Source organism: Phoenix dactylifera, unplaced genomic scaffold, assembly GCF_009389715.1.
Source record: "Phoenix dactylifera cultivar Barhee BC4 unplaced genomic scaffold, palm_55x_up_171113_PBpolish2nd_filt_p 000587F, whole genome shotgun sequence".
Taxonomy (NCBI): Eukaryota; Viridiplantae; Streptophyta; class Magnoliopsida; order Arecales; family Arecaceae; genus Phoenix; species Phoenix dactylifera.
The window spans coordinates 67,879-139,967 of record NW_024067987.1 but is presented as its reverse complement, the minus strand read 5'-3'; the positions used below and the strand labels follow the sequence as shown (position 1 = coordinate 139,967).

At 43.1% G+C, this 72,089-nt stretch overlaps 1 protein-coding gene across 1 annotated transcript; it reads right to left on the bottom strand.

The window, feature by feature from the left end:
* Positions 1-21,221: 21,221 nt before the first annotated feature.
* Positions 21,222-58,721, bottom strand: LOC103722947 (phosphoglycerate mutase-like protein 4). Its single transcript, XM_017846624.3, has 6 exons — positions 58,539-58,721; positions 48,905-48,955; positions 48,708-48,818; positions 41,822-41,953; positions 40,733-40,808; positions 21,222-21,839 (listed from the first exon to the last, which is right to left on the bottom strand). Exons 1-6 carry the CDS (start codon positions 58,704-58,706, stop codon positions 21,613-21,615), a joined length of 765 nt encoding a protein of 254 aa, XP_017702113.2. The 5' UTR covers positions 58,707-58,721; the 3' UTR covers positions 21,222-21,612.
* Between the last annotated feature and the right edge of the window lie 13,368 nt (positions 58,722-72,089).

Genomic DNA, 72,089 nt, shown 5'->3' with positions numbered 1-72,089 from the left:
ATTTCTACCTCCAAATTTCTTTCTTGGGAAGGGTTTCTTCCTTCTCATGAATTTCTTAAACTTCCTAACTATCAACCCCAAGTCCTCATCTTGGCTTTCTTCTTCACTCCCACTGCTCTCTTCTTCACACACACTTGAGGTAGCCTTGAGTGCGATTGTCTTTTTCTTCGGCAACTCTTCTTCATGTTGCTTCATCGTGAGCTCATGCGTCATCAATGAGCCCAAGAGTTGCTCTAGCCCCAAGGTGTTGAGGTCTTTGGCTTCTACGATCGCCGTGACCTTTGCTTCCCATGCTTTTGGCAAAGACCTGAGAATTTTACTCACAAGTTCCGGGTTAGTGTAGGATTTACCCAAGCTTTTTAAACCATTAATTATATCCGTAAAGCGTGTAAACATGCATGTGATGGTTTCATTGGGTTCCATCTTAAACAACTCATATTTGTGAACTAGAATGTTCACTTTGGACTCCTTGACTTGATTTGTACCCTCGTGGGTAACTTCAAGCTTATTCCATATTTCCTTAGCGGAACTACATGTGGAGACTCTATTAAACTCATTTGCATCTAAAGAACAAAATAATGAGTTCATGGCTCTAGAATTGAGTTGAGCCATCCTATCATCATTCTCATCCCAATCCTCTTCAGGTTTGGGAACTCGAATGCCATTAACTATGTGTGATGGTTCTTGTGGTCCCTTGACTATAACCCTCCACAAGGCATAGTCTTGTGCTTGAATGAAGATTTTCATTCTAGTCTTCCAATAGGTATAATTTGTCCCATTGAAGAGTGGAGGTCTATTGGTTGCTTGCCCCTCGGCAGGAACATTGTTAAAGGGTGTTCCCATCTAGATCTTTGGCTAAGACGGTTAGGTCTTTCAAGAAATATAAGAGCACCTGCTCTGATACCACTTGTTGCCCAAAGATGGTCACCCAAGAGGGGGGTGAATTGGGTGTTTTAAAAAACTTTTTGACTAATTTAAAATTAAAACACACAAATATATAAACTAAAGCAAGGATAAAGGGATAAGAGAAGACAACCACAAGCACACGGTTTTATAGTGGTTCGGAGCCTTCACTGCTCCTACATCCACTCCCCAAAGCGCCTTTGGGTATTTCCACTATAATCCAAGATTACAGTACGGTAGTTTTGCGAGTTCACTACCCAACTCGTTGTTTTACACCGGGCTCACAACAAACCCTAAACCCCCAATTTCTCTTAGGCTTGGGACGCCTTTCCCTTGTTCCAAGTCCCTTGACTTGAACAAGCACCACGATAAAAGAGTGTACAAAAGAATATAAAAGCTCTAGAAAGCAAATATAGCACTTATGAACAATGAAACCCGGAAGAATCTTTTTGCCGTTGGAAGCGTGGGAGATGTTGATTCTTCCAAGGTAGACCGCGTAGGGTTGAGTGTGAGCTTTGATTCCCAAGCGCGCGAGAGTGGTTGAGCTTGAAATCACTTGGGAGACTTGAAAGTACTTGATTTCCTTCCTTGGATGCACTCACTCCCTTGAGCTTTTCTTTCAAACTTCCCTCTTGAATGATTTTGCTTTGGGTTGGTGAAGAGTTGTTGAGAACCACTTAAGAGGTCCCTTTTATAGCCCAAAAAGCAAATATAGCCGTTAGAGACAAAAAGAGAAGGATTTGAAATTCAAAATCAAACCTGAAAAGCTGTCAGTCGCGTCCCAGGCGCTCCGGGGACGTCTCCGCTACAGCGAGAGACGTCTCACCTACAGGATTTTACTTTTTACTTTATCTGGGGTCGACTCGGCACTTTACGGGGACGTCTCGCCTTGTCTGTGCTTTTTGAGTGGGGACGACTCCGCTTCTTTGGGGACGACTCCGCTTCTTTGTCTCCGAAAAACTTGCCCTCTGGAATTCCCTGAGAGAGTCGTCTCCGCTCTTTCAGGGGACATCTCCGCTTGTGTCCACTTTATGCGTGGGGACGACTCCGCTATCTCAGAGTCGACTCCGCTTCCTTATCACCGCAAAAACCATTCTCTGGAAAACCCTGAGAGAGCCGTCTCCGCCATCTTGGGGACGTCTCGGGGAGTCTCCTTTTTGCTTGCGGGGACGACTCCGCGTACAGCGGGGACGTCTCGCGCATATCCCTTGAGAAACGTCTTTCTGCCGCCACTGAGAGAGTCGACTCCGCTTCTGAGAGAGTCGACTCCGCTAACGCGGGGACGACTCGGCAGGTGCCGGGGACGACTCCAAGTGTGCCAGTTCTTCCTGTTTGTGCCAGAGACGTCTCTGAAACTATCAGGAGACGTCTCGGCTGTCCCTGAACTTTTTCTTTAGCTCAAAATATTCTTCAATAAATTCATAAAAATTGTGGGAACTTGCCTAGACATTTCTTAACAAGTTTCTAAGTAAAACACATGAATTCCTCAATCGAATTGTTAAGATATAATGGAATTTTACTCTAGTGTTTTGTATTCATCAAAATCCATTAGGGGGTCAACAAATACATTTGCATATATGTATGTACCTATAACATTACAGTGAAAGATACAAGAAGATTGCAGCATAATGTAAGAGGAGCAGGCAACATCGTTTCCATTATTTTTCAGAAAATAGCTTTACCATCACTGCCAAATTCCAATCGACTATGCTCCTATGTCTGCACTAGGGTAAGTCGGTCCAAACAAAACTCACCAGATTTCAGCTTATCCAGCCATGCAATGTATGATGAGCACGTTACTTGCATGTGCCTTATAATTTCCCAACAACTTTGTTAGAAGAAATATCATCACTATCTCAAAAGATCCACTATGAAAAACCAATTTGTGCTTACCCCAAGTGCTTGATTACTCCTCTACTCAAGAGGGCTGAGCTCTTAAACTTGTCAAGCTGTTCCAGGATCTTTTTTCTTATCATTGCTGGTGTAATGTTAATTGTGTTTGTGATGTACATGTAATGCAGGGCTTTCAGCCTAGCTGCCTAGGCCAAGGGGATTGTGTCCAGCCTCTAAGAGTAACCCCCACTAACCAAGAAAGAACAAGAAAGCAAAATGCTCATCAGTCCAGCTAGCGTTCCAGCAAAACATCTCCCTCAATCCCATTCTTATGCATTGCAAAACTGCAGACAGCAAAAATGCTTATCTGATTTAACACTCATGGTCTGATAAGCATATCATTCAACATAATGAAACTTGCAACCCAAACCAGCCTGATTGTGATCGAATAGGCATCAACCTCAACATCAATGGTTTGGATCAAATCCCACAAAATCCTGCCAATCCAATGAAATCAAGATAATTTTGACCAACATGAACATAGTCATTTGATCAAACTAGACCAAAAATAGTTCAAATGATTGGAAACTGGCCCATACGACCATAATTTTTTAGCTATCACCTAATTTGACTCAGCATAGCTAGAAACAGCAGCAAAATATCTCCACAATATCCTATAATTCGTTTAAAGAGAAGGAGGAAAAAACCACTGATTGTAACTGCTTGAATATCATTATTTTTGCCAGTGTTTAATCAAAATATCCTCGACAACATCACAGTCTGGCCTACCAGAACAGAAAGGAATGTGCTTATCCACCAACATGCCGACACCACTCATTCCCTGTCAACAACATGCTCTCAAGGATCATATAGAAATCATTGCCAAAGTCATTAAATGCCACATCATCCAGAGGAAAGATCAGTTGGAAAAGGACAATACCATGCAACCGTTTACCATTCAAAACCTCTAATATTCTTTTCTTTAGATCATCACCTCTGCAACTAAAATAAAATGCTATTCCCTTTTTCCCTAGAAATGACCATGCTTACAATTGTTTATTTAGTCAATAGCATTCTCAGAGACAGGCTTAAGAACATTCCTTTTGGGGTTTCACATGCACTTTCTAGCTTCAAAAATCACTGAGAAAATAAATATTCCAATTAGGCATTGCTATTGGTATTTCATTATCAAATAAAAGCATACGCAGAGCCGAAGAGTCATGCTTCCTAAACATGAAAATCCAAAAATACTTTTGAAAGCAACATCTGCCAACACTCTTTCTAACGGATTGCAATGTGAAAACTGCACTGCCAAATGAGCCAGCAAATCTTAGGTGGAAAACAAAAATAAAATGATGGCATTTAAGGGTTTGCATGCATATTGAAGGTAATAATAGCTCGTGCAGTAACCATATGATCATGCCCTTATAACAATGCCAATAAGATTAGGCTAGGTCGGTTGACAGTTTCCATTTATTAGAGAATTTAAATCTGGGACTTTGAACAAAAAAGAACTCAAATCTGGGAATGGAAGATTGCATGTCTGCAGACCGAGATGAGAGAGGAATCTAGATGAAAGTGAGGCTGCCGGACCATCCCATAAACATCCATGGGTCTACATAAGAGAAGAACACATCCAAAGCTGGCAATTGGATGAGCAGATCTTCAAGGAATTGGTGCCAATACTCAGGTCAGCATGAATTGCATATTTAGTAAGATGGTCCAGCCTGCTGATGTCTGGCACTTAATACATTATGGACCAACAGAAAGACCACTAAGTAGGTGGGCACAGTTCTTTGACCCTTTTCAAATGGCATGATGGTGACAGATTATCTGCTCAGTGGACATTCACAGATGCCCATAAAAGATAATATCTGAGATAAAATTCATAATTATTTTCCTTTGCCTTTTGCTCTACTATTACAAATATGCTAATACAAGAATGCTTGTAGGCATGCATGTGTATATGCAGGACACACATCTATATATTTTGATGCTATCTGTTGACCAAGTTCTATAGAGTTTATGCTTTCAATTTTCTCCCTTTTTGCATATTGACCAGTTGGAACCTCATATGTGGTCTACTGCTCAAATACATAAAAACCTATTTCTCAATCTAAAATCACACAGAAACACAGACCATATCCATGTAAGCATACATGTATATATATGCACCAACAATTGCCTATAAATAGGAGGTACTCGAGATTCCTTAGGAAATCAAAGAAGTTCAAAAACCTAAAAGAAGTTTTGCAAAGTGTGACCTATATGAAAATTTCTGTCAGATGATCAAACATGCCAAAGGCACACTAGAACTTGGTTAAAAACACAGTTGGGTCACTTTTCAGAAGATTAAGATCGTTAATAAGATATAAATATGTAGCCAACAAAAGAATGAATGCAGGATTCAAAAAGTTGGCATTGCTCAACTAATAGATAACAAAGAAAATAAACTTTTTTCATGAAAATTGAAAATTCTAGCATTAAAATCACTGAGTACAGTCCTCTAGAAAAGGAAAAGAAAGAGAAAACTATATGCAGTTGTAACAGACAAAGGCAAACTAAACTAATATTGAAAATCAAACATTTTGAATAACCAAATAAACCTGGATTATCCAAATCAAGAGCATGTAGGAGGTATTTGGGTCCAAGAGCTGGTAGCAACTTTTAGAAAGATTTAGAGAAAGGAACAATTGCAGAAGTGGATGTTGGGAGAGAGCTTCCAAAAAGGGTGCATTTGCAAGTAAGATTTCAACATAAAACTACCTGGAAGATTTGGTTGAGAAATTCATCCAAGTAGCTGTAAAAATTTGTCCAGCAATTCCCCAGGATGGTACTTAAAATTAAAGGGTGGCCATATAATTGAGAACACACAACTTGGACTGAAAAAATTTGCTCAATTTTATACTTAATAAACCAGATAACTGAATATGTCATCATGGCCATGAAAAGCAATATCACTTGGAAAACATGATCCATACCATTGCCAATGATTCAACTAACCATGTTTTGATGGTAGGAGTTTTTGATCTAGGTCATACATTGCAAGGCCATATCCTCAGTTTGTTTGCCAGATACCATGGACAATGTCGCACTCATATAATCAACATGGAGCTATAATTGGACATCAGATCAAGGTGAGGCAAAGATGTAGTAGGACATTCTGTTTGTTGCAACATATTTTCATGCTACAACGTAGTTGGTTATGATCCATGTCAAAACCTACATTATGCATTGCCAGAATTTGAGATGCGCCTACCAGCCGCCATACTGTGTCATGGAAAAACATGTCTTGGGTTCTCTTGTTCCACATGACAAACTTACTCGCCATCATTGTTGACTGATACTGTTTCACATTTGAGAGATCCATCTGAGAATCTCCCTTCAGGAACCCCGAATTTGCAATAGTACCCATATTCTAATCCAGCACCGAAAGTCTAAGGTTCTCATTCTACATTTCCCTTTACACTTAATGAAAATGTAAGATGACCAACTTTTTCGGCTTTAACCAGCACTATAAATAACTATCTTTTTACTCGAAAAGCTGATGCCATCACTTGAGAAACAACTTACAAGCAAGTGAAACAGCATGATTAACCACAGATTCAGTTTGACAAAATTATTGAGATTAAAAAACATTTGACAACACTAAAAGAAGTCAGACCACCAAGGATCTTCACAAAGCATAATTTTATATTTATCGCTTAAAAAAAAGGTGATACAGATATAAAAGTTATGGTTTTAGTTAGAGCAGAAGTAAAGACATTGTCACCCTCCAGTATCTGCAGTTACACCATATTAAGAATTCAATTTATTTTTTTTTATCAAACTTCAATGTTCAATCCAGTATTTATCATGACCATTATATTAAGACTTTGAAAAATATCCCTACACAATATGACACTCAAATATGAACTCTCAAACCCAGTAAATTGCAAAAGCAAGAAAAAATAGACTCCCAAAGAAAAGGAAAAATAACCCAAGGGATCAAACAATCAGATATTCTTGCCTTTTGGGGAGGTTAAGGATGGAGTCTTCATTACAATAGAATCCAAAGACTCATCATCAGATTAGAGTCGTGCCAAAGAAGATATTATGATTCAAATTAGTCAATCCAATAACATGTTTATTAAGATCAAAAACTGGCTCTAAACACAATAAAGATAAGGATAAAAACACATATCCTGATTTACTAACAAATTAAGAGACTAGGAATAATTTTTCCTTAGAACAGGGCTTCCACTCCAAGCAATTTATTGTAAACACTCACAAAGCACTCCAGGACCAAGTGAAAAGCCATATAACAACTCAAATAACATGAGAACTCAAAAATCTGAATCAAAATAAATTCAAAATTACAGTAAAACACCAACAAAAAGCCCTAGGTCAGAAAATAGATTATGGATCACATATCAATATAATCCATGTCCCTATCCATTTTCATTTAAAATTTGCACCATGAAGACAAACATCAGCCAGACTATCTATAATCAAGCATTGAAGTATTTACATGCTGGCACAGAATTAGCACATATTGTACCATGTTGTGCCATTCCAGTACTTGGCATGAAGCAGCATGGCAGCATGCCAAGTACAGGCACACAGCCCATATTGGCAGCATGACCCTTAGAATTGTCAGATCATTTCTTCCATTAAATAACTCAATCTGCTCCATATATCTGTCTGACCTTTAGCGTTATTGGATTATTACTTCGATTAGGTAGATGAAACATTTTAATCTAGTCCATCTATCAATCAGCATGGCTTTTATAGCTGTTAGATGATTGTTGGTGCCTATTAAAAAGATGAGACAGGCCAATAAGATTAACCTACGTATTAGGAAGGACTTTACAGTCACTAGATGATTGGTTTAGTTCATTAAAGGAGACAGTAGACTGATCTGGTCCATCTACCCACTAGTGCGACCTTTGTAGTTCATGATGGTCAATTCTGCTCATAGAGAAGCGATGATGGAGATTAATCATATCCATTTATTCATTAGAAGGGCCTTTGCAGCCGCTAGAGAGTTTCAACCATAAAGAGGATGAAACAAGTCTCTCTAGACATCTATTTGGTGATCAAATCACCCCAAATAGGCACTGAATATTTCAAGTTTAAAGTCACTCCTACTAATTTAAGTCTTCATAATCTTATGGAGTTGTGTGGAAGCTTGTTCAATAAATTGTACAGTTTATATATATAAACATCATCAAATATCCACATGGAGTACATGCTCATGGTACCAATTTTATTTAAGATCGCCATGTCAGAATGTTCTTACCACTCTAACAGATGACTTGCTTGATGCCCAAGTATATATTGATTACAACTAAAATAGATACAAAGTAGCAATTACAGCGCAAGAAATAAACTAACCAAAGTACCAAATTAATATTGCATGACTTAATCAAGACACATGCATGTCAAGTTATGCCTTCAAAAGTGCAGCATTTTACTCAAAGATGAATCCTAAATCATATCTACTACTACCAAAATATTTAAAGAGCAGATAACAAAAGATATTAATCCAAAATCTAGATGACATCAAGTTAAAAACATAAATGACAATCTTAAATTCATATCTATAATCCAACTTTCAAGAAAATGGTTTAATCTCAAAACCCATGAAGGGAAGAAAGTAAACTGCAAACTCCATCAACCATGATCAGCATTAGGATTGATTGATTAATACCTACCACATAACTTTCTTTAAATTCTCCTGACATCTAGGATCATAATTGTCGATAATTTCTTTAGCAGTCAGCAAACATGTAGAGTAGCTTTGGCACATGCATAGATCCTTTAACTATCATGTGTTAGATGGATTTTGATTGCAGGATTTTTGATGAACAGATCTGTAGTTGCAACATTTTGGCATGATGGAACCTTGATGAGGATGATTCAAGAACAAAGGAAGTCTTTCGCAAGGTAGGAAGGACCATGGGCTTCATGAGTCGAAGTGACTTCTTGTGAAAGAAAGACTCCTAGTAGGGAGAAATAAGGGCTGGCACAAATTGATTGAGTATCATAAGGACAATATTTTAGCATGCATGAATTGCAAAATTACAACAATTTTATTTGTATTACAGAAAACTAGAGGTATGGCCTACTGCAACTGGACTTGCTGAAAGTGCAGGATTTTATCCTAATGAATGCAATTTGAACATAAGGAGAAAAACAAGAATTAGTAAAATAATTTTATCACTTGTTTATCTTATCATATATCTTTTCATCACATGTTCTAACAAGTTTTTTAATGAAACAATATTTTCAAGAATAGTGTTATGGCAACAAGGAACTCTCAAACACAAGAAAAAGGTTCCAAAGCAACTCTGCAGCTCTCCCTCTCCCTGCCAAGCGATAGGAAAGTTAAATATCTTCTCCAAACTCTAAAATTACAAGCACAATATACCCATCTCCTTGAACTGATACATGGTCTTGCGCCCTGCATTGTGGACCTTAAGCTCCCCATTCAATTCATTGGATGGTATAAAGGCATGGAATAACATGACCAGGGAAGAATAAAACTTCCTCCTTATGAAAATATCACATCTTAACAGCTTTGTTGTAGTTTTCTTGTAGAACAAAATTTGCATCGACAAGTGATAAAAGACAAATGGTTCCAAATTTTGATTATCATTTTGATACAAAAAATGAACACTCTTTATGAATTCTCCTAATCCTAATCCACAACTAATATGCAAAAGTCTAAGAGCAAAGTTATAGCCAAAGATCATTGGCAATAGTAATAGGAGTCAAAAGAAAGTTCCACCAAAATCTATGAATAATTTGAAGTTGATTTAACACTATCAGGTATAGCATGCATAAGTTTTCCAATGGCTTAAAAACCATGAATCACAACAGAGTTATGGCCCTTAAGTTGAAAGTACAAAATGTATGATTATGCCAATTGCATGAAATTCAGCATGAATTTGTTTGTATTCTATTTTCCCTAATTATTACATCACAATTTGTCAAATAAACATATCCCATTTGATTGATCAGGGAGAAGGGCACTTGTAGTGACTGAGAGAATCGAAGACCAGGAAGTGAGTCATTTATAACAAACATTCTTCTTATAGCTAGATCCAATCTCCAGGTCCTACGAAAGAAAAAAAGAATTTACATTGACAAATGAATTTCACATTATTCCTTTCGAGAAGGAAGAATCAAGGAAATCCTATTGATTATTCTTTCTCAAAACCTTCAAGAAAAGTATGAAAAAAGAAGCTTGAATTATACGATCCATCCATAACTCTGGAATGAAAGGGGCAATCTCATAGTTCTGGGTCTATAAAGATGCTTGTTAGACGCTTCATTTTTCCATTGAGACCATACCTAAATCAATGCTCAAAAGATAGTCGTCCATCCATTGTTAAGAGAGATCCGTGATGCCTGCGCCCCCAAGGACCCGAATTCCATGAGTGAATAGAAAGTTAGATTTACATTGGCTATCACCTGAATCGCCCCATCTATCCTCTTGAGGAGAAGTTTAGATTTAAACTACAATTCAAATAAAAGTATGCCATGCTAATGTGCCTTGGATGATCCACGTCTCTAGGTCAGGTGCTAATACACATTGAATTATTGGTCTTTTGGATATGGTCTATAATATATTTTTAGCCTCATGAAGTTTATGTTTACAAATAATCCATCCAATCATAAGGAAGAACTAAAAGATTCTAGGTCAACTTTAATGTTTTAAAACAAGCATGAGGCAGGCGACCAGAGGAATGCTTAGCGCTCAAATGCAAGGCAAGTGCAACCACAGCTGCACCAATGGGAGCAACAAAACCACCACCACCATAAGTGGTGTTGCAGGCAACACTGACAGCAACAAAACCACCATTCTCGATGGTATTGTGGAACCACCGGCAACAGCAGACTATATCACCAATGGTGGTGTTACAGAAACAACCAGCAACAACATAACCACCACCATTGTTGCTGGTGATAGCCTTAGGTCCTCTCCTTAAAATAGAAAAGAAAAAGAAAATTAAAAGGAAAATAGAGGAAGAAAATAGAAAAAATAAGCTTACCATCCTTTGCCGTTTGCCGCTCCACCACCACCTCCACCCAAATAGCTTCTTCACAAGGCTCCACCAACATTTTTGCTACTCATTGCTCACCCTCACTGCCAACCCGATGACCACCACCGACCAGGCACCAGATAAGCTAGGGTTTTGTTGATGGGAGGAGATGTGGAAACGGGAGAGTAATCAAAAGGGATTGAGGAATGCAAAAGGATAAAGTTGAAAATAGTTTGAGCAAGGTCCTCTATCATGGTATGAGTCTCGTACCAATAACTTACTAGTTTGACATGGTATGTTAGTGCGGTATTACACACCCTGTATCGAGATAGCTTCCAAGCTTTTTTTTTTCTCATTTTTTATCGTAGTATTGTCGGAAATTGAATAGTATGTATTAGAATGGTATGGTACTCATTTTAGTTCTGGACGATATGGTATGGTTGAGCTTGGTATTGATCGGTACAGATTGGTTTGAGACCTATACCAACTTGAATGGCATTTTCATGTTAGTTCCGATTCAATACAGGTTAGTATTCTCAAAATCAGACAACTTGGGGCAGTACGACAAACATTGAGTTCATGTTTTGTAAGTCATGGTACTCGACCCGTTAACCCGAACCCACTATATGCCCTACCTAAGTGCCCACCTAGAGCACGTGCTTTAACCGCAAGAGCACATTCAGGCGTCCGCCTCGTGGTGGGCTACTTTCTTGGGCCGACTAGGCCCAGTCAGAGCACCAAGGGGCTCCACCTGCTTAAAGTAGGCACCTAGGCAACCGCCCAGCTCGTTTAAAACAACAGTCAATTTTAAGAAAACTAAATGCACATTAAAGAAGGGCAATTGGACCTTATCCACCATAAATGAAGTAATTATCAAAGGTAACAAACACAGAAGCAAATTTGCACGAAGTAAAAGCAATTGATGCAACAAAGTTGCAGATGGATATTGTAGGATTCTTATAAGCCTCAAGTGGACATATAGGCTAGGCTACACTCGAGTATTGCCAAAGCCTGGATTTGATCGCCTCTGCTACCACTAGATCAACACTGTTCTTCAAGCCTATAAACCAACTGTCAACAACAACTCCTCCATCGTTACATCCAAAAAGATTAATAAAGGCAAACTATTAATGGGATGGGATAGCACACATGCCTTTTTTCTCCTCTCAGGTACGAACTCATTCTTCATAGAATGGGATGTGCCACGCTCCCTTCTCTCTTTTGTCCAAGCCATATCCTTTTCTGCTTATTTCTACAACATTTTTATTATTTCCGCAAACTAGATATTTATCCTGTGAAGATTGAGGTTTATCATGGACACCTTGGTGCTTATTTCTACAGAATTGGTGTTTACTCCCAGCAGGTTAGTGTTTATTTCTACACTTAATATTTACTTCTTCGAACTTTCTGTTTATCCTCCCTTGTTGTTCTTTACTATGAGGCAATCCTCACCTGACCGAGGGTCACTAAATTTTTTTCTGTTTATTTCTGCGATGTTTGTGTTTATTCTCACAAACTAGATATTTATCATTTTGGTGTTAGTGTTTATCTGAATGAGGAGAGAGAGCGTGGGCATGGCATGTCTCAAGAAATAGGCATTGGTGTGTATGGCACATCCCATTCCACTAATTAATGCATCTCTTTTTTCCTTTTTTTTCGAACAACATGGCAACTGTTGTAACAAAGAGAGTGAGAGAGAGGGAGAGGGTCGAAAGAGAGCATGCAAACTGTACCAAGGGATAGGCATAGATGCAATCAACGGGTCATGTCCTATCCTATTAATTATTTGGTTTTTTTTGTTTTATGGAACGGTAGCAGTTAACGGCTAACAAGAGCTTTGGTTTCTTCCCGATTTCTGCCAATCAAATGGCAGATAAGGTAACCTGATTTGGGACTCATTACTCGAGTGTAGCGTAGTCAATCTCTCTCTATCTCTATAATATGCATAAAAGATCTTTTCAATGTTGAGTCATATGAAAGATTTTTGAAAAGCTATTAAACTCTTAGTGGATATTAGGTGAATGTCTTGCTAACCAAACCATGTCCAACTAATCTCTTTAGATCTAGGTGCAATTGGAAGATAAACTGTGATCTTACTTTAGTGAGATTAGAGAGATACTTCGGAGATGCAATACTTCTAAAAGTCCTTTATAAGTACTTTGCTCCTCTATTCTATAAACAACAAAGGCAAGATGCCATAAAACAAAATTTGTAGTTTGTTTTCCATAAGGTTCGCCGTCGCATTTTTTTCTTATCTCCTGCCATAATCTTTAACCGCTTTCTTTTTCTTCTATTCTTCTTCTCCTCCCCTTTTTCTAGTCTTTCCAATATTATGTTAGCTGTCCCCAAATAAAGCCTTACAAGTATCAGTATAGGCCAATCTATAAATTCTACATGCAAATATCTGCCCACAATAGCCCCCAATGAAATCCTGGAAACCCATCAGAAATCATTATCAAAATCTCTAGGTCTGCCTAAATCTGTCTGCACAATTTTTACAGACAGCAAATATACAGGATCTCAGATGCTAATAATCTGATCTGTTAGCCTCCTCATATTTTGTAACTGATCTTAATAACAGGAGGCAAATAAGTTCATAATGTTTCATGAGCACTGTTAGGGGAGAAACTGGAATAATTTGGTATCAAAATAAGAGCTGAACTTAAGTTTTGGAGAGTTACATGGTGCAAGGATATTGTTAAACAGGCCTTCTCTGTTTCCTTCATAATGAAATGAGGACCATCATGATTTTATCATGATTTCTATGACAAAAGTTACCAAACGCATGCAGACTAATGGAGTTGAAAGATGACATATTTCTAGAAGTTCTTCATGTCCTTTATTTTAGAACGGTAACGTAATGCTAATGTTGGTGATAATATATAAGCTTGGAATAGACAAATGGGTTTAACTTTGGTCTAATCTTTAAAACAATTAATATCAACAGTCGTGCCAATCCTAGCCCAGGAGCACATGAATAATTCTCATCTTTAGCAAAATGTTTAGGTTTTCCTTTTTCTGGGAGAAAAAAAAAGTGATGCATGGTCAGTTTGTTCCTCTCTATCTTGATTCAAGCTTAATACATAAATCAATACTACTAGTAGAAAGGCTGCTGCTCAAATGTTCAGTAACTGAGTCATTTACAGAGCCATCAACAGTGGTTCTTTCTGAAAACCCAAGGTACATTCACATTCAAATGCTAATGTTCAGCACTACTTTGAGTCCGTGTTTTATCCCCCAACCTCGAAAACCCGATGACATTAATCTATTTGTCATAAAAGTATCAAAAAGTACCTAATGTCCATGCAATATTAACAAAGTCCATTCACATTGTTGTCATTTTACATTTTCAAAAGAGGGAACTTTGGAACACTTCAAACCACACCGAAACATTGATATGTAATTGCAAACATTTAGTTCCAGTAAGGAAATGGGAACGTCCACAAAATCACCCTTACAGTTTTGAACACAACACTCAACAAACAAAACCCAAAACCCTATCCTACAGCATTGTTAGCTAGAAACACAGAACGTCCACCAATTATCCACCAAAGGTTCTCAAAAAGTAAGCAAGAAGCCAAATTCAACTAGATCTAAATCAATTACAAGTGGAAAACCCTTCACGTCACCTCAGTTCACATCCTGATGAGTTTGTCTGCTGTCACCTCGCCCCAGACAGCCTCTGCTGCCTGTCATAGAGATCATCCGCCAAGGCCTGCCGCAAGCTCTCCCCGAGGTAGTACAGGGACCGCTCGCTCTCCAGCGGCCGGGCGGGCTGCGGGGTCTCCGGCGGGTCGCGCCACAGGTATTTGCCCTCATCCTCGGGCTCGCCAGCGATCTGGCACACGTTGTGCAGCACGACGCAGGCGACGATGGTCTGCGCGGCGTGGTCGAGCCCGACGTTGAGGTTGCGGAGGATCTTCCAGCGGCCCTTGAGGAGGGCAACGGCGGGCTCGACGGAGGCGGCGCGGGCCTTGGCGAGGGCGGCGTCGAAGGCCTCATGGGCGGGATTGGAGGAGGACGAGGACGAGGAGGAGAAGGGGGTGAGGAGGAAGGGGAGGAGGGGGAAGGAGGGGTCGCCGGCGAGGAAGGGGCGGAGGAGGAGGGAGCCACCGTGGAGGGGGAGGGCGGGCTCGCGGAGGATGTCGGAGGAGGTGAGGCGGTGGTAGAGGCGGCTGTCGCGGAGGTGGGAGGCGGGGTCGGCGGCGCCGGGGGCGCGGACGCAGGCGTCCCAGAAGATGCGGCGGTGGTCGGCGACGGCCTGAAGGAGGACGGAGGGGAAGGGGCGGTGGGGGGAGCGGAGGTCGGCGTCGGAGGCCGAGGAGGAAGGGGGGAGGCGGAGGCGGACTGGGGAGGAGGCGATGGAGCCGCAGAGGTTGGGGAGGGAGGAGAGGTCGCGAAAGGACTGGAGGGTGGAGAGGAGGCGGTGGGAGGAGGGGATTTGGACGAAGGCCGGGTAAAGGTGGGTGGCGAGGAGGCGGGAGATGGCGTGGGTGGCGCGGGAGACGAGGGAGGGGGGGAGGGAGAGGGAGCGGGCGAGGGCAGGGGAGGAGAGGCCGCGGGAGAGGCGGGAGAGGGCAAGGGCGAGGGCGTGGTCGACGGGGAGGGGGAGGGGGAGGGGAAGGGGCCGGAGCTCGTCGAGGAGGTTCGCGAAGAGAGGGTAGGAGAGGCCGTAGAGGGAGCGCCACCGAGCGTCGCGGGCGGCGGGGTCCATGGACCAGATGCGGTCCGAGTTCAGAAGAGAGAAGAAGGCGGCGGCCGAGGAGGACGAGGGCGATCGGCGGAGGCGAGGAGGGGGAGGAGGAGAAGAAGAGGAGGAACTTGCGTCGTCCTCATCCTCGTCGGAGTAGGAGGAGGAGGAGAGGCCGCGGCGGCGTTTGTGGCGCCGGCGGAGGGAGGAGGAGGCGTAGGAGAGGACAGAGGCGATGGCGAAGAAGAGGAGAGGAGCGGCTGAGGAGGAGGAAGAGGCGGCGGCGACGGCGGAGGAGGACGAGGGAGGAGGGGAGCAGTCGGAGAGGAGGGAGGAGGTGGGGTCGAGATAGTTGTGGAGGTGGAGGAGGTTGGAGAGCATCAGCAACAAGGACGGATCCATCGTCGCCTCTTCTCTCTCTCTCTCCCTTCTCTATGCGAAGGGCGGAGTGAGCGGATAGGAGCGTAGCGAAGAGAGAGCTTATCCGTGTGCTCCACCGCCGCCGAGGTCACCGCAATCGCGGCATCGGTGTAATTTTGATACTTCCAGGCTACAAACAACTAGATCGTCTACTAAGTTGCTGAAATTAATTGATACCATGATTTTCTCAGAATGCGAAAGCAGCGCAATGAAATAGAATTTTTTTTAATATTTTAACAATATGATTTTTTTTTTTTTTTTTTTTTGGTGAAAACGGCAATTCATATATCTCTAACTTGAGTACATGCAGCCATATCAAAAGAAAGTAAAGATAACAGCGGGGTGGGACACTCAGCTACTGATGTCCAAAGAAACCCTCCCGAGTGCCGGGCAACATAGGAGGCGACCCAGTCAGCAGCTCTGTTCGCCTCCCGATACACATGTATAGCATGACAGTCACTCATCTCCTGAGCCAGTCTCCTAGTCTCAAGGATGAGTGGATGGCCATCACCGTACCTGTCCACCCCCTGAATCCAGTCGATCACCACCGAAGAGTCACCCTCGAGAAACACCCGGGCAGCACCGAGAGCCCTCCTCGCAAAGGATAAGCCCTCCCAAGCAGCACACAGCTCAGCCCCGACAACGGTAGGTCCTGAGATGCTACGACCCCCAGCGGCTATCAATCTACCCCCACAGTCTCTGATCACAAATCCCACACCTCCAGAGACACCATCCACCAACCGACTACCATCAAAATTCACCTTGAGATGACCAAGGGGTGGGGGTACCCAAGAAACAAGGGCGAACCCGGGCGCTATAACAGCGGAAGAAGTACCCCAGGTGTCCCTGGCCATCCCAGAGGTAACAGAAGCAGAGGCCACAGCGATCTCCCCTGCACGTAGCACAGCTCGATCCACCACCATCCTCGAAGACCACATCCTCCCCTCAAATAGGCGAGCATTCCTGTCCAACCAGATATGATAAGTCATGTATGCCATCATGATGCCCTCCCGAACAAAACATGGGCTCTGCATCGAAACTCTCAATGCATGCAACAGGTCCTGGGCCGTCTCCACCGAAAGGGGTAACGTGACAGGGGACCTACTCCAAACCTCCCTGGCCCTGGGACACTGCAATAAAGCATGGTCAATGGTCTCCTCAATCCCCGGACACAGCTCACAACAATGAGAGATCAACATGCCCCGTCTAGCTAGCATGCTCCTGGTCGGTAGAACTCCCCATGCCACCTTCCAGAAGAAGAGCGCCACCCGCGGATGACATCGCAACCGCCAAATCCATCTACCCTCAATCCATCGGTCTGGTGCCCTACTGATCAAGATATGAAGATCCCGAGCTCGCACCTGCACTCGGCCCGTCGGCCACCAGACTAACCTGTCCGGCACCTCCTGCCATGGAATCGGAATATCCAAAACCAACTCAGCCAACTGCTCCCCAAACACCTCCCGAATCAGACCCTCCCTCCAGCGACCCCCCTCTGGGTCCATCAGGTCACTGACCCTGAATCCAACAATCCTCGCCGAGTCCACCATGGTCGGAAGACGGCTGATCGGCTGCTCAGTCACCCACCTATCCTCCAAAACATCGATCGACCGCCCATCTCCAATGGCCCATCTCAGCTCCGGTAACACCAGCGCTGCTCTAGCACACATCTCCCTCCACACCGGCGAATGGGAACGGCCACCACGCACCCCAGGTATCAAAGCTCCATATTTGGCCCTCATCAGCGAGGACCACATACTATCTGGCTCTAACACAAATCTCACCGCATGTCGCGCCGCTAGCGCCTCCCGCCTAGCCATCAGGGACTGCACCCCCAGCCCGCCGAACCTGATCGGCTGACACACCACCTCCCATGCCACCAAATGGATACCTCCTCTGCCACTACTCCTCCCCCAGATAAAGTTCCTAAAGATCCGCTCAAGAGACCTCACAAGAGACACTGGAATAAAGGAATTGGACAATAAGTAGATAGGGATCGAAGAAAGGACTGACCGCACCAATGTGATCCTCCCCATCATGGAAAGGGAATGCATCTGCCATCCCTCCAATCTGTGTCTGATACTGATCTCAAGTGACGAGCAATCCCTGCTCCGCAGCCGCCGACCAGAAATCGGGACCCCCAGGTACCTCAGCAAACCCTCCTGCTCGCCCACCCCCAAAATCTGTAAAATAGAAATCCTCACCGCCGACCTGATCCTCGGACTGAAACATACAGAAGACTTCCCCAGATTAACTCTCTGTCCTGATGCCTCACAGTAGTGCCAGAGGATCCTGCGGAGGACCTCCGCGGTCCGTCTCGTAGCCCGAGCAAGCAGTAAACAATCATCGGCAAAAAGAAGGTGAGACAACGACGGGGCACCCTCCACCGGTCTGTAAACCTCCATCTCCTCAGAGTCCATCGCCTGTCTGAGAGCTCTGGATAGCGCATCTGCGCACAGAATAAACAAGAGAGGTGAGAGGGGGCATCCCTGTCGAAGCCCTCCAGCAGACTCAAAAAAACGGGACGGCGAGCCATTCACCAAGATGGCAAATGAAGGAGCCCTCACACATCCCATAACCCAGCTGATCCATGTCGCATGAAAGCCGAACCCCTGCATGGAACGCCGAAGGAAATCCCAGCACATCCTGTCGTAGGCCCTCTCCATATCAAGCTTGATTCCCATCAAGCTCCTCCTCATCGGGGCTCTATGCAGATCAAACATAAACTCCTGGGCAATCATCACATTATCTGAAATACTCCGCCCTCCCAAAAAAGCACCCTGCTCCGGACTAATCAGCCTCGGAAGAATATCCCTCAACCTCACGGCAAGTATCTTCGCCGTAGCCTTGTACAAGGTCGTACAAAAGCTAATCGGACGAAAATGGCCAGGCTCAGTAGCGTCCTGCCGTTTCGGTATCAATGTGATAAAGGTCTGCTGCCACTCGGAAGGCATCGCAGACGTACAAAAGAACTGCTGAATGGCAGCCGTAACATCATGCCCTACTATCATCCAGTACCTCCGAAAAAATAACGGTGGAAAACCATCTGGCCCCGGAGCCTTGTCCCCCTCAAGGGACCACACCGCCTCCCTAACCTCCCTCTCCGAAACCGGCCTGATCAGCGCTGCAGTCTCCTCCTCCGACACCCCAACCCCCGGCACTGGAATGTCCTCTGAGCTCCCATCCCCTAACTGCTCAGTCCACCGTGTCCTGAAAAAGCTCTCCACAATCCGACGAATCTGAACAGGATCCTCCGTCATCAGCCCATCCTCGCCCCTGATAGCTTTGATCCGATTCTGATGTCTCCTGATAACTGTCGCCTGATGAAAAAAACTAGTATTCCGATCCCCCTCCAATAACCACTGTATCCTAGACTTCTGTCTCCAAAATATCTCATGCTGTCTGAGTAGAGAGTCGTGCAGTGCCAAGTGGGATCTAAGCTCCCCCACCTCCTCCTCTGATAAGCCCCCCCCTGGGACTCCTGAAGCTGTAGTCTAGTGATCACCCCCTCGAGATCCTCCACCCTCCTAAAGATATTCCCCACCTCCGCACGGTTCCACCGCCGGAGCCGTCTCCTCGTCATCTCCAATCTACGGGAGACTCGATACATAGCGTCTCCCCTAACAGGCACCCTCCAGGCCTCCCGCACCATCTCCCAAGAACGAGGATAGCCGAGCCAGATCTTCTCAAACCTGAAGGGGGAACGAGCTGGAGCAAGTGCATCGGTACTAACCAATAGTGGACAGTGGTCCGAAGCAATCCTCGGCAAATGACGGACCTGGTAATCAGGGAAACTCTGTATCCACCCAGCAGTAGCACAAGCTCTGTCTAGCCTCTCCCAAACTCTGGCCTGACCCTGCTGGTTATTACACCATGTGAACTTTGGGCCAGCAAAGCCCAAATCAACTAAACCATTCATCATAAGGAAGTCCTGGAACTCCCTAATCTTCCTCTCAAAAGAGGCTTCCCCCCCATCTTCTCCTGTGGATCAACTATGCAATTAAAATCACCTGCCAGCAGCATTGGATGTCCCTGACTAATCAACTGGGTGGCCTCCTCCCACAAGACCCTCCTCACCCTATAATCTGTACTCGCATACACCGCTGCCAAAACCCACGGATTTCTGTTCCCCTCCGAGATGACCATAATCACCTCTTGGTTGCAAACATTGAAAATATCCAACTGACAGCACCCCTGCGCCCAAGTAACAATGATACCACCGGATAGCCCTTGAGAGTCAACTGCAAAGAATCCCCACCCTCCCGGAACTGCCCTTCTTGCCTTCTGAAGGCCCCTACCGGATAACCGGGTCTCGAGAAGGACACAAATATCAGGGCTATGATGGTGCACCAACCTGCGAAATGCCGGGATAAATGACGGCTTCCCCGCTCCACGGCAGTTCCATAAGAGAATCTTCAAATTAATGCTCTGCTATAGAAATTTTTAATGCTCTGCTATGATATGTAGGTAAATATAATGCTCTGCTATAGAAATTTTTAAAATTTTAATCTACAAATTAATGGATTTAATTTGACAAAGTATCTACAAAATTAATAATTTTTTTATAGCAAATTAAAAATTTATATTCACCTATGGTACAATTCCTCTCTATAAATTAATTAAATTACTATATTACATTCTACTTATTCAAAAAAAGATACAATAGACAAATCTGGACTGCTACGGCTGTATATTTTTAAACTAGCTACATATGAGTATCTGTGGGGATTACAAAACAGTAACCGATGAGAGTAAAGCATCAACTCTTTTCTGGTTTGAAATTCTAACAGATTTTGGATTCAGAAAGTGACTATAAAAGGCGGCCTGGACTCCAGCTTAAATGATGGTGCCCAGGTGGTAGGGACTAGATTCTCCTAACCCAAAAAATATAATAGAAAAATAAATAATGAAGAGAATGAACTGTTTGCAATCTACTTTTATCATTGAATATAAATTTTACTATATTTATTAGATAGAACACAGGTTGTGAAGAATTCATCTTTCTTTACTCGAATGTACCGTTAGATCGTGCAATAATTGTTTCAAAATCTATGCATTCAGATGAATGAAAGACTTTAGTGCTTTGAAATCTATATAGAGAGCACGATCTAACGGTCAACATTGCAGAAAAATATCAGTCATAAGCATTTCTTTCGTGCGAAAGAGCGAAAGATACAACTTGAACCCTGTTAGATATGAAATCATACTGGAGCCACAAAATATAATTTGCTCTTCATGCATATGCAATACACCTTTACTAACTAGTTTTAATGACAAAGTCGTGTATCTAAATGCGTTTTGGCGAACTGTAATAACTAGCAGCTAATGTAAAATGCTTTGTGAAGAGATCTTAAAATGCAGATACTTGTAATATTAAAGATCATGAAAAAAAAAATCCATGCTACAAAAACCATTCCCTGATGAACGAGACAAACATCAGGCAAATTCCAATCATCAGAATAGGACAGACAAAATCATATATAAATATAGCTGTTCTCAAATTAAGAAAACAAAGATCTAGCCCATGTAACTCCAGTTGAAATGAGCAAGAGCACTGTAATTACTAGCTGACTCGTTTGTTCCTTGGGAGACTCTTCATCACCCTTTCTTGGAGGAATGGCTTAACATATTTGATCCCAAGTCTCATCTATATAGCTTTTTAAATGATCATTATATCTTATTTTCTTCACCACGACCAATAAGGTTGCACCAATTACTGGACCGGACGAGCAAAAACTATGCAGAAGTTCCATCACCGCCAAAAGCACTATCAAGAACCCCGGTTTCTTGAAGATGGCTTATGTCACCCCATGTCTTAATGATCCAACGTCCACCACTATCAGAAATATGGAACACATTCACTGAGGTGTTGTGTATCTTCCTATTGATTGACCCTGTTGGGGCAGCCCGCTTGTAGAGTTCTCTCAGGACACCACCATGAGTGACTACAACCACTCTTTCTCCTGCAAAGCAAGAAAGCAGATTATCAATCTAATTATTTTCCCAGAATGCAACAAAATATTACTCTCTGAGAAATCAAATAGTGTGGCTCAAACTAAAATTGTTTTCAGAACAAAAGACTATCAACTCCAGTTAGGAGACGTGAAGTTGTTCTAAATATTAGTATGACAGAGACCCTGAGTCTCAGCAGACAAATTTGTTGGGTATAACTGAAAATGCACTTACAGCAATGGATCAACAAGAAAACCTTATTTTAAATTGACTAAGGGAAGAAGAGGAGGGAGGGAGAAAGAGGTGGGGGGGGGGGGGGAAGAGAGAGAGAGAGAGACCAGGCAATTACTAAGTCAACATGAAAAGGCAACCTATCAATTGATTACCAAGCAATTACCTAACAGTAATTCATAAAACTTCCCATAAGTTGAAGCACATAATGCATCTATTAGAGATACTACGGCTGTGCTTATGCTTGATGTTGTTTTCCATGAAAGGCTTTAAAAATGACTGCTTCAAATTTCTGGTGTCAGGTAAATGCATGTTACAAGAGCATGTTTTAGCATTCAACAAGGGAACATGCTGTGAGAGATTAGCAATGGTTTGCTGCAGCATGAATCAGACTTGAGCTGAACTTACAAAGCCTGGATTGGCTGGGTGAAATCCAACTAGATGTGGGTTTATATTGGGTTAAAATTCTATGGGTACAACCATACTTTTGAGTAGTTTTAGTCCAGTTAGTTTCAAAGGATTTTTGGTCCACTTTAGGATAAGCCATGGTCCAAATCATGCCTGAGGCACAATAGTTTGATTCCGAGTCAAGTCGAGGTCAATCCAAACCACCTTGCAATCCCTGTGAAGTTGAGCTCAAAATATCCAAGTTATTCATTTTCTATATCCAACTATGATGGTTTCAAGCATATATGCGTCAAAGCCAGTATTACATCAACTGAAAAAAAAAGCCAGTATTACTAGCTTCTCCCAAATTTATTTGAGGTCATTAGGAAACAATGTTTTTTTATTCCAAAGCACATTGTTGTATTTATAACTATATGACTTTTAAGCAGAGCAAAATACGCTTGCATATTATCACTAAAGATAAAATTAAGAAATTCAAGTACAAATGTAGATAACTCAATTCTTCTCCAAAGCCTAACATGACAGTACAACAAGAAAGCACATGATCTATTTCATTCTATAAGAAATCAGAGTTTCACGGCTGCTCAAATCACAATTTTAGCTTTTTTCTTTCTATTTTAATCTTGTGAAAGCAGATCATTTCATGTTTTTGTTACTGCTTCCCAATTGTTTTTCACGTAACAAATGTAACAGCCCTTCTAACCATGGACGAATATGTATTGATGTATGTGAGATTGAATGTGAACCTTCTCTTCATATGCTAATTGCTATGTTATATTGAAATAACCATGTGCCTCAGAGACTAATCTATAAACCTTTTTCTACTGGACATTTGGATTTTAACAATGTTTTGGCAATAATAGAGCTTACAAAATCTTATGGTTCAAAAAATAGCCTAGAATCTTAAAGTTAAAAGTTTGACCTGAAGCTAAAATTCTGTAGTTTGAACTAAACTAGATAAACCTACTTTGAATTCTTTAGGAAACTTATTTGTTGCAGTATTTTGTTAAACTCAAGAGGGGGGGGGGGGGGCACTTATTTACATGCAGTGTCTTCAGTTAATGGAAATGGAAATGAAGATTAGTGGTACTCATGTAACTAAGTGTTGTTTCTGAGGCCCTGGTGATATATTTAATGTGCTGAATCACCACCTGCTTGGCCTTCCTACTTCGACTGGCCTGCCTTGGTGACGTTGGGAACCGACCTACCTAGGGAACCACCCTCAGTCGGTGAGTCACCTAGAAGGCCCTACTTAACCAACCTACCTTGCCCACCAAATAGAGGCAAGGAGGAGGACCAGCTAAGGAGTTGTTAGGAAAGGAACGAGAGCAGGAAGAGGAGAAGAGGAAAGAGGGGAGGAGTGTGGATAAGAGGTTTAGGAATTTTTATTAGCATTTCAAAATAAGTGACTTGTCCCTATTCTTCCACATTCTTCTGAATTTAAGTAATGTTTGTGAGCTTTTAACCTCTTTTCAAGTCCAATTATGTTCCAATATTGTGTCTGTAAGGTTTCTTTTAGGTAATTTATCTACCCTCTCTTGAAGTCAGGCGAGAATTTATCCTTGTAACCTTGCATTCTAGTTCCTCCAACCTATATACCCTTTGAAACCCTAAAGCTCAGCAACCTTTGAAAAGATTCTTGGAAACCCTAGAGACCAAGTATCTTTATGAATCTTATAGAAGGATTATGTATTGAATTTCTGAATTGTGTTATTTTGAAATACTAAAAACATCAATCAGCTTTCAAAGCCTAGCATTTCTCTACATTTTTGGATCCATAATTTGTTTTTGATTTTCAAGTTATTCTACATTCTATTCTTATGATTAGAAGTTTGATACTTGTTAATCTGAAAATTTTGATTTGGACCCCTGGCTAGGTAGTATATGTGGTATCGTTCAAGCTTCAAATAAGGATTTATGTGGACCCTTGGCCAAGTAGTATATATGGATCTCGAGGATTATGTTTGGAATACCAGTTCCCCAATGAGGATTTGTGTGACCTCATCCAGTTTACTAGAGAGGATTTTATGTGGCCTATGGCTTTCCTTATAAGAAAATGTGATTTATGTGAACCAAGTTAAAGTCTTCCTTTGTTGCTTTTTAATCTCTTTTCAATACATGAATCTCTTTTTAAATGACTTTATTTTCAATTTTTATACGGTCTCATGGAACCTTTATCTGAACATTTTCTAAACAATTGGTCCATCAAATACATGCCAAATATTATTTGATTTCCACCTAGACTTCAAATTTTTTAGACCATCGTGAAGTTACTTATTGAGCTGCATAGCTTGCTTCCATCTTTACCATTAGACTTTTCAGAGTGATTAACGAGGAAGTGGACTGGATTTGCAAATAAATAGGCACCCAAAAGAAACAATTTTGGAAGGTGCATTTTGGAGATTTGATAATCTTCAAAGCAACAGCAACTCTATAGTAGATTAGCATAGTTTGGTTTGATCGTGATCCCATAGTGCATTACCAGTGCTTCTTTCCCTATTATCAATATCTATCTCCCAACCTATATCTTGAGAACCTCCAAGCCAACATTCTTTCCTTAGGTTGTCATACTCCAACACCAAGTTCATGCAACTTAGCCCAATGCTGTTCACCTGGCATATGATACTCGACTGTGTCATCTTCTGATCTTCTGCACTGAAATCTCTCCATTAGGAAACTAGAGGGGGTAGTGTAGCATCGCCCTTATGTTGTAACATACTTTATAAAATATATGGTATTGCAGGCTGATGAAAACCCCTGAAAACAATACAACCATGGCACTCAGCTAGGCAAGATCCAGGCAACACTCGAGGACCAGATTGGGCAGTTGATAAGCCTAGAGGCCGGCCAAGCCTTAGGCGGCCAAAAGGAGCAAAAGCAAATAGGCGCACACACAGGCCAAGACCCGCACCTGTGCGCAGCAACAAAACCAGCAGTAGCACGCAAATTCAGCCCCCGTGCTAGAATTTGCCCAATCAGCACAACGGGCGCCAACCGAGAAAGGCAAAGGCCGAGCACGCCACGCACCAGTGTTTGCGTGCCCGACCAGCAGCGCACACCAGCCAAACAAGGCAATGGCCGAGCAAATCAGCCCACAAGCTTCTGCGCGCCCGTCCAGTCGTGTGCGTCTTTGCGTGCGCTCTTTGCTGAGCACGCAACCCACAAGCTTCTGTGCGCCCGCCTAGCCGCGCGCCAGGCAAGCAAGGCAACGGCCGAGCGCGCAACCCACAAGTTCCTGCACGCCCGATCAGCCGCACGCGCCCTTGCGCGCGCTCTTGTTCGACCCCAATGGAGCATTCCTTCCCAATTACCCCAAAGGGCATCCGGCCAAAGCTCACCCCGAGGGTTCCAAAGTACTGAGGGTTCCAAAGCTCTCTGAGGCCTTCGTTGTGCGCGGGCGCGCAGCAGCAGCGGCCTCCTACTAACCCAGAAGGGCATCTGCCCAATGCCCACCCTGGGGGTTTCAAAATCTGATAAGCATTGCAAATGGATCTGGCCGAGCCATGGCCTTGGCTGTGCGAGGGCGCCCATGGCCGTGGTCGTACGCGGGAGCGCATGGCACGGAAGACGCACCGCAGCAACGCCCCCCTACTATACCAGTAGGGCATTTGCCCAAATTCCACCACGGGGGTTCCAAAAGACCGAAGAGCATTGCAGAAACCTCGCTTGGGTGCGCGCCTAATTTTTCAGGATGCGCGGCCAGGTCAACCGAATCCCGCGAGCCAATTGCAGCCAAATGTAGCCAACCGCAGCCAACCGCCGCAAGGGCAACTGCATCCCAGCAACCGTATCCAACCCTATAGTCTATAAACAGCCTTGAAAGTTAGAAGTGCAGGGCATCCAGATTGTGAAGAAATTTGTGGAGAGTCCACTTGTAAGATTCAGCCTTAGGGCTTGGGCTAGAAAAAACCACAACAAGTTCTCCCTATATTAGGCTAGCGAGAGGAATGTCTACCTCGGCTAGATTGGACTATTAGGGATTCCTTCCGAATTCTTAGTAGATTGGGCTAGTGCGGAAACCTTGTAATGCCTCACTAGATTTATTTGTATGCACTTATACTTTGTATTCCTTATTTCAGTTCAAATGAATAGCCTCTGTGGCTCTATGCAATCAATTTCCATCCATCCGAGTGTGTGTTCCAACTAATTTAGGCACAGAAATTTGCTGCCACTTCCAATTCCTACTAGCAAAACCTTGGCGCTTACCTTCCTATCGGTCCATGGCAGCTTTGCAACCCAGCAAGAAGCCAAGAGGCAACAGAAGGCAATGGTGTGGGGCTTGGGGACCGAGAGCTCCCATCACAAGCCTACTGGTGCAATACAGGTTGTGCAATACAAATAGAGAGCATCACACAAAACCAGATCATCTTTTAGAGTACAGGGCCAGATGACCTGAGTTATGATATCTTAAGGCACAGTGATATACATATAAATATTTAACAGAACTGGCCCAAACTCGATTATACAATATCAGGTATATGCAGCAAGAAACAAATTTAGCTCCGATTATGTCTACTAGGTTCAAGTCAATGACTTCAACGAGAAAACACCATGACTAGATCAAAGGCCAAATGGATACGATATGGATACTAAAGTGTTCTTTTTAATTTTGAAAATAGGGTACTTGAGTCAAGTGTTTGACACATACTCGAGCAGTATGATGAGAATCACTATCTGATATGGATACTGTTGCTGGTGGTCCAAACCGAGAACGATTGGCACAGCGGTGTGAACGGGATTCCGTCTGAGCTGCCTTGGTTGATGTTGAGTGTGCTCCACCTTCCACCGGGAAACCTGCAAGCAAGCCTCGCACCACCACTAGGGTAGTGGGGGCCCTCCGACGATCAAGTCAGAGGAGATTGGAGGAGAAGGAGAGATAATTGCAGGTAGTAGGAGAATGCTCTGGAAGTTCTTGCTTACCCCCCTTCTCCCCCCAGCCGCATATATACCTGGCTGGGGGGTCTCTCAGGGGGGTTTGTCATCGTGGGGCGCGATGGAGTGGCCACTGACATGGCCGTTACAGGGCGTCGTGGAGCAGCACTGGGTACGGCCATGACAGGGCGTAGTGGAGTTCCGCTTTGTACGGCTGATACAGGAGATCGTGGAACAGCATCGGATACAGCCGTTGCAGGGAGTAGTGGAGCAGGAGGCCTCGGCGTGCCTCTGGGAAGCAACCTGTCGTTATCAAGAGATCTCCGACTCGGGGTCGGAGTGCTGGATCAGGGGGCAGCCGACTCGGGGTCGGGCTGCGGTGCTGAGGATATCCGACTTGGGGTCGGATTGCTAGATTAAGGGGCAGCCGACTCGGGGTCGGGCTGCGAAGCCGAAGATGTCCGACTCGGGGCCGGACTGCTGGATCGAAGGGCAGCCGACTCGAGGTCGGGCTGTGGAGCCGAAGATGTCCGACTCGGGGTCGGATTGCTGGATCAAAGGACAGCCGTAGTCTTCATGGGCGCGCGTGCCGGTCACGTGGAGCATGGCGGCTTAGTTCCCCCGTAACAGTAGCCCCCCACTTCCGAGCCTGGAACCAGAAGGGGAACGGGTGAAGGGAGTGATGCTTCGAGATTGCCGCCATCCCTCGGAGAGGCGCGCGCGCTTCGAGCTCCCCGCCTTCTTTATGGCGTATGGCGGTTGTTGCTGACCTGGCAGTCTGAGGATTTCGGCGGACATCCTTCCTTAATGGTGTCGATTCGCCTTTGAGGCGCAAGCGACCCTTCGGCGGCCAGGCGTCCTCTGGCGTCATCGAGGCATCACCCGCCTTTCCGCCTATTTAACCGGGGGCCCTCCCCTGTCCGTCTTCCTCTTTACAGACATTTTCGAGTTTCCCCTTTGCGCTGCCGTTGTTGCCGTCGGACTGTTCGCTTGCTTCTCCTTTGACGCTCTCGGAGCCGTTCTTCCTTCTCTTCCGGTGAGTTACCCCATTCTTCTACTTAGGGCTCTCCATACTTTCTCCTTTTGTACTAGTGTACCCCAGTCGTCCCGGTCTTTCCCCCCTTCTTGTCCCCGTCCTGACCGTAGGTTTATTGGCCATTAGGAATGGGCGAAGTGAGAGCAGACCACATTAAGTCGGAGCTGGTCGCCGAAGACTTAGACAAACTCGTGGCTCGGTACCACCTTCCCGAGGCCTGCAACGTTACGCTCCCGGGGCCTGAGGAGAGGATGTCCCATCCTCCTCCAGGGAAGATCGCCATCAATGAGGGCATTCTCCAGGCCGGGTTCCGCTTTCCCCCTTCGGACCTAGTCGTGCAGGTACTCCGGGGTTTAAGAGTTGCGCCGACGCAACTGGTGCCGAACTCGTGGCGTGCCCTGACGGTCTTCCAGGTTCCCTGCCGCATGCACGAGATTCCCGCCACTCTGAATGTTTTTTGGGAGTTCTACAACCTGAGTGGCCACCCCCAGGACAAAGGGTGGTGGTGCTTTGCGGCGCGGCGAGGGTGCGGCCTCGTCAAAGAGGCTCCTTCCTCCATTCACGGCTGGAAGGAGCGTTTCTTCTTCATCGATGTAGATCCCTCTTGGAAAATCAGGGCGACCTGGGAGACGCCGATGAAGTCCCCGATCGGCCTATCGAGACTGTCGAGGGAGGAATCCGATGGCTTGGCCGCCTTGAAGGGGTTGGTTGCCGAGGGCCAGCTCCCTCCGGTGGCCCGCCTTATTTCCGAGGATACCTTGGTGAATGTCGGTCTGAGCTCGGTCCCCACCGACCGTGAGCCCGCCACCATTTCTTTTTTGACTCTTTTCTCCTCTTTCGTCTCGTTCTTTCCTTCGGTTTCTCAGCCCTCGACCATCTCGTTCTTGTTGCAGAGATTGACGACGTCATGCGGTCGGACAAGGGACCGGCTGTTGGTAGGTCGTCCCTATTGGAAGCGGTCCGGAGGAGGAAACGAGCTCCTCCGAGCGGGGCCCCGCCGGCGAAGAAGTCCCGCAAGGAGGTGCCTCCGACGCCGACCGACGAGTCCGGGCCCACCGATCAGGGAGACGCCGTGGGCACGGACCGGCAGCTGACGCTGTATCAGCCCTCCGGTGGTGAGACTGCCGCTATTCCGGAGGTATCATCCGAGCCCGCTCGAGACGGACGGGTCGGACGTGATCGGTCCCCGGCCCGGCCTTCGACTCAGCCGGCTCCTGATGATTCGAGGAGGGACGCGCCGAGGCCCCGGCCGAGCGGGGCCCTATCAATTCCTGGAGTGACCCCCGCCCCGAGCACAATCAGCAGGACTCTTCCCCAGGCGATGGATAAGGGTAAGGCTGCAGAACCACCATCCGGCTCCGGGGAGAAATCGGGGTCGGCCTTCACTACCGATGGCGCCCGAAACCTCATCGAAACAGTGCTGCTGGAGAAGGACCGTCGGCGGGTCCGGGAGTTGGGGGTCTCTGACGTCGGGGCTGCCAGCTGCGTCTGTCTCATGTCGGTGAGTGTTCTTCTGGCCGCTTTTCACCATTTATTAGCTCTGTTGTTCTCCGCCTGACGCCCTCACTTTTCCTATCTCTTAGCTCGCCCAGTACATGATCCGTCTAGAGGAGTGCTACAAGGAACAGGCGGGGCTTCTGGCGAAGGCCGAGGACCGACTGAAAGCAGTGGAAGAGGGAGGCCAGGCTGTGGCGGGCAGGACGACCGGGGACCTCGAGGCGAGGCTCCGGGAGGCCGAAGAGCGGGCACTCGGCTTCGCCGCCCTCGAGAAGCAACTGTTGGAAGCTCGGGAGCAACTCAAAGTCGCCTCGGGCCTCGAAAGCAGGGTTAAGAAGGCGGAGGAACGAGCTGAAAAGCAGTCCCGGAAGGTCGCGGACTATCGAGAGAGGTGGGAGAAGGCTCAGCGGTCTGCCGACAGCGCCCGCAACCGAACCCGGTCTCTTGAAGCCAAACTGGGCGAATTGGAGTCAGCCTTGGAGAGGTCCCGCGCGAACGACCAAGAGCTCCGTTCGCGCCTGGAGGAAGCTGAGGCCGCTCGCACTGCTGTCGAGGCGAAGCATAAGGAGGCTCAGGCTAATCTGCTGAGGGTCTCCTCCGAGGCTGAAGACCGGATTGTGGCGAAGGTCTTGGAGGCTAAGGCTCAGATTACGGAGCGAGCAGAGGCGGCGCTGGCCGAGAAGAGTGCGGAGATCGGGCGCCAGGCGGTACAGGCTTATCGTCAGTCCGCCGAGTTCACCCGTGATATGTCGGAGGCGGTACGGGCCTATCGTCAGTCTGACGAGTTCGTCCGTGACGCGTCGGACGCGGAGTCCGAATCCTTCATCTTAGGCTTCGAGGAGGGCCTGGCAAGGGTGTCGGCTAAGTACCCCGAAGTTGACCTGAGTGGGATTTCCCTTCTCGACTCCTCTCCGGCGCCATCGCCTGCTGATTCTCCTACCGCCTCCCTACCCCCTGCGGACGAGCCCGACGCTCCCGACCCGGGGGTTCCTCCAAGCTGACCTCTTGTACCTTTCGTTGTCCTCTCTTTTTTTTTGTATGTCGGCGTTTTGCCAAATTGTATGGGCCTTGGCCCTGAAACAATGAAAATTAATACAAGTCGAATGTTTCTTCATCTCGCTTTCGTCCTCCTCTTTTTTTTTCTTTTTAACTCTTGGCAGCGTCTTGCCGACTCCTGACTCTCGAAGTTCTTCCGGCCCTAAGCCAGGCATCCGAGGGTTAGGCCTCAGGAAATTCTTCCGGCACTAAGCCAGGCATCCGAGGGTTAGGCCTCAGGAAATTCTTCCGGCACTAAGCCAGGCATCCGAGGGTTAGGCCTCAGGAAATTCTTCCGGCGCTAAGCCAGGCATCCGAGGGTTAGGCCTCAGGAAATTCTTCCGGCGCTAAGCCAGGCATCCGAGGGTTAGGCCTCAGGAAATTCTTCCGGCGCTAAGCCAGGCATCCGAGGGTTAGGCCTCAGGAAATTCTTCCGGCACTAAGCCAGGCATCCGAGGGTTAAGCCTCAGGAAATTCTTCCGCTCGTTGGTCGGCCAAGGCTGGCGCAAGCCGAGGCGACCGGTCGGGGCTTCAGGCTAGTCTGGTCCCGGGATGGTCATCGGGTTAGCCTGGCATCCGAGGGCCGAGCCTCGGGAGATTCCGCTCATTGGTCGGCCAAGGCTGGCGCAAGCCGAGGCGACCGGTCGGGGCTTCAGGCTAGTCTGGTCCCGGGATGGTCATCGGGTTAGCCTGGCATCCGAGGGCCGAGCCTCGGGAGATTCCGCTCGTTGGTCGGCCAAGGCTGGCGCAAGCCGAGGCGACCGGTCGGGGCTTCAGGCTAGTCTGGTCCCGGGATGGTCATCGGGTTAGCCTGGCATCCGAGGGCCGAGCCTCGGGAGATTCCGCTCGTTGGTCGGCCAAGGCTGGCGCAAGCCAAGGCGACCGGTCGGGGCTTCAGGCTAGTCTGCTCCCGGGATGATCATCGGGTTAGCCTGGCATCCGAGGGCCGGGCCTCGGGAGATTCCGCTCGTTGGTCGGCCAAGGCTGGCGCAAGCCAAGGCGACCGGTCGGGGCTTCAGGCTAGTCTGCTCCCGGGATGATCATCGGGTTAGCCTGGCATCCGAGGGCCGGGCCTCGGGAGATTCCGCTCGTTGGTCGGCCAAGGCTGGCGCAAGCCAAGGCGACCGGTCGGGGCTTCAGGCTAGTCTGCTCCCGGGATGATCATCGGGTTAGCCTGGCATCCGAGGGCCGAGCCTCGGGAGATTCCGCTCGTTGGTCGGCCAAGGCTGGCGCAAGCCAAGGCGACCGGTCGGGGCTTCAGGCTAGTCTGCTCCCGGGATGACCATCGGGTTAGCCTGGCATCCGAGGGCCGGGCCTTGGGAGATTCCGCTCGTTGGTCGGCCAAGGCTGGCGCAAGCCGAGGCGACCGGTCGGGGCTTCAGGCTAGTCTGCTCCCGGGATGATCATCGGGTTAGCCTGGCATCCGAGGGCCGTGCCTCGGAAAATTCCGCTCGTTGGCCATGCGCCTGTCGCTTGCAGCCCGACGGGGTTTCTCCGTGGCCAGCTGCAATCGTGTTTCTCCTCTTCTCCAAGCGTTGCCTGGGGAACACCAGAAGGGCATTAAACGCTAATTGATGCGTTACCTGGAAAATCGGATCGCCAGTTGCTGCTTGCGAGGAGTGTCAGTTAAGCGGCCGCGATGCGCGCGTTCTTCGAGGCGGATGCGGCCTGGGCGCGAGCGGAGATATGTGGACCTAGGGGTACGTGCCACCCGGAGTGTCCTGCACAAAGAATGCGATTAAGGAGAATGACGCTTAGGAAATCGCGGGAAGATACGCCTCGAGAGCCAGAACGGCTCCGGATTCAATGCGTCCGCATTTATGGGAGCCACCCGCATCGGAACGACCGGGGGGCTGCAGTTTGGCTATAAATACGGGTGCAGGTGCGATGGAGTTTGCCAAGCCGGAGCTGTTCAAGTTGCCATGGATCGTGGACCTTCTCTCTGGCGCATGGCTGAGAGACTCCTGCCGAAGGAACGGGAGGCGCGCCCCTCGCGACTTCAGCCAACTAGCCGTTTCATCTGGGATCAGCAAGGAGGGTCTCCCCGGCGGAACTCCGCTCTAGGCGTTTCATCCGGGATCACATCTCCCCTCCTTGAAGTTCAGCCTCCCGATTGAGCTCTGCACCAGACGCTCGATCCGGGACCGCGCCTCCATATGCTCTTCTCCCTCGTATTCCTTCTCTCCTCTGACACTGGGGAGGATCGGAATATCCTTTGGAGGCGGCGTTCCCCTGGAGGCAGCGGGAGCTTCGTCTGCGGCGGCTCCTCATCCTCTTCGTGGGGCGTGGATGGCGCCTCCGGTTGGAGGCAGTGTGGACTTCTCCTTCGTCCACTTCTTCTTCATCCGCGCCGGCTCTTCGTCTCTTTCGTGAGACGCCGATGGCGCCTCCGGTTGGAAGCACCCACTTCCGACGGGATTGCAACCGCTTCAGATGGAGGTTTCGAGATCCCAGATCTTCAGCTCCTCGGAGTCTCCACCTCTTCTTTACTTTCTTTACACCCTAATTCCCCTCTGGGAATTCCTTGTAATCACACGAGCACGCCGTCGTAACCAGAAATTATTGAAATGCAAAGTGTTATACATTTTTGAACTGTCTTTCTGGCATCGTCGTTCTACTGGTAATACATCCGCAGGTTAGCGGAATTCCAGCTCCTTAGAATTTCTCGACCATCTAGGGCCTCCAACTGGTAGGAGCCAGGTCGGTTTACCCAGCGAACCTTATATGGGCCTTTCCAATTTGGCGCTAGCTTCCCACCTTCCGCAGGTCGAGATGCTTTAGCTCGCCTTAGCACCAGATCTCCGATTCTGAAAAGCTTCGGTCGGACCTTGGAGTTGTAATATCGGGCCACCCTCCGCTGATACATCGCCATCCGAACCTGCGCCATTTCCCTCGCTTCTTCCAAGAGATCCAGGTTCCCTCGGAGTTGTTCCGAATTGGCCTCGGGTCGGTGCGCGGCCACCCGAGGTGAGGGGAGTCCGAGCTCCACGGGGACAACGGCTTCCGTGCCATAGGTTAGGCTGAAAGGCGTCTCCCCGGTAGGGGTCCGATGCGTGGTCCGATACGCCCAAAGGACATTCTCGAGTTCTTCGACCCAAGCTTGCCCCGTCCGACCGATTCGCGCTTTGATTCCTTGGAGGATTGTCCGATTTGTGACCTCGGCCTCGCCGTTGGTTTGGGGATGCGACACAGATGTGAACCGATGGTCGATCCCGAACTCCTCGCAGAAGTCACGGAAATGCTTGTTGTCGAACTGTCGCCCATTATCCGAGATGAGGACCCGAGGTACCCCAAATCGGACAATGATGTTCTTCTTCACGAACTTCCGGACTTGCACCTCCGTGATAGTGGCCAGCGGCTCTGCCTCCACCCACTTGGTGAAGTAGTCGATTGCAACAATCAAAAATTTCCGCTGAGCTGAAGCGACGGGGAATGGTCCGAGGATATCCATTCCCCACTGGGCGAAGGGCCAGGGTGCAGTGATTGGTGCCAAGGGGACAGAAGGGACTCTCTGGACGTTGGCGTGGCGCTGGCAGGCGTCGCATTTCCGTACATGATCCTTTGAGTCCTCCAACAAGGTAGGCCAATAATAGCCTTGCCTCATGATCTTGTGCGCCAAGGACCTAGCCCCCAAGTGGGATCCGCAAACGCCTTCGTGGACTTCGCCGAGGACGTAGGCCGCTTCCAAGGGGCGGAGGCACTTTAAGAGGGGGGCGGTGAACGAGGTCCGATATAGCCTCCCTTCGTTGAGTACGTAGTGGGCGGACTTCATAACAAGTCGCCGAGCTTGATCTTCGTTTTCAGGGAGGATCCCTTCGGCGAGGTAGGCGACAAGCGGGTCCATCCAAGACGGCTCCGGGTCAATCGCCATCACCGCTCCAGCCTCGCCGATGCTCGGGGCATCCAGGGTCTCCAGGTAGATCGCCCTCGACAAGTTGTGCGCGTCTGCGCTCACTAAGCGGGACAGCCTGTCGGCCCTGGCATTTTCACTTCTTGGGACCTGCTGGATGTCGACACTGCCGAGGTCGGGAATGAGTGCTTGCACCTTCCGGACGTAATTCTGCATGGTCGGGTTCCGGGCTTCGAACTCCCCACGGACCTGCCCGACCACCAGCTGGGAGTCGGTGAAGACCTTCAGGCGCCGGATGCCGAGCTCCTTGGTGAGTTTGAGTCCCGTGACTAGGGCCTCATACTCCGCCTCGTTGTTGGTCACTGGAAATCCGAACCTCAAGGCATACTCGGCTATCACTCCATCAGGGCTGGTGAGGACCAGCCCGGCCCCTCCACCTTCGGGGTTCGACGACCCATCGGTGTGAAGCGTCCAAATCGGGAGGTCGAGGCTAGGTGTTTCCGGCGACCTAGGTTCCGCCTCCTGCACCGTGCACTCAGCGAGGAAATCCGCGAGCGCCTGGGCCTTGATAGCGGGTCGGGGCTGGTAGCGGATGTCGAACTCACCAAGTTCTACTGCCCACTTCACCAGCCGTCCTGCATTCTCAGGATTGCTGAGGATCTGCCGCAGCGGTTGATCGGTCAAGAGGGTGACAGAATGGGCCTGGAAATAGGGGCGAAGCCTCCTGGTCGCGGTCAGCAGCGCGAAGGCGATCTTTTCAGCCTTCGTATACCGCGTCTCGGCATCCCGTAAGACCCGGCTGATGTAGTACACAGGCTTCTGGAGCTTTGCCTCTTCCCGAACCAGTACCGCACTGACTGCGGTTGGGGAGACCGCCAGATAAAGGTAGAGCATCTCCCCTTCTTGCGGCTTGGACAGCAGGGGAGGAGACGCCAAGTATTCCTTGAGCTGGTCGAATGCTGCTTGACATTCGGTCGTCCAGAGAAAGTCTTTCGGGCGTTTCAACACCTTGAAGAAAGGTTGGCAGCGTTCGGCCGACTTTGCCACAAATCGTCCGAGCGCGGCAACCCTCCCAGCGAGCTCCTGAACCTCCTTCACTTTGGTCGGAGGGGACATATCTTGGATAGCCTTGATTTTGTCAGGGTTGGCTTCGATCCCCCGCTGGTTGACAATGAAACCGAGGAACCTCCCGGCCGAAGCGCCAAAGGCGCACTTCGCTGGGTTCAGCTTCATGCGAAACTTCCGCAGGGTGGCAAAAGTCTCCTCCAGATCCGCGATGTGCTGGTCTGCATGGCGGCTCTTCACCAGCATATCGTCCACGTACACCTCCATGTTCCGGCCGATTTGCCCTTTGAAGATTTTGTTGACGAGGCGCTGGTAAGTGGCGCCAGCATTCTTCAGACCGAAGGGCATTACCTTGTAACAGTACAGCCCCCGGTCTGTTATAAAGGCAATTTTCTCCTCGTCCTGTGGAGCCATCATTATTTGGTTGTAGCCGGAGAAGGCGTCCATGAAAGACAGCAGCTGATATCCGGAAGTCGCGTCGACCAGTTGGTCTATCCGTGGAAGCGGAAAGCTATCCTTGGGGCACGCCTTGTTCAGGTCGGTGTAGTCGACGCACATCCTCCACTTCCCGCTCGCCTTCCGGACAAGTACGACGTTTGCCAGCCACTCGGGGTAGCTCACCTCCCTTATGAAGCCTGCATCCAAGAGTTTGTCTACCTCCTGGTCGACCACCCGGATCCGATCCGGGGCACAGTGTCTCTTCTTCTGCTTTACTGGTCGGTGGGTCGGGTCGACGTTGAGGGCGTGAGAAATGACCTCCGGGTCGATCCCAGGTACATCGGCCGCCGACCAGGCAAATACATCAGCATTGGCTCGGAGAAATTCCACTAACCTGAGCCGAGCTTCCGAGTCGAGGTTGGCACCGACCCGGACCGTACGGTCCGGGCGACCCTCTTCAAGGGGAACTTCGATCACACCCTCGGCCGGCTCCCCGTGCCGCAAAGCCACCTCGTCTCTGGCGTCAAGGAACTCGACGCTTAGGGCCTCCACGGGCTTCTTCCTTTTGAGAGTTGCTAGGAAACATTGCCGTGCGGTCGGTTGGTCACCTCGGACCTCTCCAATCCCGGCCGCCGTGGGGAACCGCATTAGCAAATGGTATGTAGAGACTACCGCGCGAAGGGCGTTCAGTCCGGGTCGTCCGAGGATAGCGTTGTAGGCCGAGGGAACACGGACGACCAAGAACCCGAGCCGCACCGTGGCTTCTGCGGGTGCAACGCCCGCAGTCACAGGCAGCTCAATGACACCTTCGGCCGAGATAGCGTCTCCAGTGAATCCTATGAGGGGGGTGGATGTTTTGTGCAACACTTGTCGGGACAAGCTCATCTTTTGGAAGGCCTCGTAAAACAAAATATCAGCTGAGCTTCCACTATCCACAAGAACACGCCTTACATCATAGTTCGCCATAGTGAGGGAGATCACCATGGCATCATCATGGGGGGTCTGAACCCCCTTTGCATCCTCATCACAAAAAGTGATTACATTTCCGACCCGCTGCCTCTTCGCGACGGCCACCCCTGATGCTTCCACCGAGCCCCCTGCGTTCCTCACGGGCCGAGAGCAGCCCCCAGTGATGGTGTGGATTACGCCCGCGACGGGTCGATTCTGCTCCCGAAGCTCCTGAGGGGCCGGGTCGGCCGGACGCGGGTCTGCGGGGGGACGTCGGTCGTTTACATATCGACCGAGACGCCCTCGGCGGATGAGAGCCTCGATCTCGTCCCGAAGCTGGAAGCAGTCTTCGGTGTCGTGGCCGTGGTCTCGGTGGTACTCACAGTACGCCCGAGAGGGCCTCCTCCCAGGGATTTTCTTCATCTGCCTCGGGACCGGGAGGTTCTCCCGCCCCTTGACCTCCATAAGGATCTGGGCCCGGGGGGCCAGGAGTGGGGTGTACCGGTTGAAGCGTCGGTGCGGAGAACGAGGGCGTGGGGCGCCGTGGTTCCTCGCCGGTGACGGGCTTCTGCGCCGATGTTGAGGCGTCGGGCTCCTCTGGGGTGCCTCTTTTCGCCTTTTCTTCCTGAGCTTTAGAGGGGCCTCGGCGGCCTCCTTGTTCCGGTGGGCGGCTGCCTCCTCGGCGTCTGCATACTGGTTCGCCCGAGACAACAGCTCCGGGAAGCTCCGCGGCAGGCGTTTGTCCAGGGAGAAGGTGAGTCTGCCCTTCCGGAAGCCACGCTTCAGGGCTGAGAGAGCCACCTCCTGGCTCAGGTTCCGGACCTCCAATGTAGCCTTGTTGAAGCGGGTAAGGTAATCCCGCAGGCTTTCTCCCTCGTTTTGCCGGACATCAAAGAGGGAGTCGGAAACCAATCGCCGCCGGCTACTGACGGCGAAATGGCTGATGAAGAGGCGAGTGAACTGGTCAAAGGACTGGATAGAGTCAGCCTCCAGGCCGGCGAACCACGCCCTGGCTGGGCCACGGAGGGTCGCCGGGAAGGCCTTGCAGAGGAGGGGATCTGATGCTCCATGGAGGAGCATAAGAGTCCTGAAACTCTCCACGTGATCCCGCGGGTCCGCCGCCCCGTCATAGGGCTCGATCGCCGGCATTTTGAATCCCGGCGGATTTGGGGTCCGCAGGATCCTCGAGGCAAGCGCCGGTTGGGAGGAGATCTCCAAGTCGGCGAAGAGATCTTTGGAGTGGCCCTTCAGGACCTGGAGTTGTCTGTGGAGATCGTCCACCCGCCGGTCCAGGGAGCGCGACCGGTGGGTGGGAGACAAGGAGCGGCGCGAGGGGGACCGACTGGAGTGCGGGCCCCTCGAGGACTGGGGGGTCGGAGAACGCGCCCGGGTCCGCCTCTCGTACCCCGCGCAGCTTCGATGAGAAGGTCCTGGCAGAATGGACCGTGCTCGAGAACCTTCCTCGCGCCGGCGCTCCTCCCCATGGGAGAGGAAGGAGCGCGGGTTGAGGAAGACAGGTGAGCGCTCGGGGGGCAGCGGCTCCTGGGCCCGCTGTGGCGCTCGAGACATCACACCCTGCAGGTTCTGCACTGCCTCCGCGAGGGTGCGAACCTGCTGGGCTAACTGGTCGAACTGAGCGGCTTCGACCATCTGAATGGGGGGTGGAATGGTGGAGTGTTGCTGAGAATGTGTTGGAGACGCAGCGGCCTCCCGGCCGGAGGCGCGAGAGGCCCCGCGACCGGAGGCATTGGAAGCTCCACGACCACCTCGCCGTGCCATTACGATCGCTCTGAGATCAGGCCCTTCCTCTAGCGCCAACTGTTGCTGGTGGTCCAAACCGAGAACGATTGGCACAGCGGTGTGAACGGGATTCCGTCTGAGCTGCCTTGGTTGATGTTGAGTGTGCTCCACCTTCCACCGGAAAACCTGCAAGCAAGCCTCGCACCACCACTGGGGTAGTGGGGGCCCTCCGACGATCAAGTCAGAGGAGATTGGAGGAGAAGGAGAGATAATTGCAGGTAGTAGGAGAATGCTCTGGAAGTTCTTGCTTACCCCCCCTTCTCCCCCCAGCCGCATATATACCTGGCTGGGGGGTCTCTCAGGGGGGTTTGTCATCGTGGGGCGCGATGGAGTGGCCACTGACATGGCCGTTACAGGGCGTCGTGGAGCAGCGCTGGGTACGGCCATGACAGGGCGTAGTGGAGTTCCGCTTTGTACGGCTGATACAGGAGATCGTGGAACAGCATCGGATACAGCCGTTGCAGGGAGTAGTGGAGCAGGAGGCCTCGGCGTGCCTCTGGGAAGCAACCTGTCGTTATCAAGAGATCTCCGACTCGGGGTCGGAGTGCTGGATCAGAGGGCAACCGACTCGGGGTCGGGCTGCGGTGCTGAGGATATCCGACTTGGGGTCGGATTGCTAGATTAAGGGGCAGCCGACTCGGGGTCGGGCTGCGAAGCCGAAGATGTCCGACTCGGGGCCGGACTACTGGATCGAAGGGCAGCCGACTCGAGGTCGGGCTGTGGAGCCGAAGATGTCCGACTCGGGGTCGGATTGCTGGATCAAAGGACAGCCGTAGTCTTCATAGGCGCGCGTGCCGGTCACGTGGAGCATGGCGGCTTAGTTCCCCCGGAACAGATACGATATGGACATGACATGTGATTTGAAGTATCCATTCTTCCTATAAAAAAATCTACTGATATTTTCTTATTATTTCATTGTACACATGAAATTTTGCTGCTGCTGCTGCTCATCACCATTATCATCAAAGTTTTAATAATAAAAATAATAATTTTGATTAATAATATTTTAATTATTATTATCATAATTATTAAGTTCAGGCATGGTTTGTATTCATTTATATGGAATAGACCCTGCAACAAGGCATTCATTTTAGAACACAATTCCCAAAATCCTGTTTCATGGTATAAGTTGACAATTTTGGTTTAAATTAAATTCTTAGAAACATACTTCATTAGATTATTAGTTATAGTGATTTTCATATTTAGCTTCACCAAGATGGTCACATGATAGAGGTCATTATTGATAAAAGGGTGCTAAAAGCATGATGCATAAGAAATTCTGAACCTTACAAATGTTCTATTAATCCTTCCTAGAATTAAATGTTCTATTAATCCTTCCTAGAATTTACTGATTTTCTTGAATACATTTCTCTTCCTCTATTTTATTTCCAGTGTTCTTTTTTTGAAAAGTTCATCTTCATATCTTGGCTGCAGTTAAAATTGTCAAAATCCTAGCTTTGTTAGCATCAAGAAAGTTTTTGTTTTAATGTGCCAGGCTAATGAAGATAAGGCATTATACAGATGAAACCTGTGTACCAAGAATTTTTGTCCGCATTGCATAGAAGTAATTTGTATAGATGGCAGATTATACTACGCTTCCTAGCTACTGGTTTCAAAAGTATAATAAGGAGTTGTTTTAATATAATAAATATTTCTAGCAGGTCATGCATTCAAATTCATTGATGAAAGGTATTACAGAAAGGCCATTGTTAAAGAAATCAAACCTTCGTGCTTTCTAGCTATTCTTTCCAGTGATGAAACACATCGCTCATGAAGTTGATCCAGGCTTTCTCCACCACCCTGAATGTCAGCCAAGGAGAATGCTCAGTGATTTTGTAATGATGTTCTAGTCATCAAAAAAAAATCCTAAAGGCCATTTAGAAAATGGTGTCTAATAACCAAAACCAGCATGTTATCCATCTCTTCAAATCAACTTGATGAGAAAAGCAAGACAAGTACCATGGAAAATCAACCATCCACCTTTACAGTCTAAATTTGTTCAGGGGCAACATATACAAAAGGTCTTTTGTCATTGATACTCTTATAGCTTAAGATCATAGTTGTGTACTGACTATGCATATTTGTGAACCTAAACCCAGACTAGTTTAGCAACTAATGTTGGCATCAACATCTCATATGACCTAAAATGAAAATATTATAATGGTAGAAATATCCACCGAAAGGATTTCACATAATAAAGTTAAGGCTTCAGAGTCATCATTAACATCAGAAGCAAGGAGCACATTAGATACAAAAGCAGAAGAAAGTACAGAAAAAGGATAACATAACAGGTAAGTTGTTTATAGCTCTTAGCGGCATAGGAACAAGTGGGAATGCATTTGCAATTTGACATGGCTTTGAACTAATTAAGCAGAACTTGCTTTTTATGTGCGGCTTTTCATGCTCCCGATGAGGCCTTTCGAGCCCTCTCTCTTGGCCTCTCTCTTTCTCTCTCTCCCTTCCTTCACCCCAAAACGGCACAGTATGGACCCTTCATACCATGCTGAACCAATCGCCAGCCATTACACCCTCTGGTACCGATTTACAAGGAGAGTTCTCAACTCCTCAAAATACAACAATGTTAGATCTTTTTTTATGGAAGCTTAGCACGATTTAAACATTTAATGAAGAAATTTAATTAGGACTATTACGGGAATTGAGAGAAGTTAGAAAATGTAGCCACTTTCATATAGTATTAGCCTGTTAGGATATTAACATTTTCATTTGCACAAGATCAATCAGTTAACAGCTTGAAGAAATTTTGAAATTATGATCTCAAAACATAATTACAGGGATAATGGAATAAAAATTACAGGAATTTCCTGATCTCTCTTGGGAGATAAGAAAAGCTGGTAGGCTTGAGGCTTTAGCTTTGCAGCATCATGTAACGTTAAGCCCTGAAGATCCCCCAGATGTCTTTCTCTCAATGTTGGATCCAATATTACCTGCGACAAGCGAGATATTAGTTGTGATTTTCAAATTGAATAACAAATAAGAGAAACATAAATCAACATGTACTAAAAAAATTATATATATATATATATATATATATATATATATGTATCTATGACTATAACATGTAAACATGAACTTTTTGTTAACTAGCGTGCTTACTGCCATAGTGGATGAACATGATTTGGAAACTAAGATATAAGACTTCTCTTACTAGACTCTTGAGTTTTAGCAATGTCTAGATATGCTAACACTTCTGAGCTCTTAAGATTCGAGAGATAACTTACAATGAAAAGTCAATATTCTGACCCAACTCCTATAATTGGATTCTTGTTCTTGAGCTGGAAAGTCGACATTTTGTTCTTGTGGAATAGAAAATTTTCAGTATTTTATTGAATTCAAAGGTGATAATTCCTGATTTACACGTAACATATTAAGTGGCATTTATTTAAATGATATTCATGTAAATAACATAGGTTTTAATAGTTTATTTGCTAAGTGAGTAGTCTATTTACTGAATCACTAACCTGCCTATCAAGACCTCTGTACCACCAAGATTATAACTACTAACTCACACAGGCTGTTAGAGGATGTCCTGTACCCAAGCCTGTATACTAAGGAGCTCAATATGCCCCCCTACCAACACATGGTATGGGTGCTATGCCCCCTCCAACAGCACACCATGTATCAGTATGGTGGTGTATCCATGGCCTTAAACCCCGACAGACGGCGTGTGTCCTAGTGATGGAGGTGGGACCCCAAAACCCGTTCCTGCAAGCAATGCAAGATTGGGTCCCAAAAATCGAGAGAAAGAGAGGAAAAGAGAAAAAAAGAGAGAATTAGATAAAAGAAAAAAAAAAAGCAAAAAAAAAAAAGGGAGCAAAAAAAAGGAAAAAAAGAAAGAAAGAGGAAGAAGAAAGGAAAGAAGAAGAAAAGGAAAGGAAGGAAAGTAGAAAAAAAGCAAAAGGAAGGAAGAAGAAAAAAACAGGACGGAAAGAAAGAATGAAGAAAGGAAAGAAAGAAGAAGAAAAAGGAAAGAAAGAAAGGAAGGATAAAGAAAAACAAAGAAAGGAAAGGAGAGAGAGAGAGAAAAACAGAGGGTACCGACCGAGATACTCGATCAGGACAGCAATTGCAATGAGGCAAGACAGCAGAGTGTCCATTCAATGGAGAAATTGTGATGCCTCGATCCCACATGATTTAAAACCTTGGTGTATCATACTACACCAACTTGTACCACTATGGTACAAGTAGAGGGTCTGGTACAACATATCGGTACCTAATCTACTAATGGAAGTCAATAGGGCAAGAGAGGGAGGGGAAAAAACACACAGCTTGGGGCAAAAACACACGATAGGCCTTTTGAGATATAGAAAAAGAAGAAAAATTTTGACAAGAATTTGTGCATTTTCACTAGCATCACATGGTACCTTTCAATGCCTTTGAATTTAATAAGATTTGCTTAGTGCTTTTGAGCCTTGGAGTCATGTTAACTTACATGTTTTTTTAATATTCCAATCTCATGATCAGTCTCAAAAGACTTGAAAATATCGATACCTAGACTACTGATGGAAGTCAATAGGGCAAGAGGAGGGAAAAAACAAATAGCAAGACTTTTGACATATAGAAAAAGGAGGAAAATTTTAACAAGAATTTTTGCATTTTCACTGGCATCATATTGTACTCTTTCAATGCCTTTGAATTTAAGATTTGCTTAGTGCTACTGAACCTTGGAGTCACGTCAACTTTATGTGCTGTTTTCCATATTCCAATCTCATGATCAATTTCAAAATTATGGTTTTCATTGTCAGTATCTCTACCATGGCTCTACCATATATCTTGAATTTGAGCTGGATTTTATGTTTTAACCTTGTAGCCAATTTCAAGCCTAGTTATTGTTTTAAAACTCCAAAATGCTAGTTAGTTGTTTTAAGACAAGGGTTTTTTGTGTTTCTCAAATGTTGTAGTCAGTTTCCAGCTTATGTCATGCTTGGAAGTTGTAAACCTCATAGTCATTTTCAATAAACAAGGTTTCTTTCAAAACCTTAAGACTCTATAATAGGCTTCAATTTTGGGGCACATTTGGATGCATGCATAAACTGTGCATAGATAAACTTCACAAATAGTTGAAGGTGAAAAGAAGAGGAGCAGTGCTAGAAGAATAAACTAGCACAACTAGAGAGGCCATGTAAAATGGAGAAATAAAATCATGTCATGATGCATCAAAGGCTTGCAACTTAAGGATTCTTATTAGATTCATTTTGGTTGCCAATTGTCTGTATTTTACTTTATTTCAAATTGTTTTAGATGTTAGTAGATTATTTGGAATAAAAGACCTGAGATTAAAATATCTCATATTTTAATTGTTAGCATGATTAGACATGTTTACTGTAGTTCCGACATATTAGGAGGTGTATTTTAAGCACTTTAGATCCTAGAGGGCCCGGTCATAAAAATAATGAGCAAAGGGTCATTTTACACAAGCTTCCTATAAACAGGACAATCAGCCCTGCATTCAACGTGGAGGATTTGTTACTCTATTAAGAGCCTACAAACATACTTTTGCACCTTCATTCTTGCTCCTAATTCTTTTACTACTACACCATCCATATCTCCATCGAGTTCTATTTCTGCACTCCCACAGCCTCTTCGTCGTTACTCCACCTCACCCACTACTCAAAAAGATGTAAGTGGGTCAAACTAAGAAAATCACTAACAGCAAGAATTTAAATCCTGTGAGATGGAGTTGTCTTGGTTTCAATATGGAATGGTACACCTGCAGCCAATGTACGTGGGAGACAATTTTTTTAAAAACAAGGAAAACTAACGAGGATTGTAACGAATTTAAGTGTACACAAAGGAAATTTGAAATTTGGGGTTTACATAGTGTTAGGTTCTCCAGCATTAATGAGGAAGATGCAACTCTCTGGCAACAAATTATGATCCAATGCCAGGTGCAAATGGAATTCTCCTGAAGTGGCTACAACTAATTCATTAGAGCGAACAAAGATCCATTGCTGTGCTTCCTTCTTCCACTTTTAGTAACCTTGAATATTTTTTTTTGCTTCATTGCTTAGATTTATTTCCATGTACAAGATATATTTCTTAAGGTCAATTTCCATGCATCTTCCATTTAGGATTTAGTCCTTTGGTACCTTTCTTCATATAGTTACTTGGACTTAAATTTCAGATTGGTGTATTTGTTTACAAAAATTATTACAAATATCTATTTCTGCATTGAATCATGTTACAAATTGCATTACATTTTTAACATTTTTTTTTTCATATCATTTTTAAGTTACCTAGGATTGTCCTCCATCAGAATGGCTCGCTCAATCCCCAAAAAATAGGATAGGGATATCCTTCTCTGAGGTGATTTATACCATCCAAATTTCTTTGTTACTGGATGATTCCAAATTTTCATAATCAAGCACTACCTTCTCATTGGCAACCATACATAGACCATTCTGGGAACAATTTATCTAGGCTTCCACACAGGCCCTTTTTGAGACCCATAATTAGTTAGAAAAATCCCGATTTATTCATTTTGGGAAGTCTAGAGTCTTTGTTACTTTAAAATTAGGTTTTGATTATTATTTACGAGAAATTTCTAAAATATAGGTTTGAATAGATATTTTGAGTTTGTATTGTGCATTCCAACTTGAAATTTTTGTTCATGTTAGAATCTTTTCCACATCCTTTATATTGGAGTACTTATTGTTACGAGAGTTTCCCACAATGGTGGATGATCATTTTTATTAAAAGAATACCATGAGTGGACCTCTAGCAAGGTGGTATTGTTGGCCAACTTCAATTTATCAACAAGGATATATGGGCTTCTGGCTAGGTGGAATCTGTGACATCATCTAATGTACTAACGAGGGTATAAGCGGAAAACTATCCATCGATATCCTCATTTGCTTTAGCAATGAGAATATAAGTGGACTCGAGACTATAGTAAACCTTTCTAAGAAGATGTGATCATATTGAATCATTTAAGTCCCTTTTTTGGAATTACATGTTGTGGTCATCCTTTAGTATCTCAATTTTTATTACATGTTGAACTGTCACTTTTGAAGGTATATTACTACATACAATATATTATGTTCAAGTTTTGTGACTAGATTTTAAATAAGATCACATTTTGTATGATACTATTAGTTATGCTATATTCAATCATTTGGTTTTATTTGAGAATGATCCAACTTAAATGTTGCTTTTGCTTCCATATTTGACCAACTATGATAGTCACTTCTCAGGATTCAAAGATGTTCAAGTAACAGAAAGTGACAAGATGAGGTTGGATATTGTTTTAATGATCATCTTGTTGCAATCCTTAAATTTCACTCACTTCCTAGCATTCTTTGCATCATAAGTCATTAAACTCAAATTATGATGGGTAGTTTTCCTTCTAGCCAATTGTTCTTTTATGTGTCTGACATGGTAATTGAATGACCCAAGTAACCCAAAATGATTGACTAGCCTACTGCATAGGTTTTGAACCAACCTACAAATAATTGACATAACACAAGATTAATCAATCTCAGGTTCATTCATTTCATGCATATGATATACTATTTTTAGTAACATTTTAGCATACCTTTGAGCATATATTTTAAACAATCATACAAGCAATCATTAGCAGTTAAGGACACTTTGAAAGCATTCTAATTTGAACAATCTACACTAAACATGTAAATTAAAATATATCAGAAATGACAATGTAGTCTACAATTGTCTTAGGTACTTGTTGAAACTATACTATAGCTTGTTTTTTTCATCAAAGCCAAGTTTTCATTGGGGTGTCTAATTTTATGTATCACTCCCATATTCGCATCCATATATTATTTATACACAAGAAATCTTTGTGTTGCATGCTCCAAAAAGCAGCCACCACAGAATAACCAAAAATGCTGCCTAGGTGTTGCCATCCACCAAGGTGGCCGCCCAAAATATAGACAGTTTCACACATCATGGGTATATAAGTGAGGGTCACCAAGTGATTTTGATGTTCACTTGTCAACAAAGAAGTCCTTAAAGTGCAAAGTGACCACTCACAATCAAGATCCACAATCTCGGTATCAGATACTGTATCGGTATCAAGTACCGTATCAATACATTATCGATTCGGTACAGTACGATACACCCCTATACCGAAATAGCTCTCTAACTAGTTTTTCAATTTTTATCTTGGTACGCCTCGATATAGGTTGGTATGCCTCGGTACGGACCAGTACACACCTTGATACACCTCGGTACGGGTGATATGGAGCTTGTACCGACTTGAAGTTAAGTTTCATACCAGTTGCCTCCCAGTACAATACGATATGCCTCGTACCGGGCAGTAAAGCAGACCATGCTCACAACAATACTTGTTCCTAAGTAGGTCTCTTATTAAAAGAACGTAGGGCTAACTTGGATGGTTGAGACAAGGTTAAAAAAATTTTCAAACTTTGATGAAGCATGTAATGACAATGCACACATGCATCATACATAAACTATATTTTGGCTTCAAGTTGAGTAAATAAGTACAAGGGTAATCTATTTGTAACTACAAGTAAAAAGTTTTATGAAAATATCAATTTTCATCTGGATTGTTGAACTTAAGAGGTTTTTGTTCGATAACAACCCAATTTCAAGAGCAATCTTTCAAATTTAGATCCAACAAAGATAGTCATGGACAAAATGAAATGAGAGATAGAAGTCCTAACACCCAAACACACATGTATATACATATGATATAATATTATATATAATATGTTATATAATATATAGTATGTCTATAATATTTATAATATATTATTTTTAATATTATATAGTATATACATTATACATAATATGTTATAGATTATACATCACACATATTATGCATTATGTATTATATATGATCCACTAGATGTACATATGATACTAAAGATGAATTAAACAATATCTATTATCTAGCACAATAAATTTGGTAAAGGCAAAGTCTTACGATCACATCAATTTGATAATACAATGAAATGAAGTTAAGCCTCCAACTTGTTGGTTCATTAGGAGAAATGAACCGGTCTTTTCAATATAGAAGCCAAAACCAGACTGAGACAGAACATATCGCAAAAGCTTCATTTTCAGCAAATCTTGTTAAACCACAAGCTTGGTTCTGTTTTTAATTTGGTTGAAAAACAATCATTCATAGAATCCCATAAGCAGAACATATTTACGTGATGCTTTAACCAACAGCACAACATCAATTTTAACCTTAACCAGCACAACTTATTTCAACTTCAAATGGAATTGGCTTTCAGAACAGGCAGTAAACCTTATATCAACTCTTTACGAATAGTTCCTAAATTCTTCATTAAGGCAATTTGAGTAAAAGAGCCTGCTATGAAAATTACAGGCAATTGGCATGAAGAGAAACCCACCTTATTGGTTGAGAAGTGTTGCCCATGCAATGATGGGGCAACTTTTCAAGATTTCACTAGCCACTAGGTTCAAAATGGTTCTAAACAGAGAGAAGACAAGGTTTGATAATAAGGATTCATGTTCATGTCAAAGGCAGAAAGGCAAAGTTGAAATATGTTCCATAATGTAGAAAAGTGACTACATTTTTCTGTTTCTTAAAAAATGTGATATGGACAGTTAAGGATAGCTTACTGCTTTCTGCAGCACAAATGCTGGTTTCATAATGTATTTACTCATTATATCATGACATATGCATTCGTAGGGAAGAAAGAAAGCATGGAGTTCTACTTTCAGGTATACCTCTGGTAAATTGCAACTTTTTGCTATAATCTGTGCAGTCTCAGCAGCTCGCTTCAAATCAGATGAGTATATGGCTTCCCATTTACGTTCTTTAGACAGTCGAATAGACACCTTCCAAAGATCATATAATGTGTGCACAATTAAAAACACATACGATAACTTTTCGCTTAATATGCGTGTATGGACTCATACCTTACCGCAATTGCTTGTTGTCTCCCAGTCTCATTTAGTTCTGAATCCAAGTGCCCCTGAGAAATAAGGAGAAGTATGACTATAGTTTCAATACTCATTATGGATGATTATAGCTAACTTCAGTTGAGTAACGTAAAAGCAGTGACATCAGATGCATATGAAGAAACACAAATAAACAGGCATACAACTTTCTAAAGGTTTAATAATTATTTGGAAAAATACAGCCGTACCATATGTATTATATCCTCATTCATACATACAAACGCACATACATAAATACACACAAATATACATAGTTACATACACATATACACACACAGACACACATACATGCACCCATAACACATACACATACATACATAGCCCCTCCCTCTCCCTCTCTCTCCCTCCATCCCCTCTCTCTCCTTCTCCCTCTCCCCCTCCCTCACCAGTTTCTTGAACCGAAGGGTGGAACCGTGCGGGTCCGCCCCCAGTAAAGCTCAGTACATCCCAAACCGGGCAGTTCAGGACAATATAGCATTCCATGCCCCTCATAATACTTCAATTTGAATGAACCTCTTCTCACATGGATTATATGCATACACACATACAAATATATATATATATATATATATATGTATGTATGTATGTATATGTGTGTGTGGTGCAACCTATAATCGATTACTATAGGTGTAGATTGATTTCATAATGATCAATTATGGTGCGATTGATTAGACACTTCAGCAAATACTTATCATCCCAAAAAAACATCATGGAGGTATGTAAACGCAAAATAGAATATAATAGATATCTTATTAATGAAGCCTAATCAATGAAATATAACTAATGCAACAAACAGAAAATAACCACAATAGAACAATAAAAAAAAATATTGCCAATAAAATCGGGTTTCAAGGATGGGATAGATAGCAACGATGGTAATGATGATGGGTAGAAAAAATGATTGATGGACGAAAAAAATGAGGGCTGGGCAAAAGATGGTGTTAGAACTAGTCGGATAATTACCACTGCGAATTTGGTTCCTCCAATCCAATGAGAATCTTCAGGCCACGCTGCACCAAGGTATCGAGATGAAGGATGACGGGGTCAAGAAGGTGGCTCCAAGAAAAAATAGGTCAAAAAGCAGGATAAAAAAGGGAGAAAAAAGGATCTCTCAGAGCTTCGCCCACGGTGGCACTCACCTTTTTAGGATTTCTTCTTCTCTTTTTTATCTTTTTGGTTGTCGTCCTCTCTTTTTATAGGCCGAGTTACTGTTCCGTGAATAGTAACCGGGTCGAGTTACTGTTTCGTGAACAGTAACGGGTCGGGTTACTATTCATGTAAACAGTGTTTTTTTATGCTGTTTTCTGCAGATTTCTGCGTTTTTTTTTTCTTTTCTAACTTTCCTCCTTCCATGCATGCACAATTCTATTGTCAAGACTATTATCCATCCTCCTCCGTTCCTAGAGATGAGTGATGACAGCGGGCATTGAAGAAAGGTTAAGGCTCAAGCAATTAAGTGTGGTGGTTTGGAGTTGGGTTAGGCTTTCTATCACACCTAGATGGACCCTTTTTGCTTGGCAGTAATAGTACATGACTCGACTGAAAATCCAAGCCTAAACATGGTTTTAGATGAAAAACACAGAAACAACAAAAAACATAAACTATGTATAAGATGGAGTCCTGAAACTACATCACTGTGTGTTTATGCATCCTAAATCCTAAAAAGTACATGTGTGGCAACATCTCATGTCAAAACTCTTCTATTCACAGCATACCTCTCTCCTAAAATGCCCCTACCTTTTAAATATCTTATGCCTAGAATACTCCTCATAATACTTCTCTCTAAATGACCCTCTTCTCATGTGGATCCTATACATACACGCATGCATGCATGAATGCACACCTAGATACATACATATGCATGTGTGTGTGAGTGCGTGTGTGTGCACGCGCTCTAAATGCTAAAAACTACATGTGTGGCAACATCTAGTGAGAAAAATCTTCTATTCACAAAAAATCCCTCTCCTAAAATGCCCCTGTTTTTTAAATATCTCATACCCAGACCAACCCTTATAATACTTCTCGCTGAATCACCCTCTTCTCAGGTGGATCCCATATAAAAGTTCCTTACTCTTAATAGCATCATATCTAAAGACTCTCCCATGGTCCTATGGGCATCCCTTCTCTCTTGGTTTTTTCCTGTTTTTAAAGATGGGCATCAAGCCATGTTATCTCAAACGCCCCCACCCAAAAAAAAATCTCTTTTTCTTGCCAAAGCCACATAATGAAAACCTCAAGCTCATCTGAGACAACAAGCCCAAACAATCTTAGGCACATAGAAACCAATTTAGCATCTAATATATAATCTTAGCTGCAGCCTGAGGGCCCTGTGTTTTGGTAATTCATTTCATAAGTGCTTATGGATACTAAATCTCTTTCCTACCACAAGCCGTAAAGTTTAAACAAAACCTTTGTTTATAATTTTCAACTATATATCTATCATTAAAGTATTAATTTATTTTTGCAGTTTTTATTTTCTTATAAAGTCCCCCACATAACAAGGATATTATACCTGTCTTCTAAAGAAAGATGTTTCTTTTCTTTTATTCAATAAGATAATATTCTTCCCTAGATATAAATAAAGTCTACAAGATATTTTTTTACTTTCAATCATCACCACCATAAGTGTGGTCAAATTCACCCTTCAACCCCAGAAGCAAAACCCATAGATCTAGAATGGTGATTTTAAAATAAGTGGCCAAAGTCAGTTTAAAAGGAAAACTAAACTAAAACAAACAACATTTCCTACTTGAAAGCCCTTAGAACCCCTTAATCGTCCCTACAGATGGAGAAGAAGACTACAACTTTCCATTCTTGAATTGGTAGTGTAGATGGAAGAAAACTACAAGCTTTAATCCTTGAATTGGTAGAGTAAATGAAAACAGCAGCCATGTTTTTGAATTTGACAACAGGAAAGTTACAGAACTCTCATAATAACATTGGATTCACCATATCCACTCTAGGAGGTGCCAAGGCAAGATCTATGTTCCAAGGAGAATGAAATGTAAGAGAAACACTAACATCAATTTCCTCAGGAAATAATGCATGATGAGATAAAAACCAATTTGATGAAATATGTATTAGTATTTTGTTTGTAAAAGCTTGTATTTGCCTAATTTTAGTCTCCATTTTTGGATCCATTGTGGTTGGATATTAAGGACCATTCCTCAGTCGTATGTATTGTCATCCTTCCTCTTGCATATTTTTCAGGCTCCTCCAGGATAAAGAGTCATCCTTGTCCTAGGAGCTGAATGATATGTTACTAGGCTTTGTGTTGGAATTTTTATTTGGTTTAAAGATTCTTAAAAGAATTTGATCAACAGAAAAGTAGGGAGTTAGTTTTGGGTCATTTTAGAGTTTTTGTTGAAATATATAGTTTTATAGTTTATTCAGCCAGATAATTAACATGAATCCTTTTTTTATATTTTTTTACCAAGAATGACATCTAGAAGTCTAATATGACAATGCAATTCTTAGGTCACACTCCTCTGCTTAGCAACTAGAGGTTCTCAATTAAATTTATGGGTGGTGCATCCGCAAAAATTTGGATTGGGTAATTAAATGTTGGTGGTTCTCCATTCCTTTCTCTCAAAGAAGATGCAATTCATAATTTGTCTTCGAGATGAATGGTCATTTAAGAAATAGCTTTTAAAAGCATGCAACGGAAATTATATGGATGTGCTGGCAAAATAGTTTAACCAACTCACTAGTGGACTCTGAATAGACTGGAGTGTTACCAATTTGATATGCTTCTCCAAATTAATGTTATTAATTTCTAAATAGTTATTTTTTGTTGGATACACATGAATAAGCATGTAACCTATAAATATGAAATATTTACAAAACTACAGCTATTGTTTTCTTTGGTTAGTGTAGGTCATAGTATAGTTACATACAAAACAACGTCCAATGCCATTGCTTTATACAGCAAAAAAATTATAACTATTATTACCTGTTGAAATATCAAGAAGTAACAACAAAGCAACACCCTCTACTGAAATCTTACTTTTAAGGTCTCCAAATTGGCACCAAACAAAAGAAGAACAATTACATTCTCTTCCTTAAGCCATGACTCCTTCCCTTAAGTGAAATGGTCGGATGATGGTAATTATGACTATATGTTACTTTGATGGTCAAAATATATAATAGCAGTCTTTATATTATTTGCCCAATTTTTCCTAATATTATTCTATATTTGTTTTTAAAATTAAAAGATTTGTGTTTATTCTGCTCATACGGAAAATTTTGTATATAATTAGTTTTATATTTTCGTTTTTTTATTTTCTAATATTATTATTTTGTCTATCATATCTATGTATGTAAGTACATAGTGTACGTACGAATGTACGTACACACATACTTACGTATGTATGGATGTATGTATGTACATATGTATGTATGTATATGCATGCGTTTGTGCATGTAAATATAAATGGCTAGGTATATAATGTCTAGTTGGTTGCTTCCTTCTCTTCCTTTCCTTTCTTTTCAACTTCTTTTCAGATCATATTAAAAGGACCTGGTACCATGGTATTAGAAAATTTGAAGAGCTATGAATTTTCCTTGAAAAGAATCCTCAACAAGGTGTTGTTTTCTCGACATCTCATCTGTTCTCTGCAACAGGGATCTTGATGTAGCTACTATCTTAATGAATGGATTTGACAAGGTTCTTTAAGTGGGTAGACAATTTCTACAATGGTGAGAATCCTAAACATGCAAGCATGCATACATTTTATCACAGTTAAGAATCTGACTTGGGAAGATCTCAGGATTTAAGGAGCTGCATGTACAGAGCATTAAAGCATCCCATACCGTGTCCATGCCAATGGGAGTTGGCACACCATGTATTGTGTCATATTGTGTCAAAACTTGGTATACATTGGCAGATTCACATCTTGCAAACATCTAGCTCTACTCATTTTTCTTGTTTTCTACTAGCGAAAATACATGCCTTAATCAAGTAAACATAGTCTTTAATTCATCTATGACCATAAATCATCCTAGATACCAATGCAGCGCAACTTGGGTTGGGCTCAACGCAAGCCCAACCAGCCCAAACTGCTCATTGGATTGGGTGGGGTTAAGATTTCAAAAATTTAGATCAGGTTCGGCTCAAAAATCTCAACCGAACCCTAAGTTCGGGTTTGGTTATGTTTACAATCAACTTGAAATTGTGAATAGCCCAAACCAAACCCGACCCCACCCACACCAACACAATAAACTTATTATATATTCACAAAATGCTTATATGTTTCATGTAACTATATTTTTTCCCTATTAAGCTACAATATTATGTTAAGTGCCCAAATAAGAACCCAACCAACACATTACCAACCTTAAAAAAAGGTGTACAAAACCGCTTCCCAGCCTGTTTAATTCGACCCAACCCAGCCCAACCTATCACCGACCCAGTTAACCTACCTTAAGATAGGGTTAGGTTGGGCTAGCTGGAGAAATGCCAACACAAGAAGGGTTCACTTGGTTAAGATTTCAGAGATAAAGATAGGATTAGGTTTATAGTTGTCCCAAGTTTTGTCGTACCAATTTGTATCAATCATACAGTACCATACCGATAAGGTACCAATATGGTACCAAAATTCAGTTCGATATATGAGTCAAAATATTCTGAACCAAGAAGAGCTGCCCTGCACTGCCCGCTACCTCCTGAAACCGAGGTGCGTACCACACCATACCAACCCATACTACATGGTTTCAAGCAATACCATGATAAAAAGTGAGAAAAAAGAAACCAAAAAGGGTCAAAAGCTATCTTAGCACGGGATGCATGCCATACCATATCGACCATACCATACCAAATTGATAACAAATCGGTACAATACACAGTACCGAGATTGCAGACCTCGGTTTGGCCCATACTTGATTCAACCTACTTGCATTGCAGCCTTAGATAGCAATATTTTTTTGTAAATTGATGTGCTCATTATATAATTTGACTAATTTGACAAATGAACTAACAATCCACAACTATTATATATCTATAATGCAAATAAGCTCAAAAATTCATATAAAACTTATAAGGAGACATGTAATTATTTTCACTTTCTTAACAAATTAAAAGAAAACGACAAGTTCTTTAAACATATTGCTAGTATTACAGGCATTTATAGATTTTAGTACCATCGGAAGCTTGTATACTATACTTAAGTTGATTCTTAACCTTTTTCTCACATGTAAAATGATGAATTTTTATCATAATCATGCTCGATCCATACCCCTCACTATCAAGTCCCTATAAGAGAAAAGGTGAATATTTATGAAGAAGATTTTTGGACAACTAAAGCAGGAAGAAAGGTTGCTTATGGATAGCCAACACATTTTAAATAGGGAAGCAGAATGCACAATGAAAAAGTGAGGTGCATACTACAGAGATACACCCAATATCCCTCTAACACATTGCGCTGGTTCAAAATAGCCACTTTGATTTTTTTATATGTAGAACATATATTTAACCAAGAAAATAGAAAACACATGTAATGACACTTAACTAATAGAGATGGAAAGAAAAGAAACAACATTATTGATCATTTTCTTCTTTGTGACTATCTTTTAGCATGGTTAAGACGTTCATTATTGTTGATGTTCGCATATCATTTAACATTCTGGCTGATTGTAACCAGGGGAGATGAGTCAAATCATCTTATCTTAGATGGATGTGGGTGGGTGTCTACGTAATACCAGTCCCATCTAGGTTGTCTCAAGATTTTCCCTCCTCTTTCCTAAATATTCCTACAAATTGAAGTTGTTTCCTTAATCTGTTTCCTGATATCTTCATTCTACTTGCCCATCCCAACTTGAGTGGCTATCCACTACTCTCAGTTGGTGCAATCATCTCACTTCATATTTAAGCTTCTCATCATTGAGAAAATAGTGCATTCTAACTTATGTCATATAAAGATATATGCATGCATACATACATGTGTGTGTGTGTGTGTGTGTGTGTGTGTGTGTGTGTGTATAAACACACACATATATACATATATATAGAGATAGAGAGACACACACACATAAAGACAGAGTTACTAAACCTAGACTAGATACAAACCTAGCCAAGGGTTTGGGTCACCGACCGACCGTCGAGTTAATTGATCAAATCGGATTTACATGAGTATATATTAAAATCCCAAAGAAAAAAATAGAAACAATGGATATTATTAAGAAAAATATACAATCTAACAATCAAAATTCTATATTAAATACTATTCTTTAATTTCATATATCCACATCCTACACTAATTTAAATAATAACATAAACAAAAATAATCATGCATCATTTGATATATACAAGTTATAAAAAATTATATGATAAAGAAAATTTATAATAGTAAAACTTATTGATATTTTGAATTATTATAAATAGTAAAAATTTAAATATACAAAAATATAAAGTATCTTTTCTATTTTCTATCAGCAAAAATGACTTGATTTTTTTCATGGAAACAATTAAGTGTTAAAATTACAACCTAAAAGCTTCATCTAGTGATGCATACATATAAATGTAAGTAAAATAATTAATGACAATTATATCAAAGCAAATGCTGTTTTAGTGGTTGAGAGGCATGCATGCAGGTAGTTGATCAGATGTTTGAATCCTTGTACAGAATTCTTTTTAATTTTCTTAACATCCCGACTTACCTGGTTTAAAACGATCAGTTCAACCACCATATCTGATCTAACTATGCAATCAGACGAAACAAGTGGCCAATTCGCCAGTTTTTTGGTCCAACCGGCTGGTTTGGTCCATTTAAAGAATATGTATGTACAACACTGATAATTTATTCATATTTCTCCTTATTAGTTTTTTGGTTTTTTGGGGGGCCACCTTGACTTTTGGGCACCCTTCTAGGCACCCAATCAAGCATAGACTCCTAAACAACAACCAAGTTAACATGTTCCACATAAAATGAAGTCCTAACCAAAACATTAATCAAACTAACCTTTGGATTGAGCAATTCACATTTCCTCACGCATACACTAAGCAATATTAAAAATTACTCTTAGGTACAAATGCAAAGCAAATAGTCTCTAGCTTTTTCTCCGGAGTCTCCGCTCAATTTCCTCTCTGGAGTCTCCACTCAATTTCCTCTGCTAAGGTCCAACAACTAGAACAATAGCTAACAGGCAAGAGGATATCGCTTTCTTAACTCCGCTCGATGATAGAAGCACCCTTTTATCATTAATTTTTCTGACCAAGTTTTAACAATACTCGCTGAAGTTCAGAACCAAAAGCACTACTTGAAGGTGTCAGGAACTTAGAATCCTACCAAAAAACAAGATCCCCTAAAAACAGATTTTGATGAATATTTAAACCTTTTATCTCTCCTCTCTTTCTAAGACCTCAAAATTCTAAGTTAGGATCTACGTCAGCATCACAAGCCATCCAACCCACTGTGCTGCAGCTACATTTCATGGACCATTTTAGTGATCATCAGTACCACATCCTCCATACACATTAAACATGTGCTCCATTTCCATCCTTCTGATAATCTGCAATACCCTGCATGTAGAGCATATGTAAAATAAAAAAAATGAAAATAAACTATGTAACCAAGGGAAAAAAGGGTGAAAGACCAACAATCTCTCCAAGGAACAAGCTCATAAAAATTTTGTATCCAAATGAAGATCTAATTCTCATGCTCTTAATTCCAACAAGTTAATTTCTCATGCTCATTGATCACAGCACCAAGGAGCGAGCTCACAAAAGTCTAAACCTAGATCTACTTCTCATGCTAATTGATCCCAACAAGCTAATGTGTACTCTTCTCCAACTAGTCTTTTCTTTCTTATTCCTTATCAAATGAGCACCTCACTCTCTTGGCATAATATCTCTTCCAACTTTATCAGTGAGGTTTTACTCTGGTCAACGACGTGCAATAAACCTCTTGCATCCCTCCAATCGAAACAGCTGAGTCGCTTGGAGTTTCCTCCGTTAAATCACATCCCTTTTGGTCTAAACTCTAAACCACCCAAACCAGCCCTACCATCCCCATCCAATTCACCAGGCCACTACCTCCCCCGTGACAAATCCCATGAAACCGCTCCCATCCCCTCATCAAAATCCAAAACATTAACAGAAGAAATTATTATTGTCATTACCCAGTTATGTTCCCAACAATTCGGCTCCTGGGACGGGGCGAACTGGGGACAAGACCTAAACCCTTTTTTTTTCGGAATACATTATAAAGCGGCTGCCCCAGGACTCAAAGCCGTGCCATTGCACTTGTCAGCCCAAGCCTGCACCATTAACAGAAGAAATACAGCAAGCAAATAATAATCAAGAACGCTCTTTAAATGATCCTATATGATTTGCGATTCCAATTAACCTAAAAAATATATTGCAGAACTGTACAAGCTCTTTCGTTATTTTTCTTTTCCTTCCAAGGAAAAAGGGGAAAACTATATTCAACCAGCAAATTCGAAATAAGCATTAGAAATGAAATATGATTGATGGAACGATAACGCAAGCTTCAAAAATCGCTGGATTATTCAACGAGACGCATTACGGTGGAATTCATGAATGTTACCGATGGTTCGTCAAAAGATTCTCAGTTAAAGAAGAGAGGGGGAAGGCAGGGGTACCTGGATGATCCGGGAGGCGTTCCAGGTGGTCTCGCCGTGTCGCACCACGACGATCTCCGCGAAACCGGAGGAGTTGGCGCCGTTGCATCCGACGAGAGAAGACATCGCGCAGCAGTGCGGTGGCTTTCGAGATCGTCCACAGCGGCAACGAGACACAGCTTTTTCCATGTTAGTCCTCAAATCCCTACCCGGTGGGTCCGTTGAAGGTAGGAATGCAGACTCGCTGGGTTTCAGTAAACCCAGATCCGGACCAGCTCGGGTTCATGTTTTTCTGCCCACTGGATTATCGGGTTGAGTACAAGTTCAGATTATAGAGGTATATCTGGTCCGGTATGTTATGGCTTACGTCTAGATCCAACTTATTAATTAAATCAGTCAAAAATTTATATCCAAATCTAGCCATTTTATTAAATAAATAATCTAGCTCGATTCATAATAAATTGAAATAAATTAAATAAATTGAATGGTTAAGCATTGCAATGCCGTATTGTAGCCCGTATTTATTGCATTGGGTGTCAAAATTATATTTTGAATAATTAATCTATATTATAATAAAAACCTAAAAACCAAATCATCTAAATATTTTTGATGGTTACGATTTTGGGTCTATGCCTAGCCCGTTCGTTGACAGATCTTGGTTTGGTGGCATATTTGTGTGTTGAAGAACCTAGTTATAGCTGGCCATGGAATTCCTAATTAGGAGTGGCAAAATTTGATTCCAAACAAAAATCCAACCTGATTTGGTACTTCTTGGGCTGGATTTGGATAAAGGATTTTTCAGTTTGGATCAGCCGTAGGTCAAATATTTGGACCCAAACTTAAAACAAGTCGTGTGTATTAGAGTTTTAATCTGAGTCAGGTCATAAGAATAGAGTACTATTTGCATTATGGGGAAATTATTCTACTCTAGAAATCTTGGCATTGCTTTTAGAGTAGGATAATGAAAATAAATATAGATTTATTAATTTATTTAAATTAAAAATCTAAACAATATTCGGATGTATGAAAAATGGGTGCCTTTGGCAGATTTATATTAAATGCTATTCTGCTTGAAATATCTTATTGTTATATTTGGAGCTACCACTCTGTGTCATTGGAGCTCTCGCTTCGAATATTTATATAATATACATCAAACATTTTTTTAGTCACCAAACAGAAAAACATTTTGTTAATGGATTGGATTATAGCCATCATCACTCAGTATTGGTTTCGCTTGTATCATTGGTGTATATCTTATACAATAAGATCTCATGCATCATATGCTGAATAAATTCACGAGAACAATTGCAACTAATGAACAACCCTCACAAAAAAAAAGGTCAGTTTAAATTTCTAATTGTATAAGTGCGTGCCACCCAAGAACTTGATTGCTTTCATCCATGGATGTCAAACAATGACTAATTGATCATATGAAATATGCCAAGTCCCTACAAATTTGATTGTGGCTCTCTCCAAAGAAAAAATAATAATGGAACATCCAAGTTAACAATCAATATCATTCATCAACCATTTATATTGATTTATGACCTGTCACGCCCCGAGCCCGAGGCGCGGCAGACGCCGCACGCCTGCACAGCGGGCCGCACAGGCGTGCAAGGCATCGAAACATATCGGAGCAAATACAGATGTTCAAACTTATTTGAGAGTAAATCACAAATGCTTAAAATTGACATAAATAATTAAAGTCATTCAAAAGCAGTCTTACAAAATTTTAAAATAGCATTTGCTAACATAATTCAAATGTCCAAGCTAATCTAACTAAAGGACCAAAAACTGAAGGAATCATCGAAAATCTAACGCACTCCCCAATCCTGTGCGATCAAGTCTCTGGATCTGAAAAATAGAAAAAATAAAATAATGAGCTACACTAGTCAGGAAGCAAAAAAATACCCCAAGTGGGGTCAGAGCATATCAGATCAAAATACAGGATAATGACTGAAATAAATCATAAATAACTTTGTTTTACTATTTTCAAAATTTATTATCATTTTTCCAAAAACTCTGATACCAGAATCTCAACATGATAGGCTACGGCCAGGTAACCCAGTGGCATGGGTTGCACAGAGTGCCAGAAAACACTATTGTTAGTCACCAGTGGCAACGGTGTCCAGAAACCACTATTCTAATCACCGGTGGTGCGGTGTCGAAACCGGTTCCTCACAGATTACAAGTCGACAGGTCCAACGTATAATCCCCATTGGCGGGGCCAGAACAGATCATAGCCATGCTGAGAATGTATGTATATAAAAATAGATTTCATAAATTATCCAGTCATATTTTACGGATTTCAGAGCATATAACATGATTTTCAAATAAAATTTAACATGCCTGACCCAATTTACTAAATACAAAACATATGTCAAAACTTAATCAGTTTATCAAATAATTTATAAATCACACTTGAAGTATTAAGTTACTTACCTCCTTCTGCTTTAAATCCCACTTCAGGCAAACATGTCAGATACACCTGTTTAATTAATTTCTTTGTTAATTTCAGAGCTAAGCGAAAATAAAAAATAATACTATTGGGTTTCGGGTTTCGTGTTCCAGATTTCGGATTCCGGGTTCGGATATGAACTGGGCCTAAGTTGGGCCCAAAGGGTACTACCCACTAGGCCCAACCGGACTGGACTGGGTTTCGGATTTCGGGTTCTGGGTATCAGGTTTTGGGTTTCGGGTTTTGGTTTCGGGTTTCGAGTTCGGGCTCCGGGTCCGGGTTCAGAGTTGAACTGGGTTTCGGGTTCGGATTCCAGGTCTGAACTGGGTTTCGAATTTCGGGGTCTGGGTTTCGAGTTTTGAGTTTCGGGTTTTCTTCTCTCTTTTTTTTTAACCGGGCCCAAGTTGGGCCCACAGTGAACCGGGCCCAGGTCGGGCCCACAGTGAACAGGGCCCATGCTTGGCCTTGTTCGGCCCGTAGGGGCCTTCTTCCTCCCCAACCCCCCCCCCCCCCCACGGCAGGGGAAAACCGAGAGGGAGAGCGGAAGAGGAAGGGGGTAGCGGGGTGGCCGGAGGCCACCCCTCGATCGACGGCCAGCAGACTGCCATGGCGGGCGGTGGTCGTTGCGGTGGCTGACAGGGAAGAAGAGACCGAGAGTGATCTCGGTTTGGGGCCAAAACAGAGAGGGAAAGCATGCTATTTGGCATGGAATCAAGGGCAAAAGAGGAGGGAAGCTCACCGGCGGTCGACGGAGATGGCGGATCTTGGCCGAGGGAGGCTCGGTCCGGTGTCAAGCGGCGACGGCGATGGCACTTTCCGAAGAGGAAGGAGATCTCGAAACAGGGGAGGCTCGGGTGGTGGTGGTGGTTGGCCGAGGCGGCTCACCGGCGACTTGGGAAGTGGAAGCAAAGGAAGGAGTAGAAGGGAGGAGAGGAAGAGGAGGAGACGGAGGAGGGCTCATAGGTGATCTCATTGTTGGATTTATAATGATTAAATGTTTTAATTTTTTACCATCCTTTGGTGGTACGGCTGGTTTGTATGTGGGGTAGTTCTCACAAGGACTTGAGTTCGAGTCCTTCTTCCCATGGGTTTTTGTGTCACCCTTTTCATGCTTTCCCTCAGTTTTATTTCATGCTTTTACGTCCGTGCAAGAGGGGATTCCTTGCACAAACGTAAAAGCAAGTGCTTTTACGTCATCGCGCCCGCGACCGATCTCGCCATGCGAAGGATCGTGCCTACGATCGTGAAGAGACGCACCCAACAGGCCCTCTCGTAGAGGTCTATAAATAGACGACCTCTACAGATTAGAAATATATAATTCTTTAGACAAAAAGCAAAGGATTCCAAATTCTTTTCCTTTCTCTACTCTCTTCCTACCAGTTAAAATATTTCTTCCAAATTCTTTTTAAACGGGCTTGCTGCATATTGATTCTGGGTTCGAAGCTTTCTTTGATCTGTGCAAATCATGGAGGTTGAAGGAACGAGAGGCTGTTGTATCTCAGGAGTAGAACGCCATCCAAGCCTAGTGCACTATAAGGCGGCGAAATCTACTTCAAGAAAAGTGACCAACATACCACGCCTCAACATCTCGGATTCCATTTTTCCTACTTTTACTTTTAATTTTTTGTTTTAGCCTATTACTGCCTATTATTTATTGAAGTAGAATAGTTTAGTTTTATTTCTGCTTCAAATTTATATTGCAATAATCTTGAAGTAGAATTTCCTACGTATAATAGGCTAGTAATTAGAGTTACCCCAATGGCCAATGCAAGTGACCCAGTTCCTCCTGAAAAGTTTAATGGAACTAATTTTAAGAGTTGGAGAGAGAAAATGGAAATCTTCTTAACCACGTTTGGATTATTTTCCATAATTTTTGACTCTCCTCCAAATGAGGATGAGAATGAACCGGCTAGGACTTGTAATTTAGAGAAATTTAAGAAGAAAGACTACCTGTGTAGGGGTAGGATTTTGTCCTATCTTTCTGATCCCCTTTTTGATGTCTATTGCACTCTGAAAACCTCTAAGGAGATTTGGGATAATCTTAATAAAAAATATGGTATCCAAGATGCCGGAATGGACAAGTATACTGCTAGTCAATTCCTGTCTTATAAGATGGTAGACACCAAGCCCATAGTTGACCAAGCTCATGAGCTAACAGTGATTTATCATGAATTAGGCTTAAGGGGAATGGGTATAACTGAGAGCCTTCAAGTTGCTTGTACCATTGACAAGCTTCCACCTTCTTGGAAAGATTTTGGGTTGTCCCTAAAACATAAGACCGAGGAAATGAGCATGAAAATCCTACTATCTGCCATTTGGATCCAAGAGCAACATCTTGAGAAAGACAATGAGCAAATCATGAACCCTGAGTTTTTAACTAAGGTGAACTTTGTAGAAGGCCAGAATAAAACCTATAGGTTCAAAAACTCCAAATTTGAAAAGGGTGGACCTAAGAATAAAGAAAAATCCATGAAGCCAAAACACCAGATCAATAAGAATGATCGGAGGCCAATTTGCTACAATTGTTGAAAATCCGGTCATATGGCAAGAATATGCCGGATGAAGAAGAAGAAGTATCAGAACTATAAACATGCACCTCCTCAACCTGCCAATCCACAAACCAACATGGTGTTATCCAGTACTGGCCCTACTAGTACTGATGATCGGTATGTAACTTTAAGTCCAGAGTTAAATTTGGCAATTCATTCTACCGATTGGTTAGTGGATATAGGTGCGAATGTTCATATGTGTACTGATCGTACCCTTTTTACTGTTTATCAGGTCCGGAGCGGCCTAACTATGACTATGGGGAATTCTACCTCGGCACGAGTACTTGAAACTGGAAAAGTACTTCTAAGGCTTACATCTGGGAATGTGCTTCCTCTATTTAATGTGTACCATGTGCCCGAAGGAAGGAGGAATCTGATCAGTGGATCTCTTCTGATAAGGAGTGGCTATTCTTTGTTATTTCAATCTAAGAAAGTGATTATAACAAAGAATGGAACATTTGTAGGCAAAGGCTACGAGTGTGATGGCTTATATGTAATTAATAAAATGAATGATGTACCTTTGGATATTTCTTCTTATAGCAATAATAAAGTTATTCTTTCAGTATGTTCTTCATTTCTTTGGCATGCTAGATTAGGACATGTGAATAATAATACTATTAAAAGAATGATTAGTTCTGGTTTATTGCCTAATGTTTCATTAGATGAAAAAGAAAAGTGTCTAATTTGTGTTCAGTCTAAGCAATCTAGAAAACCATTTAAAATGGTAAATAGAAATTCCACCTTATTAGAATTAATTCATTCAGATGTATGGGAACTAAATGGAACTTTGACTAAAGGGGGAAGAAGGTATTTCATAACCTTCATAGATGATTATTTTAAGTATTGTCAAGTTTATTTGATGAAAACTAAAGATGAAGTAATTGAGATATTTAAGTCTTATAAATCTTTAGTAGAAAATCAACTTGACAAGAGAATAAAGATTCTCAGGTCAGATAGAGGAGGAGAATACACCTCTAATGACTTGAATGAATTCTGTAGAATTAATGAAATTCTACATGAAGTAACACCTCCTTATTCAGTATTCACCTCAGTCTAATGGAGTGGCTGAAAGGAAAAATAGGACTTTGCAAGATATGGTAAGATCTTTGCTTGCCAACTCAGGTTTACCTGAGGTTTGGTGGGGGGAAGCAGTGCTTACTGCATGTTTCTTGCTTAATAGGGTTCCATTTAAATGTTCTAATGAATCTCCTTATGAACTTTGAAAAGGAAGAAAACCTAACCTAAACTTTCTAAAAGTTTGGGGTTGTTTGGCTAAGGTTAATATTCCTTTAATTAAGAAAAAAAAATTAGGACCTAATACTTTGATGCTATATTTCTTAGTTATTCTCTTAATAGTGTTACTTATAGATTCTTAGTCATTAGTTCTGACATTAATGGCATAGATAAGAACACTATAATTGAATCTAAAGATGCTTCTTTCTTTGAAGACATTTTTCCTTTTAAGGATAAAATAGAAAAGCATATAATAGATAGATCAAATAATGAATCTTGTTATTCACCTTCTAATGAAAATGAAAATGAACTTATTGATGTTAATGAACTTGGTAGAAGCAAAAGAATTAGGAAAAAGAAAGATTTTGGATCTGATTTCTATACCTTTATGGTTGAAGATGATCCTAAAACATATAAAGATGCTATGAACTCATTAGATTCTATATTTTGGAAGGAAGCTATTAATAGTGAAATGAATTCACTTATGACTAATGAAACATGGTTTCTAACTGATTTACCACCTGGTAGTAAGGCTATAGGTTGTAAATGGATCTTTAAGAAGAAATTAAGATTTGATAGTTCAATTGAAAAATATAAAGCAAGATTAGTTGCTAAGGGCTTTACTCAGAAAGAGGGTATAGACTACTTTGATACATATTCTCCTGTGACTAGGATAACCACTATCCGTATTTTAATTGCACTGGCTTCAATCCATAATTTGATAATCCATCAGATGGATGTCAAGACTGCCTTCCTCAATGGTAATTTAGAGGAAGAGATTTATATGAATCAGCCAGAGGGATATGTGGCTCAGGGACAGGAAAGAAAAGTTTGTAGGTTAGTCAAATCCCTTTATGGTTTAAAACAAGCTCCTAAGCAATGGCATAGAAAATTTGATGAAATAATTGTTTCTTATGGCTTTAAAGTAAATAAATCTGATAAATGCTTATATTCTAAGTTAGAAAATGATTCATGTGTTATCTTATGTTTATATGTTGATGATATCTTAATTTTTGGTACTGATATGAATATTGTTACTGATATCAAGAATTTTTTATTAAATAATTTTGATATGAAAGATCTAGGTCAGGCAGAGGTAATGCTTGGTAATAGGATTACCAGAATACCTAATGGTATAATCTTTGATCAATCACAATATATTGAGAAAATTTTGAAGAAATTTGATAAGTACAACTGTAAACCAGTGAGTACACCTTATGAGCATGGTTTGAACTTGAAGTGCAACAAAGGTGATCCAGTGGCCCAAGAAAAATATGCTCAAATTATTGGAACACTGATGTATATTGCAAATACAAGTAGACCTGACATTTCCTATGCTATAGGAAAGCTCAGTAGGTTTAATAGTTGCCCTAGTCTTAGTCACTGGGAAGCACTGGACAGAGTACTTAGATACTTGAGAGGTACCATGTCTTATGGTTTACATTACTCAAGATTTCCCGCTGTACTTGAAGGATACAATGATGCTAGTTGGATCACTGATTCAATGAACCGAAAAGGAACTAGTGGATACATATTCATGTTGGGTGGTGTAGCTGTTGCTTGGAGATCATCCAAACAAACTGTGATCACCAGATCCACTATAGAGGCTGAGATTGTAGCCTTAGATTCTGCATCTCAAGAAGCAGAATGGTTTAAAAATCTTATGTCAGAAATTCCTATTATGGAAAAGCCTATGTCTGCTATCTCTTTGTTATGTGACAATGAAGCTGCAATTAATACTTGTAGAAATACTGAATATAACAAGAAAAACAGAAGACACATTAGTGTGAGACATAAGATAATTAGATACCTAATTAAAAATGGTATCGTGACTTTGGAATTTGTTAGATCTGAAGGTAACCTAGCAGATCCTTTGACTAAAGGACTAGCTAGAAGCAAAGTTATAGAAACATCAAGGGGGATGGGACTGAAACCCATAAGGAATCATTGACAATGGCAACCCAACCTATTCTGACAGGAGATCCCAAGACGAAAGGTTCAACGGGAAAAACAAGTTGTTTAATGATTAGTTAGCACTATTATTAAAATGACTTTATGTCATTTGGTCTCTCCCTATGATGTGAGTGCTAAACACAGCAGAGGTATACGGAAGAGTTAAAAACTCTGAATGAGTCCGAGTCTATGACAAGGTGCTGTGCTGCGAGCACCCTTGGAGGATTCACCTATATGAGTGTGACTGTGTGGCCGTAGTCTACGGGGATAAGGGTTTAACCCCTAAAACGCTCATGAAACTGAGATATTGGTGCATGAGGCCGAAAAGCACCACCTATGATGAACCCAGTATTTGCATTTGTCATGGGTGAAGTATATGGAAATCTGAACCAAAGGATTTGGTTCAAAGCTTTTTAGCTACCACTATTCCTTTCAGATGTAAGTATACTTTCACTTGGTAAAGGTTCAAAGCTGCAAGCTACCTTTACTGAAGTCGTGACCTGAAAAGCCCGGTATGACTATTTTTTATAAAATCTTAAAAAAAAAATATTTTAATCAGGTGGGGGATTGTTGGATTTATAACGATTAAATGTTTTAATTTTTCACCATGTGGTACGGCTGGTTTGTATGTGGGGTAGTTCTCACAAGGACTTGAGTTCGAGTTCTTCTTCCCATGGATTTTTGTGTCACCCTTTTCATGCTTTCCCTCAGTTTTATGTCATGCTTTTACGTCCGTGCAAGAGGGGATTCCTTGCACGAACGTACGGCTTCCTTGCACGAACGTAAAAGCAAGTGCTTTTACGTCCGTGCAAGAGAGACACGACTGTGGCTTCGCGGTATCGCGCCTCACCCGAAGGATCACGCCCGCGACCGGTCTCGCCACGCAAAGGATCGCGCCTGCGATCGTGAAGAGACGCACACCGTGAAGAGACGCACCCGACAGGCCCTCTCGTAAAGGTCTATAAATTGACGACCTCTACAGATTAGAAATATATAATTCTTTAGACAAAAAGCAAAGGATTCCAAATTCTTTTTCTTTCTCTACTCTCTTCCTACCAGTTAAAATATTTCTTCCAAATTCTTTTTAAACGGGCTTGCTGCATATTGATTCTGGGTTCGAAGCTTTCTTTGATATGTGCAAATCATCGAGGTTGAAGGAACGAGAGGCTGTTGTATCTCAGGAGTAGAACGCCATCCAAGCCTAGTGCACTGTAAGGCGGCTAAATCTACTTCAAGGAAAGTGACCAACATACCACGCCTCAGCATCTCGGGTTCCATTTTTTCTACGTTTACTTTTAATTTTTTGTTTTAGCCTATTGCTGCCTATTATTTATTGAAGTAGAATAGTTTAGTTTTATTTTTGCTTCAAATTTATATTGCAACACCCATAAGGAAGAAAGGGGGGTTTTATCGCCCAATTCCAATGGTTTTCCGCCGCGGGAATCGCAGTGATGGGGCGAAATCAGCGGCCGCTCGTAGGGGCGAAATCAGCGGCCGCGGGGTGGATGCGAAACAACCTCGGAGTAGCCGCGGAGTGCCCGCGGCGTCCCTGTGTCCGGAGAAGTCGGAGGGGATCGCGATTGCAATCCCCTGCTCTGCCCCTTCCAAAAGGGGCGTTGGGCTGAAGTTGGCTGGGGCTGCCGACCCAGTATCTCACATGACCTTATCCAAAAAACTAGCTAGAAGGTACCTTTTAGATTTTTTGATTGCATATAGCATCCAAGATCTTTCTAGCACATAACCAATAACAGACTATATATATATATGTGTGTGTGTGCGGCGCGTGTGTCCACACAGGTCCTCATAAAACAAAATTTAGATGATTTAGATATTTAGCATGCAGCTGTGTTTTTTGATCTATTTGTGGAAATTGTTCATCTAACAAACATTTGATATACAGATTATAAATATCTAATACATGTTGTGGATTGTTGAGTTGGATGTTCTATATATCATATAGGGAATAAGAAACTTAGTAATGCCCGGTGGGGTAGGGGGATCAATTAGCAAAATTAGTAATCAAATTAAGGGTCCATGTGGGAAGGGAAATAAAAGATATTTAAACTCAACTTGGAGGAGAGTAACAGTTAGCAAAATTTGTAATAGAAGTCTTTGATTACTCCTTTAATTGAATAAATGGTTGAATGTATTAAGAGTCTTGATTTGGGTTGAAAGTCCACAATATAACCAATGAAATAAGAGTGACAGAAACAAAGGTCGATTTCACATTATCACCTATTTTTATCACTTTTTAAATGTTTTGTTCAAATTAATTGAGGATGTTTTAGTCATTTCCAGGGGTGCAACCTGAGACTTCTACTATTTTATTAAAGAATATTATAGATTAAAATTGAGATCATACATTTGGGAGGAATAATAACAATTATAACCACTATAACAATAATCAACAGTTTGGTGGAGTCCATAATAAGAGAATGTATTATTATCTAAATTTTGCTTGGAAACGGTGCACCACGGATCATAACAGCATCCTTATCCTAGCAAACTATTATGATGGCACTATGTCGGAAACCAAAACGTTTCTTAATTTGGAGGTTAAACGTGCACTTGGAGAAAGCTTAAAGTAACCATTTTCTTGTGATTGCTGCCAAAAACAAAATGTCCTTATGATTTCAAACTTTGACAAGGTTCAATAACTCCACTTCATATTTTCTTTGCTCCAATTTCTTCTAGAAATTAGCTTCTGCACTATCTACATGTGCGCATGACTATTGTGCTTTATCTAAATCACAAGAGGAGACTGACTGGGACAATAGCTATCTGCCCCATGAATGGAAGGCACATTTTGAGACAAGATAGCCTCAAGTATTAGTCTAGGCTATGGATGGAGAACAGGGGGTGTACTTTTGGCGAGAAACAAGGATTCACCTTTCTTCGTGCGTGGATATACTATAGGATCATGCAATGGTCACTTCAAAAGCTATGCAATAATGATGAGAGCAATCCAATGAACGACGCAAAAGGATCAATCACTTTCTCGAAAGATTTAACCCGCATCCATGGATTGTAGGCTAAGCATAAAGCCCATTATGATAACACCCATACAATGATCAGACAGGCACTTTGAATCCAAGGCCCTATCTTTCTTTGAGACAATGCTTGAATAAATTTTACTCCCCACCTTTTCCTCTATCACCTTCTAAACTATTATTTTCTAAACCAAGTCTTAAACCTATATAATTTTAGAAATCACGTAACAACTTGTATCAGCCCATATTATTTTTCCTTGTCGGCATGATCTTGTTAGAGTAATTTTAGGAATCGCATAATAACTTATATCAATAAGTATTATTTTTCTTTGTTAACATAATCTTGTATCTGCCTATATTATTTTTCTTATATAGAATCTGTACACGAGTATATATATAACTCTTGAGATGTATAAAATTTGACGGAACAGAGAAATAAAATCAATTTTCTCTCTCTCTTTTTTCTATTTTTCTCTTCTTCTGCAAATATTCTAATATAGTATCGGAGCCACCGATTACCTAATTTGCTGCTAGCATCACTTTTGTCTTTGTTATGGCCATCGTTGTCATATCTAAAAGCTTTGAAAACTTTCATTACTGAACTATTGATCATTATTCCCAGGTGAATCAACATCCGAAGATCCTCTATTTTTCGATGGATTCACAGATCGGCTATTTTTCTGCATATCCTCTATTTCTGGTAGATTAATATCCGGAGATCCTTTGTTTTCTAATGGATCTGCAGCTCCTCTCCACTACTTTTCTTCTTAGCTTCAGATCTTCGGTTGTCTCTCCTCACCATGGCTCGATCTCTTTCTCTCCATCTTCGATTTTATTTGCTGACTTTGGCAACTTCACCATCCAGTTTGAAGTCTCTGGCTCCTCTTTCATGGTGCCTCCATCTATGAAAATCATCGACCTTCTATTGTCTTCTCTCTAAGCTCTATCTTTGCTACAACTGTTATCTTTTATGTATCTTCTTGCAACCACATCTTCTTGCTACCACATCATCAGACAAGTCAATCAATCAATGCACCTCTTCCATGGTGCCTCCGTCTACGAGGATCGTCGACCTTCAGTTGTCTTCTCTCTAAGCTCTATCCTTGCTACAACTATTATCTTTTATATATCTTCTCGCTACCACATCATCAGATAAGTCAATTAGCTACATCGACAGATGTATCAGTCTGTCATGTTAGTCAGGCACACCAGTCTACTATGTTAGTTAGCTGCGTCAATAGATATATTAGTCTATCGTATTAGTTAGCTACGTCAGCATTATCAAACAAATCAATTTGCTGCATAAGCTCCATGATCTGTCGCATCAGTTTTGAAGCTACTATGTCAACTTCTATTCTGCAATATCAAATTCTGTATTGTCACATCGGCTTAACACATCAGTCTGTCATATTGGCTTTTGAGTTATTGTTTCAACTTCTAATCTATTACATCAACTTTTGAGCTGCTATAATAGCTTGTAATCTACCACATTAGGCTTTATATAGCCACATCAGCTTTTGATTTATCACCACATCAGCCTCTGAGCTGCTATATTAGCTCCTAATTTATCACGTCGGTTTTTGAGCTGCTAGTCAGCTCTTGATTTAGTACGTTAGTTTCTATATATATTCGTGATCTAGTTTTCAAACCTAAGTTGGCACCTATAGTACCATCTTAAGTTTGAAGAAGAATGTTAGCATAATTTTAGGGATCATATAACAACCTTTATCAACCCATATTGTTTTTCTTTGTTAATGTGATCCTGTATCATTAGTATTTTTTTTGTTAGTGTGATCCTGTATCAGTCAGTATTATTTTTTTATACCAGTTAACGTAATTTAGGGATCACGTAACAATCTATATCAACCCATAATATTTTTCTTTATTAACGTAATCCTATATCAGCGAAGATTATTTTTTTTTGTTAGCATGATCATGTTAGAGCGATTTTATGGATCACTACAACATGTATTAGCAAGTATTATTTTTTCTTTATTAGCATGATACTGAAGTAGCCTATATTATTTTTTTGTATGGAGTCTATACACGAGTATATATAACCTTTGAGATATATCAAATATCCTAGAACAGAAAACTAAAATTCTTTCTTTCTCTCTGTAATACCCATGAAAAAAAAAGAAAAAAAAAAGAGAGATGGGCCAGCCCGAAAAGACCGGGCCCACCCCTCTTTTTACGATCGTGCCCTAGGCACGATTGTGGATGAAAGGAGGGTGCAAAGGGGGGCGGCGACGGTGCTAGGGTGATCGTCGGAGGGGACCAAACACCGGAGTCGAGACGGAGCGCCGAGATCCGGCCGGCCGTGGGGGAAAACTCTAAAGCCTTTCCTTCGGAGAAGACCCTCCATAGATCGGTGATTTATTCACGGATT

What these genes read in the sequence shown, in the direction of transcription:
- LOC103722947 (XM_017846624.3), bottom strand. Translation starts at nt 58,706, where the DNA reads ATGGAAAAAGCTGTGTCTCGTTGCCGCTGTGGACGATCTCGAAAGCCA. An exon ending in AAAGTTGCAATTTACCAGAG is followed by an intron (nt 41,954 to 48,707) that starts GTATACCTGAAA and finishes CGCTTGTCGCAG; the next exon opens with GTAATATTGGATCCAACATT. An exon ending in AGAGAGATCAGGAAATTCCT is followed by an intron (nt 40,809 to 41,821) that starts GTAATTTTTATT and finishes GCTGACATTCAG; the next exon opens with GGTGGTGGAGAAAGCCTGGA.